Genomic DNA, 72,089 nt, shown 5'->3' on the forward strand with positions numbered 1-72,089 from the left:
ATGAGGGGAAAATTGTTAGTTTGTATTGGGATGTGTACCTTGTAGGTGTCGTCCCACGGGATCACCAATTTATTTTGCACCTTCGGAAGCATTAGACTGACATGTGTTTCTGCAGAACACTAGACTGATATGTACGTCCCTCGGGGCGTTAGAATGAGATGTGTATCCTACGGGATCACAAGACTGCGACTGTACAGGGTGTCCCAATAGAACGTTAACAATTTATTTTATCCTGACGGGACCAGTAGAGGTTACTGAGTATTTAAATACTCACCCTTCTTATGTTTAATTTTCAGGCAAAGGTAATAAAGGCGGCAAACCGACGAGGGGCAGGAAGGAAGCGTGATTGCCATAAGAAACGTGTATTTGCTTCCGCTTATGGGTTCTTGTGAGGTTTAAGATGAATTGAAATTTAGTTTACAAACGTTTATTGTAAATAGTATTATTTTTATGTTTTCTTGAATGTTTGAAAATCGGGTCTGACTTAAAAGTTGTTTTTAAATTAGCTTACGTTTTGTTTTATATTAATCAAAGTTTTTCTTATTTGTTAAAAATTAATGACATCGACTTACTTAGAAAAGTTGGGTCGTTACAATAATGCACCATGTTGATTTCATTGAGGAACGAATGAATAAATGCTTTAAAAAAACCACAAAAAAAACTATACCTTGAACCATAGTTATTAATAAATTTTATAAATTTTCTTTAAATTGGAAAATGCAAAAAGTTATTAATTGTCAAATAAGTCTAAAAAGATTGGAAGTAAGGATTGAATGCACGAGCACAAGAGAGTATATGGAAAATCTACTTTTTCTTTTTTTTAATGGAAGATTGATGTTTCTAAAAAATTGTTTTCATTCTAATTTGCATGCATATGCACATACAGACAACTTCATTTTGTCAAAAATCCCTCTCCTAATACCAACCGGTGTTGCAAACTTAGCTTGCCTCTGTCTGTTTGTTACTGCAAAAACTCTTACGGGATAAAATATTTGCAAACAATTGTGGTGCTTTGCCACACTAGTTATGATGCTCAAGCCAAAAAATAAATAAATGCAACAAGTTAAGAGTTCACGAGAGGAGAATGAACTCTCGTTTTATGAAGCTATAATAATATATTTATAGATATAATTGATTTAATTTATTCGTATAAGTTTTATATAAGTTTTCATAAGAAAATTCAAATTAGCAAAATAAATCCAATTAGTTATTTTGCTAGGCTCCACCTTTTAAATGATACATTGGTTTGGATTTTGACACTAACCCTCTTTCCTAAGAGGCTATTTTCTTGATCTAATTGTTTTTGCCCTATTTGATGTGGATGGTGTGTCATTTGTTTCAAAATCATTCCCTAAAGAAACAAAATGCTAACTAAATATTTTGAATAGATAGCAAAACTAGCCAACATAGTCGGATACCCCCAATCCGACACCAAGGAACTATTGGTAACTGCAAGGGCCTCTTGGAGTATGAAACTATATGAAAAAAACATAGTTGATTTTTGCCCCCAATTTGCAAGGTACAACCTTGAGGATAGGACAAGGTTAATGTGAACCCACGATATTGCACATGTAATAAGTTAGGAATGTTTCGAGGAGATTGTTAGTAAACATGGGAAAAAAATTATTACCTGCTTCTTCAATTGGGCTTTTCTCTTTTAGATATTTCTTCTTTGATATCACAGTATTTCATTGCATATATTTTCAAATTTGATACATCAACTACTAATAGATGATGCCGCTTGTAAATTAAAACGATGTCTGACTTCGGTGAACATTCTAGGAAGGAGGTTAGATTTATTCGACATCATATTAGTAAGTGTTTCAGCTATATATACATATATCTAAGTATAGATAGAATCGACAATTAGATATACTAATAAGATTTGCACCAACTATTCAAATTGGGAATTATTTTGAAGGGTGTGGAATTCATACTTCCACATCGCATTTAAACCTCCAATTGCTCTTCTATTTGTAGCAATTTGTCTTCAAGCATTTGGAATTTGCCGTTGTTTGGATGTACTGTCAAAGATCTTATCAGTATTTCCTACTTCAAACTCATCCCTTCTATGATAATCCTTCACCTGTACAAGTTTTGAAATATGATATTCGTTTTTTCATTTTTCTCAACTTTCAAAAGTTCAATGATCTCAATCTTTTATCTTGATTGCCTCTGTTTCTGGAACATGTTTATACTGAGGCAATAACGAACATTCGGCAAACTCGATTACAAATAGGGGACTGAAGCAGTAATGTCATCAGAAAATTCAAAAGAAATCGAATTTGCAAGGGTTGAACTTTGCAGGAGAAGACCATCTAGGCTTACTGAAAAAGAAAAAATCGAGTTTATTAGCACTAGTGCTCACATTTTAGCTATTGGTAACTGTCTATTAACAATTAGATCAATAGAGGATAAATATGAGGTAAAACAAAAGTAGTCGTGTCATGTACTTTTTAAAACACCACCTTCAGAATTTAGTTTATAACCATTCTCTTCAATGAACTAATTGAGGCTTTTGATATCTTTTAGATGAGATTTCAGGTGATGAGTCGAAATAGTCACATGACTAAGTGCATAACCATTGACAAGTTCCACGCAGCACATTCGCTCTCCCTATATATTCAAGTTGATAAAAATAAGTCATCAGAGCCTAAAAATCATGCGTTCAACAACTACTTTCAACCACAAAAGAACTAGCAACTCCATATTTGGCACAGTAGTAATGTGTATCGATTGAAATGCCTTTGACCCAGACCTTTAAAACAATAATACAATTACTTTTTCCTAGTGTTCCAAACCACTTGCCAACACTATTTCCAGAGGTGGCAAGCATGAAAGTAAAGGAGCATTCTTGTATACAATCAGTTAAACATAAGCGCGAGTGAGTAACAAGCAAAAGGGTATGCATTTTTGTTTTCAAATTCTTGGTCAAATCACCTTTCAGCAATGAGATTTGGTTCATTCTCTGTGATAATATGGTGAACTAAATAACATAAGTTTTAGAGTCATGAGAGATTGAAAACCTTGCTAATTGCTCATGTCAAGGAACCCACAAGAGTTCCACCTGAGTTGGTTTACTCATTTGTTATTTACTTACCTGAGTTTGTTTACTCATTTGTTATTTACTTACCTGAGTTTGTTTACTCATTTGATCCACAAGAAGTTGTGATATGAACACTCTTGACAGAGGTCCATTCACTTCATCACCATCATTAGCAGCATTAGAAATGGAGGGAGGTGAAAACCAAAATGCTTTCAACTTTTTGGCTAGGAATGATAATTCTTCTTTTTGAGTATATCCTAAATCCAGAAAAAAGCTTGCTAACGGGTCAATCCCATGACCATCCATCACATAATACAAACCCAACTTCAACATTAGTTACACTGAAGAATTGATGGTTGACTCAACCAACATCAAAGCAACTTTTTTTATTTAACAATGTTGACTCAACTCAATTAGTTTGCATTGTACAAATGAAGGTAGAGTACAATTACAACTTCAACCTCAACTATGTTCTACGGCCCAACTTTAAAAATTGAATAACTTTGGAATAACCTTTGTTCGTCTTTACTTAAAATATTAGCATTTGTGTCCTCTCCAATTGATTTAAACTTTGGAATGATATTACTGTTAAACCACTTAATCACTCAAAAGCTTAAGCTGATTGATTAAGATAAATTTAATATTGTATTATCTAATAATTGAAAGAAAAGGTCAAGATTAAGATAAAAGCGGTGAATATTGATGAGTTGAAATTAATGAAACAATGAATTGGTAAAGAGCATCAAATTAAAAGTTGAATTTGAAGGTGATAAATTAATACTATTAAATATAATCTAATCTAATTTTAGATTCTATTTAATGATTAATATTAATATGTATAGATAGACTTTCGTCGTTACCCATTAACATGTATATATATATATATATGAATAATATATTTAAAATTTTCTTTTGTTTTATTTCGTAAATATTTTGGTTTAATTTTATATTTTTGAAAAAGTATCAATTAAATAACATTTAATTTGGATTTATATATTAATAAAAAAGGTGAAAAGAAAATTGAATGCTTTTTCATCATGACTTTCTCTACCATCCATACCCCACTCCTCCCAATTTAAATTTCACAAATTTTCAAACCATTTGAACAAGCATTAATAAAATAATAAAATAGCTAAATAGTTTAATATCAACTTCACTAAAACAAATTTATGGATGGCATAGACTAATATCTAAACAAATGGTTCATAATAAATACTATTCACATATAATAATAAAAATAGTATATAGGGAATTTGCATACACAATGCTTTAAGAATCAAATGTTACAAAAATAGTAAAGAATGCTATTCTAAATATAGAGAGAGAGAAAACAATGAATCAATATAATTATTATAGAACCCTAATGTTGGTAGATCTTTATTTATTTCTTAGGTTGATTTAGTTTATCGGCAATCTTTTCTTTCTTCTTTTGGACAAAATATCAACCATTTTTGTTTCCAACGTCTCAAATTTGAAGTTTGTGTCAATTCCGTCGTTAATTTGTAAAAGTATCTATTAGATCTAAGAATTTTTAACCTTATTTTCAATAGATTCTTGATGTCAAGCTTTGCCTAATAAAAGTTTTTTAAAAAAAAATTAAGTTTTTTAAATAAATATTACTTCTATATTTATTGATTTCTTAGTTTGTTATCTACTATAAAGATCAAGCCTAATTTTGGACACAAAAAGAAGAAAAATATAAGTTTTTATTATTGAAATTTAGCTAAGATTTGGATTTAGTATTCTAAATACAAATGAACACACCGGTAAAAGTTGCCTATTAGTACAAAGTTTAGCATGAACTTTTAAATTCATACAACTGTTAGAACTCTCAAAAGTGATAGAACCCTAGAATAAAATATGATTTTATATCATTAAAGTAAAAAGTGTTTCAAGTGTTAAAAAATTTAGTCCATGTTTGGTATTGCTGTGAGAATATGTTATGCAATTGCATACCATCGGTAGTAAAATTGTGGGGGATATGGAACTTCTTTATCCTAATAAAAAAAAATTTGCAACAAACAGGTTTCGTTTCTGTGGAACAATTTGTATATTTAGCACTGCTTCTCTACATGAATAAATAAATATAGAATTTAACAGAACCGATTTCCTTTCGTCCAGCAAGTAGAAAGAAACACAAAAAAAAGGAAAAAACAAAAACAAAACAAGGATTATAAGATGAAGTAACGGCCAAAATCTGTGAAAACTTTAGAATCTGAAAAAAGATCCCAGAATGGAGGTAACATTCAGTAAGCTTTACCTAACCACTAGCCAAGAGGGGAGCATTTAACTAAAACGGAGGGATAAAACTGAACCAAAGTGTTCTCTTCCTCCCTCCCCAGCAAAAAATAAAAGAAAAGAAAAAGAGACCAAATCTGCTACTCGCATTTGATCGACCGATAGATGTGACGGACGAAGAACAGGGCTGCACGGAAGCCTACAGTTCCAAGCATCAGAAAGAAGCCATAGCAGATGCAAGCCATGTACCCAAAAAAGAAAGAAGTTTGCATGAAGCCCGTCATATCCGAGCGTGCGTAATAATAGTACAGGCAGTAACCATAGATGAAAAGACCAGTTGAGCCACCACATAGAAAAGATCTGAAATGATATTAGGCATTCGATTCAGGTAAGAGGTAAGTAGGGTGAATCATTATGATCTTCAAGTCTATGATAAGAGAATGGCAGAAAATGAAATAGATGAAAATGGCTTAAAAAGAAACAGATTGAATAATATTTTACAAAACTATGTGGCCAAATGATGTACTGTCTACTTAAGTGTATGTGTGAATGAGAAGAAAATGTGAACCAGTGAATGAGTGCAAGGAATAACATTAGGGAGATGAGAGGAGGTGTCCAAGTAAGAAAATTTGTGTACCTCCACCACCATTCATGATCTTCAGCAGTTAGCTGAAAGTAAGTCAAAGCCACGGTAATGAAAGCAGTAACTATCAAAAGGATGATGAAGACGATAAATAGAATACTGTAAATTGTGTATATTTTGTGACCCCAGACACTAGCAAATATGTAGTAAAGCTCAATGTATATAGCACTGAATGGGAGAAACCCTGCCATTGCCATCTGAGGAACAGTACTTCTGTACCAAGGTAACTGAGGAATCTCTCTAGGATACTTTGTGGTGCGACATGGAGCTTGAAATTCAATCCGACTATTTTTTCCTGCTATACCACCCAAAACAAGCAATGGTGACGTTACTAATGTCCATATGAGAACTATCACCACAATTGTGCCAAAGGGAAGTGCAGCAGTTGCGTTGTAAACTATAGCGACAGTGTTAAGGAAGCAGAATGTGGCAAAAAGAGGTCCACAGAAGAGGCAACCCGTCAGCAACAGATTCCTCACCTTCCAAATAGAAGGGAAAAGAAGTTACTAGATCATTCTATAGCAATTTAGTTTTATGCTCGTAAATTACACTTTTGTGAAAAACAGAATTATCTCCACATACCCAGTTTGATCCTTCAAGTTGGCAATAGAACGAGGATGCTGTATATCCTGCAATCCCAGACGTGAGTGCGTATATGACCACCAGGGCAGTAAACAAAGCTCCTCGGTTGTACGGATAAAACACACCAACTAGTGCCAACATAAATATGAAAACTGTACTGAAAAATGAAAATAATAGGAGAAGATATGAGTCTCACACTCGTAGGTGTAATGTAACATGAAGTTTAGACGAATGAGGATAAGCTTCTTACAGAGTAAACAACTGGGTGCCAGAACCAAGGGCCGCCGCAAACAATGACTTGTACTTGGGGAATCGAAAGACATCGCCATGGATGTATTTCCAGCCCGTCTCTTCTTGATCATCAGCTGCTTCCTCGTCTTGTGCATACCTGAAGTTACGGAATTTAAGCAACGGATTAGCAAATGTTGGAAGGTTGAAAATATTTACTTGGTAGACTAACTCATAAATCTTACTTCATAAAGTCATTCTTCAAGACACGCATCAGAATAGTGGCAAGAAAACCGGTCAAAAGAAGGACCGTTACACAAGAGTTAATAATTGAAAACCAATGAATTTCCAAGTGATGTGGTAATGAAGAAGACTGCGAGTACTTATCCATCCTCTTCTCAAAGGGAGTATCTGTTTCCCTCCACTTCACAGTATACATGAACTCAACATCAACATCCTTGTCCTCAGTCAGATCCACCACAGAATGAGGATCCATTCGAGCACTAATTTCAATCACACGATCTCTATTGTAGGAAATATCAAATTGGATGTGCTTGAACAGGAAATATTTATATTCACTTGGATCATCCCTGCCTTCCCTATCAACCTTTCCAATAAAACCCCAGATAGGCAAATCATCATAATACATCTGAAAGTAATAATCTTTCTTCACTGCAGCTCGAAACTGAGCAACTTCCTTCTTTGATAACTTGCTTTTACAAGCAACTTCGGTATCTTTCTCTCTTTTAAAGTCAAGCTTGTAGGGAGCACTAACAAGGCGGTCTCCATTCAACACCTCACCAAGAGCTTCCTTTTTCTCTTTTACATCACCTGACATTATCACATGATATTTATGAACTGAACCTAAACAAATATTAACAGGTGCAGCAATCATACACACGCCGTTTAAAATGAGACTGAGATAGAAGGAAGCTATTCATTAGTAATGACAAAGTTTTCTTCAATCAAATTATAACGATTTCTATGTCAAGAACAAAGAAGATGGGCAAACCAAATGCTTAAAAAGATATCTATGGAGTAAGTTTTCTTTGTCATTTTCCTGGAAAATGATGTGATAGAAAAGTCCAATAAAATAAACAGTAAGAGAAAGCAACTGGAACATTAGGCAGACGCAATGGATCAAGATTCGAGAATGTAATCACACAAGGAGAGGAGAAAACCTGGTGAGCAGAAAGGCAGATCAAAGTAGCGGTAGGTTTCACTGGAATGACACAGAAAAACCAAGATCAGCGAAATTAACACAAAAAACACAAACAACCAGACAAAAATTGGCTAAATAATTATAAATTCCAACGGGATAATAATAATAACAACGACAACAATAATTATAATAAACAACCAATCTAATCTAATCTAATCTAATCTAATGAAAACACTCCAAACCGAATCATCAACCGCCAATGGCCGCATTTCATTTTCCCAAATCCAAATAATTTCAGGTGCTACGTTAAAGACACCCATTTCAATTCAACAAAAACGAAAAAAAAGATTGAAATACAGGCCACGATGCAATCAAAAGAAAATGAAAGCACATGAACGAATGCGCAGCAAGAATAAAAAAGATGGGTTACAGAAAGAAGAAATGGTCAGATTGAATTATGGATCGAAATTAGAAGAAAATAAAAAAGAATTACCTGGGATTGTGAAATGGGCCGACCTTATTAGCGTAAAGAGGAACAGAGTCGCCTTCGCTGTAGCGGTGATTGGAGGCATCGGGTGCGACCTGAATGGCAGAGATTGCGATCCAGAAAAGGGTGAAGATCAGAGAGTTCTTCATGCTCCAATCAGGAAATCTCCGGGAAGATGAAGCTGGAGTGAACGAAGGAATTGGGATAAATAGAGAAAGAAAAGAAATGGGAAGGAAGAGAAGGAAGAGAAGGGTTCTTAATGTTTCTTATTTCCACCGTCTAGTTTGTGTTTCGGTTTGAGAGAGATTGTGTGTGTTGGGACCCACAGAAAATCGATAGAAAGCCAAGTCGGACGCCCACGTGGCACCTTTTAAAGGTATAATTGGAAAACTTTTGTCGGTCACGTTCCCTTCCAATTTGGATATATATATATATATTTTTCTATTTATTTCAAATTTGTCTCAATTGGAGTTCATGTTTTGGGAACTCTGGATTATACCTATGAAATTATTTGAACAAACGGGTGGGTACCAATTAATGTTATATCATTTCTCTTTTCTTTTATACTTTTGTTCCACTAACATGTCTTCTTGCCTATTTGCACATCATCTACAACCATGCTCTATCTCTTTTCCTTCACTCTATATAATTATCTTATATTGTTTCCTTCTAAACATAATTCATCATCATCCTTGCTTTAAAAAGTTATTCAATCTCATGTTGACTTCAGATATACTTCTTCTAAATATATGTTTCTTGGCTTTCTATTATTATGCTTCACATTCTATAATTTTTTTTTTCTTTTACTTCATATAATTACAGTATTTATATAAATTTAGAACTTTATCCCATATACATAGACATTAATAGATTCATAAATTTTCCTTTTTATTTTATAGTGCTATGTTTTTCTTAGAAGCTAGACTATAAATTGCATTTTGATTTGTTGTTTATTTTAAGTAAACTGTATTGTTTGCAAGTTTTGAGAAATGAGGTTTAGAGTTTACTTTTAAATCATGCAATGTAGATTTTGCACAAGCGACACTTTTGGTTAAGTTGGTCAAAATTATATTTAATTATAACCATCTTCTTCTTAAATTTAAATTTTATTTTAAATTTGCGTGTACTTACTTACAAAAAGTTTGAAAAGAGAAAAAATAAAATAAAAATAGATAAAAAAAAATAGTAAATTTGATTATAAACCTCTAAATCCATCGTCCTTAAAGTGGAAAAAAAAAAACCTACAAAAGCATTCAAACAATCAGTCTCTTCTCTGTGGTTTTGTTGGTATCTAAATTTCTTGAACCTCAAAAGCAAAGTGTTTCTCCACTCTCAGTGAATTTGTTGCATGTATAGAAAAAAAAACTATGTAAAGTATATATGAGAGGACATACGTTGTTCAAAAGATAGAGATAATTACTTGTTTGAGAAGGAAAATAAACATTGGGACTTGGGAACAGAGGTGTTGCTATTAACCCTCTTTTTTCTTAGAAAAATACCTACAACCAAATTTCTACCCCAACAGATATTAAGAAGAAGGCAAAAAAAAAAAAAAGTTTTAAAACATTAAAAATGAAAAAGAAAAATTGAAAAAGAAAAATTGAAAAAGAACAAAGAAAAGAAAAGAGTAGAGGAGATAGGTGATGGAAAATTGAAGGTTGCAGTTAGTTTTTTATAGAGAAATTTAGACAAATGGGAGACTCATGTATAATTTCAATATTTCTATTTATTAAAGAAAAACGTTTTTTATAGATTAATTTTCATAAATGTAATAAAAATACCAAAATATTTACGGTTAGGCTAAAAAAACGAAAAATCTGAAAAGGCAGTAAAATATTTTCATACATTCTATATTGGAGTACTTGCAAAAATGGCAAAAGATGTTATAATAATTAAGTCTAGCACACATATTTTATTATTTGCAAAAATGACAAAAAAAAGTCTAGTCCATGCATATAAAAACATAGTTTTGATTATTTTTGTTATATTTGCAAAATCACAACCCTTAAAAACATTTTTGCAAAATAACTAAACTAATTTGCCACCCAATACAAATTTCGTTCGATATTTGCTCCTATTTTTTCTTAACTAACATCTACTTGTTGTAAGGTAACCAGGACGTTGAATGAGAACTAAGAACACAAATTGAAAGATTGAGATTGAAAGTTATTGATGAGACAAAATACACCTAGCCCTTAGATTTAGTTTAGTTTACTTTAGACTAACAACTTACTCATTGATTCATCATCCATATCCATATTGCATCTCTTGCAAACAATGAACTATTTCTTAGCCGGCTACATCCAGAGAAACTAGAGTGTCGTCTTACAATTCAAAATTAATATAAATTTTATGTTTAGATGAAACATCTTAAACATGCAAATTAATAAGCATTAAAATTTAGGCTAAAAACTACGTCGATCAAACAAATTGGAATTGCTTAATTGAATAATCTTTAGGCCTAAGGTAGATAGACGAATGCCATTAGATTGAAATTGCCGAATCAATGAAAAATTCTAACTTAGCTTTCGTTATCATGCATTCTTTACCTAACAATTATGTGTTAGAATTAGACTTTTAACAATTGATTAAATTAGAAATGTTCATTAAACTCGTCACCCCGAACGAGATGGAGAATCTCTCAATAGACGGAGAATGAGGGAGGGAGTGGAGAAATTTTTTTCCCCCAGTTGGCCACACAAGGGCAAGGACTGAGAATACATTCTCCGATCCTGTCTCTGACCCTAGCCCCACTTCCAACAAAAATATAGTTAAATATAAATATATAATTATAATTATAATCAAATATTTATTAATTTATTTAGTAACATGTAAAAGAGTTAAAATATATATATATATATATTATATATATATATATATATTGATATTCTTCCTTTCTTTCTTTTCTCCATTCTATTCTGTTTCTTTATTTTTTTTCCTCATTCCATTTCTATGTTGTGAACCTTTCTTAAAAGATGTGTATATGTTGTGGGTTGACTTTCCATTTGTAAACTTTTCTTAAAAAAAGCATGTTATGTTTTAAAATGACGTAATTGGAGGCTTTGTTAAAATACTTATGGATTGATCTTTGATATTTTTGTACGAATTTTTGAATTTTATGGATGAATTTCTAAATGTATCTTTCAAATAATTGAATTTTTTATTTTTATAAACAATGAGAATTTGACATTTTAATTGTTTTAATTAAGAAAATTGATAATATTATATTGAAAATAAAACAACATTAGACATTTCAAGTAGATGAGAATTGAATAATGTGATTAAATTTAAGAAAAAACAGGGAATATTTTTCGCGGAGAACACGATCCCTGCAAAATCCCACAGAAAATACCTGCCACATTCCCTTGAGAAAATTGGTGGAGATGGGGATGGGATAGGGAGGCGGGGATGGGAAGGGGGAGTGACATCCCCGACCCTGCCCGCCCCATGGACATCTCTAGATTAAATATAATTAACTATAATTGTCAATATTTCTAAATACATTCAATCATAGGAATAACTTCAAGGAAAGAACTCAATTATTCAATAAGTTCACTAGAGATAAATATTCAAAACTTCGTAAGAGTTCAAATCAAAAGATGAATATAAAATTCCGAATACCTTGGCTACAATACAAGATGGAATGTGAGAAAATCTTTAATCCTAAGGTTTAAGAGTGTATCTTAAGAATGTCGAAAAGTGTGTGTAAAGTTGTATAACCCAAGGGCCGGTGGCTGAGGGTTTTTACAAAATATATATATATATATATATATATATATATATATATAACTACTCTATGCCACCTATTTTTATGTTACACATATATATTCGTTCTAAAATACTAATATTAGTAATAATGACTAACTTTTTATTTATTTATTTTAAAAAAATATCTCATTTTTATCGTTTTAAGAAATAAAAACAAATCAATTTATTTTAAATAAATTATTTAGTTTTAAATAAAATATTTATAAAAAAACTTATTTCTACCCATCTTAGGAAAAAAATAAATTAATAAAATATTTGATTTATTTATATTATTTTTTTAAAAAAATCAAATTTAAACAAAAAAACTTTTAATATCCATTTAATTTATTAATTAATTTTTCACACAATCTCAAAATATTTCATTTAATTTAATTAATTTATTTAAGAAAAATGAAATTTCCTTTATTAATATAATATCAAAATTTGATTTTATTCTTTTTATTTTTTCTAATTTATGGTAAACCTCGTATTTATAAATAGGACGTTTATCATTTGAAAAAGGGGAGAGTTTCTTAAATAAAGAATTCTTTGGGGAGAAAATTTTCTTACAACAATAATTTTTAGAAAAAATTTGTTAGAGAAAAGTTCTTTTAGGGAATCTCTACGAATTGGAAGAAAAGTTTTGGTAAAAGGTAAGTTTTTTTTTATTCATTTTATTATGTTACTATCTTTGACTTTTTTTTTTGTTTCTATTTAGTAAATCAATCTCGTGTTGAAATAGACTTTGTTGGAGATTGCATGTGGTAGAGATTTACGATCTGCACCTTATCGATGAGTAAATTTTCTTTGAGATTTGAACTTTTTTTTCTCTATTCTTTTTTCTTTAAAGATAGTGAGAAAGAAAAAGAATTATATAAGATTTTTTTGTTGACTTTTTTTTACTTCTACTTTTATTTAAAAAAACCTTAATCTTTTCTTCTCCCTAAAAAAAATATAAAGAGTGAAAAAGACATAAGATTTTAAGAAAAATCTTGATATTTATTTTCTTCTCTTTAAAAGTATAGAGAAGAATAATGAGCAATACAAAACTATGTCATTATTATTAAATATATATATAGGATTGTTATTGTATTTATATTTATATTTTTATTGTTTTCATTTTATTATTACTATACTTATTATTGTTATTGATAATATTTATATATTACTATTTATTCTTTTTTATTTATTTTAATTATTATTACTATTACTTAAATATATATAAAACTTATTATTATTAATTTTGTGTATCATTACTTTATTTATAATAATAATTATTAGTAGTATTAGCATGGGTCCTCTATTTTTTTCTTTAAAAAATTCATTTTCTTTTTTCTTTTCTTTTTTATTTCTTCCTTTATTTTATTTATTTTTGTTTACCGTTTCTATTATATATATATATATATAATTTTTCACTTATTTTCGTTGCATGCATAATAAATTATTATTATGTAATATTAAATTTATGAACATTTTTTTTACTTTGTAATATTACTATGATATTTTATATCAATTATTTAATTTTTCTTCTTCTTGCATCATATTTATCTTTACATTTATCATTCTAACAAAATTTTGACGATGGAATGAGAAATATCTTGGAGTCAGTTATTTCTAAATTCTTGAGGTGAGAGAATCGATTTTTTGGAGTCTAAGATCGATTCTCAATATTTTTTTCTAAAGAATAAAATTTTATTGTACTTGTGTAATATGTTTAATTTCATTGTGTAATATGTTTAATTTCATTGTGCATTATTTTCTATTGACCTAATTTTGAAGTTTTTCTTAAGTTTTCTTTTTTAGCCGTTTAGAAACTTTTACTTTAAAACAATTCTTTTTAAAAATTTTAAAAAAGTTTAAAATATAAATCTATATCTCATAAGTTTTCCTAATCAACTTTTTTAATAACACACTTCTGTTTTGCTAAAAAAAATCCTATGATGAAATCTAGAAAATTTGGAAGTTCAGTTTCCTAGAATTTTTAAGATGAGGGATCACATCTTGGACTTCCAAAGAAAAAAAATCACTGCTTGAGATTTTTATTCCAAGACTAGCCTATGAAAAAAAATCACTGCTAAATTGGAAGGGTCACGTTCCCTTCCAATTTAGTTGATCACAAGAAAAAACTAAATTTAATCGCTGCTTTAAAAAAAAATCTTTATTCCAAGACTAGCCTATGATAGATTTTGAGAAATTGTAACAATTTCTCATTTTCTTAAAGTGAGAAACTTTCCTTCAATATATAGTCTAATTAATGGAATATTATTCTACTTATTTTATGATATCACTGTTTCAAATATTAGAGCAAAGAGGGATAAAATAAGACATAAGTTTTAAAATAAATTAAAAAATATTTTCAATTCAAGATTTGAAATTTGGCCACCGTTTTTTCTAAATGGGTGTTGTGGGGTGCTAATACATTTCTCACACACAAATGACTCTCGAACTCAACTCTATTTTTTGCAGACCATTTTTTAAAAAAATTGTTTATTTTATTTCGCTGTCCAATCACACTGTAAAAAAGATTGGTGACGACTCCTATTTTCTTTTAAAACTAACTCTTTTGAAGACGTCGGCCGCTCCGCGTCGTCTCGGACACGTAGCGACAACGGCCAACTTCAATAGGGCAGGGCCACAGTGCCCAATGCTTGCGAGCACATATTCCTCGTTTCAAGTTCATAGTGCCACAACGCCATACGGCATCACCATGATGTTGTGCCATATGGTTGAAAATTAAGGGACCCTTTTCTAGTCTAACTGCAACTCGTCTAGGGCCACAACACCGTGACCTAAATGCTCCACACGGTGATTCGCTTCATTTACACTCTAAACCTCCAAATTGTGCTTGTTCATTATTGAAATGAATATTAAGACCAAGAATGACTTGAATTAAGTTCGATACCAACAAAATCATGGAATAGAGGCGTATTATAATAAAACGATCCTGATTTAAGCAAAATAAGACAACGTATTTTGAACATTATCAGTTTTTAGTGATCTTTTGAGGAGAGGGTAAATAATTTGATTTTTTTATTATTGTTTTTTTTTTCATTAAAAAACCACAAATTTTGAACCTGTTCTTTGGAATATTAGAAAGTAACAATATATAGAAAAGCTAAAACCCATAGGGATTTTTTCTCTCTCTCTTTATGAGGAATTTATCCACTCCAGTTGGCGTAGGATTTGTTCGACTACAGTTTGGGATTCTTTTTCTTTTCTTCCTTTCAAACACCTTTTATGAAAACTTTATCCCACTACTTGAATTAAAAATAAGCTTAAATAGTACAAATGATTTAGACAATTTTATTTTTTGGTTCGCTTGGATTAGAAATTTGTGGTTTTCATCCTTTCAAACATAAAACATGAATTAATATTCTCATCCTTGTCATGTAAGAAAAATGATAAAATCGACTAAAAGTAGAAAAGTTTTCGATTTTATTGAAACATTATTACGTTTCTATTAGTTTTTCTAGTGACATGGATGAAATCTAAACTTTTACTATATTTTGAAAATATTTTGATTCATTTTGCTACATTTGAAAACATTCGTAAAAATAAAAAATAATAAGCATCAATAGACTAATAATGTGAATGTGTTGATGTCATAAATGTGATACATATATATATGACGACCTAGACGTTTTGTTTACGTTTTGGTTGAGTCCGACAAAGGAATCAATTTAGACATGGAGAGAGTAAGCTAAGAATTTATACTTAGTACTGTATGAAACAATGTCACATAATTTCCACAACTTTAGTCACATCCACATCAAAAGAATTAAGCATAGAAGGCGAGAGTAGGGTATGTGTATAAAAGGGGATAGATATATTATATATGATAATTGGATTGAGCCAAAGTAATGGTGTCTCCACTAACATTAGTGTTGATTGGTCGTACAGGAAATGGAAAAAGTGCAACTGGAAACAGTATTCTTGGAACAAGAGCATTCAAATCAAGGACAAGTTCTTCTGGTGTTACTAAATCTTCTGAGTTGCAATCTTGTGTTAGAAAAAATGGTCAGGTCATAAATGTTATTGACACCCCCGGTAAGTAAGTATGTTAATTTAATACTTTAGGTTATGTCTTTGTAATTTGTATGCACCAAAAGTTCATTCAACCCATGTTCTATGAATCTTTCTTTGTATTTAAGTTTTCTTGTCTCTCGTTGGAGAACATTGTTGAGACGCTCCAATGGCAATTCTCCACTATTTTCCTTATCCCTGTCTAAAATATTAACTAATTTACACCTTGATTAATTGTTAACTAAAGAGATTTGTGTGTTTTTATTTTTAATGCTTTTATTTGAAAGGTCAGTGTTAATAACTATTTTATTCATTCAAGTAGTTTTAGTTGGAGAGAGAAATACAATTTGTATAACCACCCTCGGTTGACCTACTTGTAAAAAAGGAGACATGATCTCAATATTTATTTACGAGTTTCTTTGACACCCCAATTCAGACAAGTTGTCGTGTGAGATTAGTTAAGTTTAATTTTCATCTTATAAATGAAATAAAAAACATTTTTAAACATAACATAACAAAACTAAAATATCTACAAAATATAGCAAAATTTTAGAATGTCATTGATAATAGACATTGGTACAAGACTTCTATTAATATCTATGAGTTATATTTTAATAGAAGAAATCACAATAGGAAACCTGAAAGAAAGAGAAACAAATCAATTGTTCTAGTGTTGTGAGTTTGCAATCTCGAGCTTCAATCTAGCTCTTCCTAAATTCTCTTTAATCCAAGTTATTGCTGTTTACTTCTCTAATTTAGTTGGAAAAAGTATTTATATTTATATTAACAGACTAGTTATTGTCGAGAGAGAATGTTCATAATCGCACCAACGTTACAAAAACAAATGTAAGCATGTCTATTATTTATATTAGATTTATAATGTTATGAAATTTTTGTATTTATTTCTTTTGTATTAATTTAGTAATTTTTTTACCATATAATGAAAATATGGGAAATCTAAACATTGTGGATATTTTCATTGAACTTGGCTGTAAGTTTATGTACAGTATAAAGCGTTAAAACACTTTAATTTGGATGAAATAATTCCAAAATTTAATAACAATAATGAAAAAACTAAACAACAGCCAAGAGAATAATAACAGCCACATTAAATGTACGTTATCACATAAGCATAATATTCTATATATATTTAAATAGATGGTAATATGTTATGTTGTAATTGAATGGTGATTTGAATGATCTAAAGGGATATATGTATGCAGGATTGTTCGATTCAAGTGTTGGATCAGAATACATTGCAAGAGAAATAGTCAAATGTGTGGATTTAGTGAAAGAAGGTATTCATGCAATTATCTTAGTTTTCTCAGTGAGAACTCGATTTTCAGAAGAAGAAATAGCCACCGTTCGAACCCTTCAAACTTTGTTTGGAACAAAAATTGTAGACTTTGTCATTGTTCTTTTCACTGGAGGTGACGAACTCGAAGACAACGATGAAACATTGGAAGATTACTTAGGTAGAGAATGCCCTGTGGGGTTGAAAGATATCATAGCCGCTAGCAAGAACCGCTGCTTGGTTTTCAATAACAAAACCAAGAATGAAACAAAAAAGATTGAGCAAGTGGAGAAACTTATAGAGATGGTGCATGGAGTTGTACAACAAAATGGCGGAAAAGCCTACACTCATGGCTTGTTTTCTAACATCAAGTTTGAGACCAAGTTGCAAGATGTGAAAACCAAGCTTGAACAACAATTGGAGTTTGAAATACAAGCAAGACTTAAAGCAGAACAGAAAGCACAAGAAATTCAACAGCAATCTACTGATCAAATTCGAGTCCTCAACGATCGTCTACGCATCGCACTTGAAAGGCCACCTATGACACCACCACCACCACCGCCTCCACAAACTATACATCATGCCCACAGGAGAAAATCAAGAGGTTGTGTTATTGTCTGACTCTATTGCATGCATGCACTCTCAATAAATATGTACCTAAGTGATTAGTATATTAGATATATACTAAATAAAAATGTGAAAGACTGCAAAGAAAGAAACTTACTTGATACTATAAAATATATATTTGAAAATTGTCATGTGACAGTATAGTTTGATTAATTATATTGTTAATTAATTAAAAAATTATGTTAGAAGTTTTGGTTGAATATCTCAATTATCTTTCAAAAGTTCCTCGAATTTAGAATTATGTTGACTTTGTTAAGGATTAAAAACATGATCTGTTTGATGATTAGCAACTAAAAAAAGATCCGTAAAAGACAAATATGAAATCTAAATATAAAATTTAAAAGAATAAAAAATGCTCCAAATTTGTTTATGATTTTTTTTTTGTTGAATCCATAAAATGATGAAGTGTATAGGTTGTACGAAAAGTAATTAACTTGAGGTTAAGACTTGAAAACAATATCTTTTCATAGAAACATAATTGTTCCTAACCTCTTCAAACCAAGTTAAGAATTATGGTATTAAACAAATTCATAGTTTGGTTATTAGTTTCTCTTCAAAATTATTATTTTGAGAAAACAAATATAATTTCTCTTTTTAGCTAATCCAATATATTGGGTATATTTATATATATGAAAATATATTTTCATATTAGAAGAGATACTAAAATCACCAGAGTCGCATCCTTTTCTCTAAATATCTTTTTTGTGTTGAAAGGTTTTGGAGTCCCACGCCAATCATTTTGGAGTGGATAATTGATCACCCTACTTTTTAAAAAATAGGAAAGATAAAAATGATCTATTTTTCTAAAGATATGTTGAAACTGTTGAGTTTAGGGAATGTATTAATACCCATACAACCACTTGTTTGAAAACATTTGATTTTTGTTATCTAATTTTTTTTTTTATTAAAGATGATCTTTATTTTTTTGTTAATTTTCATAAATATAATGTAACAAAACATCAAAATATTTACGACGTGTGTAACAAAAACAAAAAGCCTATTAAGCCGGTAAAATATTTTCATAAATTTCACATTTGCACTTGATATTGCAGACGATTCGTCGGTCCTCTTTCTTCTTATTCTTTGTTATTTACTCATCTTCTCTTCCAGATTCCTTCCGCTCTTCTTCTAGATTTTCTTTCTTTCTTCATCTTCTATTTCTTTCTTCCAACTCCTTTTCTAGAATATCAAGATCGTTTAAATATCACTTTGATATGATCTAAAAGATCACTTACCAAGTCAACACAATCGTTTAGTATAGTCAACATGATCGTTTAGATTTGAAGCCCTTTTTTCATCATTTAAAAATAACTATACTATCATGTGGATATAATATAAACGATTGCTAACTATAGTCAACACGATCGTTTAACCTGATCAACATGATCGTTTAGATTTGACACATTTTTCTCATCCTTAAAATTACATGATCGTGTTGATACTACTTATACAACAGTGTATCATTTTCACGATCATGTATACACGATCGCGTATCATGATCGTTTAGAAGAAGAACTACACACGCGTGTGGTTGATTAAAAAAATTAAATTTAATGACACAAAATTTGCATCGTAAAGAGTTTCATAGAAACTTGTTCGATGAAACTTAGAACTGCAAATCTACTTTGATGCGCATTGTTCTAACCAACTTAGAATTAAACCTATTGAATGTTAGACGCATAGAAATTAAACATTCTACCTAAAGATCTCTTGAACTTGATGCAATTGAAAAATTCAATATTGCATGTTTAATTGTATTGGATTAGAACAATGAGAACCTTGGGGACATTTTAGTTATCTTAAGTAATTAAATTGGTTAGGTGAAAGTTGCATATAGATAAAGTAATGATAGTTTGATGAATGAATTCTTAGGATAAGAGATCATCACAACCCAACCTAGATTCTTTTGAGATAAATTTTTCTTAGTCAATCAACTTGGACTCAACCCCCATCCCCCACTTCATTTACTGTGGTTGGAAACTAGTTTATTTGAGAGTCAGTTGTGTGTCACTTCACTTGAGTTCCCTCTTAGACTTGTTACTAAGACTAGTACTTGGTGTGCGTGATTTGGTAAAATTAATTGGCATGGGTTTGGGTGACAAAATTCGTCTTGACCAGCACTACAAAAAAAAAAGTTTGTGTTCATTAATTAACCATTACAAGTAAGTTGATCATTCACAAGTGTTCATAATTTTAGCCTAGTCAAATTATCATTTTATCTTTGTAATTACCTCTTATTGATCCTTACATATCATTGATCTTCTAATAAACAATCTATTATTTATGGTCCAACCATAGCAAAATTCCCCTTAGTCTAGTGAGAGGGAGGGGTCCCATTGTTCAAAACTTAAGGAAACACTCGTCTACTTTTCCTAACAATGGAAATTATTGAATTTCATTTGGTGTAGTTATGTTTCCAACTCTCTATTCAATTTCGTCCCAAAGTGGTAGATTTATTGAGTTAGCAACTTAGGTCATATTCTCACCCAAAGGACGGTCGCCCATAGATAGGAGTCCACAACTCATGCACAACGAAAATCGAGTTACATATGGTTATTGTTTTGAAATATCAATCTTTTCAATCAACAGTGTTAAAAAAGGAGAGACTATATATTTCGTGGTTCGATCTTATACAAATTCTTTGGTATTGGATACCTTCACTTGCATGTATTTACATGAATGATTTGGAACAGATTGTTTACTAACATTTACAAAATAGGTTGTATCCATAATATTGTTAGAATAAGATACTCATACCTTATCCATATACTATAGATCTTTTGGAATATGACTTGATGATGATTACTTATATGTTTCTCTGTACTTTTCAAGTTACATATGATACTTTTGAAGCTTATAGTTTATTGGATTGAGTTACACACCCATCATAAAATAGAATAAATAATACTTTATTAATAGTTAAGCTTTGTTTATACAAACCACGAGTTTTATACAATTGTCACACTTAACAAACTATAAGAAACTAACTTATCAAAACAATGGTTTAAACACATGATCCTAAAAAATGAAGGTAAAGATGCGTGAGTGTGAAGGGTGGAACCTAGTCCTTTGGAACATTGGAAAGTTACAATATAGAAAGTTGAAATCCCCTTTTTGTTATAGTAATTGTTCGATTATGATGGGAATGTTGGATCGGTACGGCAACCCTAGAGGGGTGAATAGGGTTTAAATAAACTTTTTGACAAATAAAAGTAAAATCAACTAATTAGATATTTTTTTAATTTAAATAAAGAACTTTGTAAACTTTGTTAAATAACAAGATTGATAAAAAGATATGAATGGAAGTATGCAATCAAACTCAACCAATAAGAATATGTAGCTAAAATTAAATTAAAAAATAATTAGAAAAGAGTTAGAGAAGAAGACACCGTAATTTTATAGTGGTTCGGTTAAACTCAACCTACATCCACTTTTTCAAGCACCTCTTGGGATTTTCATTGAAAATCTTCTTTTGACTCTTTCCACAGATTTGAGCAGAACCAATTCTTGCTCCTTTTTCGGATTCAAGAGTAAACCCGATCCTTTCCACGGGTTAGGATCCAACTGTTACAATATCTCGAAGTTTTTAAATCACACAAAAGAAAACTCTCTAAAAGAGTGAGTATACAATTTGAAGCTCACAAATTTAATCCTCACAATACAATAGGAAGCTCTCAAGAATAAGATGAAAAGAATAAAAATTGGAAGCTTTAGAGAGAATAACAATGTTAGTTTTTGCTTTTTTTTAGGATTGTAAAGATTAATTTAATGATCTTGTGTTATTTAAAATTTGGGAAAAGTGAAGTATTTAAAAAGAGATGAAAGATAAATTCAAAATCATTTTTGGTCATTAGATATAAGTAAAAGAAAAATGAATGGTTGAGATTTAAACTTAATTAGCCGTTAAACACAATACAAATAATAATATAATAATATGTCTTTTCAAAATACTTTGTTTAAAAAGAAACCAATAAAGCAACTTCGCCATCTTTTAAAAAAACTAGCTGTCAGACACAAGAAAAAATAATAATATTAAATTCATTTTCTTTTTAAATTCATTTTCTTTGTAAAAGCCAGTAAAACATAACCAAAAGCCACATTTGTTACTCCTCCATTGCTCCAAGTGGCTTTCTCTAATTGGTTCAAATAGAATGCTTGGTCGCCACATCATCATCTCGGATATTTTTTCGTTAAGCTTCTTTTTGCAATATTTTCTTCATTTGAACTTTGATTTGGGTGATTCAAGAGGCGTTGGAATAACTTTTCCAAACTCTACTATATGGTCTATTCAAATTAATAAAATTGTCAATAAAAAAATCAGATTTGTTATCATCAAAACATAAATTAATTGAATAATTAAAATAAATTAATTTGAGATTAAGGGTCAAAAAGTCAACAGGAAATTTTCTCTCTATTCATATATATATCCACTCCACTTGGATAGAGGACTTGTTCGACTACAGTAGGATTCTTTATCTTTTCTTTAGTTTCTTTGGAAAGATTTTTGTTTGAAAAGTAAGTTTAGTGCGGTACTATTACAAAATCAACAATTAAATAATATAAAAGACGTAAAAATTGATAAATATGTTGATGTCACTCACGTGATATACATATATGACCTCAACATTTTGATTAATGTTGAAATGGTTGAGTCCAGCAAAGGAATCAATTTGGACAAGAATAAGCTATAAGAATTTATGCTGCTTGTGTAAGGATTTATGTTGCATAATTTTCCACAACTTTAATCACATCCACATCAAAAGCAAAGCATTTATATGGTTATAGAAGAGGATAGAAAAATTGTCTTATAATTATATGGTAATTGGATTGAGCCAAAAATCATATTCAAACAAAATGGTGTCTCCTCTTACATTCGTGTTGATTGGTCCTACAGGAAATGGAAAAAGTGCAACCGGAAATAGTATTCTCGGAAGAAAGGCATTCATATCTAGGACGAGTTCTTTCTGGCATTACTAAATCTTCTGAATTACAATCATATGTTAGAAAAAATGGCCGAACTATAAATGTTATTGACACTCCCGGTAAGTATTTAATTAATTAAACTTTTCAATTTTATGTTTCTTCATTTTAATTTTCAACATAAATTACAAAACTACACTGTTGAAATATAATGTTAGTTATGATTACATTCTCATGTTTTCGAATGTATAAATTGTCTCTTAATTAACTTGTGTAAGCATTAAATTTGGCCAAAAGTTATAATAGTGGTAGAAATTGAATGCACATGATCAAAGCATACTAGCCCTAATTTTATAGGATCGTTTAAGATTTAGTTCATTTTTGTTTGTGTACTCTCAAACTATTCACTTTTGATTATCATGTACTTCAAAAATTGACCCGATTTTGGTCAAAGTGATTTTGGTCAAATGTTCAATCTCACGTCTATTAAAAAAATGTATGTTTGAAAGTACAATAACCAGAATCTCACGTCTATTAAAAAAATGTATGTTTGAAAGTACAATAACCAGAATTAATGAAAGCATAAAATAGTCATGATCAGTCATTAAATGGGTGAGGATAAAATTAATGTAAGAAAAATGAAAAATAAAAATAATTGATATTTCAGATCAAATTTTAATCACATATGACTGATAAAATCTATTTTTATTATCGTTACTTATTTCGTCCTGTGAATGTTCTATAATTATTTTTATATTTTAATGAATTTTAAATACTTTTTATATTACATAATTAAATTATATTTAAACAATAAAAGTAAGAAAAAATAACACAAGAAATTAATAAAAATCAAGAAATGATCATAAAAACAAGTTTCAGTTTATTCTTTTTCAAAAAACAAAAAACGAGAATAACATCAAAACATAGTCTTATTTCTTGTTTTAAACGAAAAAAAAGGAAAAAATTATAAAATTGTAAACAATAACGTTACCAAACATATTCTAAAAAATTATTTTGAAACTAATTTATATATAGGTTATTTTAAAATTAATTTTTATATAAGTTTATATATAGGTTATTTTAAAATTAATTTTTATATAAGTTGGTAGAGTGGTGCATAGAATTTCTCATACAAATGCAAAGGAGAGATTAATCATTAATTAAACACACAAAATTAACTTTTCCAACAAGTTAGTATTTAATTTGCAATTTATCCTAAATCAACTTAATTATTCTACAAAACCCACTTTCTTTAAAAATCAACAAATGCATGATTTTTTTTCTTCAAAATATGATTTTTAATTTAATAACTTGAAAAGTATTCCCAAATACATCCCAACTTTTCTTTCAAAAATTCTAGGAAGGGAGGCAGAAGTATAGGACATGCATATATTTAGCCATAATTAAAAAAAAATTGTAACTGATGTTGCTAAAGTCGTTATATGTGGCAATGTGAATTAATGTGACGTGTAGGATTCTTCGACTCAAACATCCGATCAGAATATATTGCAAGAGAAATCACTAAATGTGTGGATTTGGTGAAAGAAGGTATTCATGCTGTTATCTTAGTTTTTTCAGTGAGAACTCGATTTTCAGAAGAGGAAACAGCTACCATTCGAACCTTTCAAACTTTGTTTGGAACAAAAATTGTGGACTTTGTTATTGTTCTCTTCACCGGAGGTGACGAACTCAAAGATAAAGATGAAACATTGGAAGATTACTTGGGTCGAGAATGCCCTGTTGGGTTGAAAGATATCATAGCCGCAAGCAAGAACCGCTACTTGGTTTTCAATAACAAAACCTAGAATGAAACAATAAAGATTGAACAAGTGAAGAAACTTATAGAGATGGTGAATGGAGTTAGACATCAAAATGGAGGTAAAGCCTACACTCATGGTCTATTTTCTAGTATCAAGTTTGAGACCAAGTTGCAAGATGTGAAAACCAAGCTTGAACAACTATTGGAGCCTGAGAGACAAGCTAGATTGAAAGCAGAAGAGAGAACACAAGAAATTCAAAAAAAATCCACAAAAGAAATCCGAGTCCTCAACGATCGTCTACGCGTTGCTCTTGAAAGGCCACCGCGGCCAGCACAACAACCACCACCTCCACCTCCCAGAGGCGGCAAAGGCGGAGGCGGAGGCTCTTGTTTTATTCTATAGCTTTATTGTACAAGTGATTAATATACACTAAATAAATTGTGAAAGACTTGTAGGAAGAAAAAACAGTTTATTCTGATCATCTCATGTATATGAAATAGTTTTAACTTTTGTCCTTATTGCATGTATTATGGTAAATTGCAACATGGAAAATTGGGGAATTATGTTAATAATTAACAATTGAAAATTTTGTCTCCCCTTTCCAAGAATATCTTAGTTATGACATAATAAGAATAAACTACGTTTCATACACAACCTTTAGATAAAGTTAACTAAACAAATACAATATCTAATAATGATGATCAAAGATCAAGAAGAAAAAACAACACAACTTTGTTCAATTTCTTTAGGATTTTAAAGTTGATCTAAACACTGCATTTTAAATATACAATAATAAAAATATAGCAAAAAGTTTGAGACAAAAAAAATTCATTCAAATTCAATTTGTGCTCAATTTGAACCATGTGAATTAAATAAAATGACACAACTTTTGATCATCTTTCGACTGCAACACATAAAATAAATAGGTACATGATACATTGAGGATGTGGTGAATCTGAATTTTAGATTTATTGTGCTTTTAGAATCAACATAAATATGGCTGGAAGCCTAGAAAATTTCAATAGTTATTCACTATAGATTGAAAACTTTGCTTGGATGAATATAATCAAACATTACATTCCATTCTTCTATATGTTCAAATGTTTGAACATATGATTGTCTTATGATTATCATTGGTACGAGAATACATATCTGCATGCAATATTTCAAAACTACATTTTATATATTTTAAAGGTTAAATCATATATATAAAAAATGTCTTTATGGACTTTGTAGTTTATATAAAAAATACCTCTAAACTTTAAAAAGTTTCAAATATTTCTTTAAACATCAAAAAATTATTCAAAAAATAATTTTATTCTTAGATTCTTTTTTAACAAATAAAACAATAATTAGTTTAAATAACAAAATTGTTGAAAATATTTACAAAACATACAAAAATTTCAAAATCTAGATAGACAATGTTAGATCATGGAATCTTCTATATTTTATAAATATTTTGATTCATTTTACTATATTTGAAAAGAATCCAAAATAAAATGATCACTCTTTAAAAATACAAGAATATATTTATGAAATTAATTAAGTATAAGGATCAAAATGAACCAGAACTAAAATGAACAAAAAAGAAGAGTACACGTATCAAAATAATATTTAAATCTATAATTTATAACCATGGTATAATACATATTTTTGTTTTTAAAAGAATCCAAAAATTTCAAAACAAATAGTTTAACTATAGTTAATTAACACTTATATATATGTTCTAAAAACTAAAAGATTTTAGATTCAAAACATGCCACTCCAATTTATACTAAAAAAAACGTTTAATTTTGGTTTCATATGCAGTAAATACTAATGATTTTTGCTTGCAACTTCAATTTTAAAAAATAAAAGAAGAAATATAAATTATACCTTTAAACAGATTTTGGATTTGTATCAATTTAAAGATTAAACTAATAATAGTATCAATTTAAATTTATCCTATTATTACTATTAATACTGGTTGTATTAGTTTTAGTTTTAATTTTATATAATTGTATAACTTATTGAGATACTTTAGTCTAAACCAAAATTTATGATTAAAATTGATAATTATTAGTTAGTTTGAAAAGGGGATGGGAAGAAAATAAATTGAAATTTACATTAACAAAAATCGAGCCCCAGCTGTCTCACTCACTCTCCAACCTAAAGAGTTCTTCTTTCTTCTCTGTTCAAAGAATTCTACTTTTGCTTCTCAGTTCTCTACACTTGTAAGTATTTTCGGCTTTCTTTTTGTTTTTTGTTCCTAATTTTTACTCCCTGATCCTTTCAATTCCGTATCCATAAATTCTAGTTTTACTCTGATTCTTGAGTTGTTTCCTCTCCACGTTTGCTTACTTGATTCCTCGATTTCATCTTCGTTTCGACGCGATTTTTTCTATTTGATTTTGGTACTGCTTCAAATTCAACTTTCTGCAGTTACTGTCTTCTAATCCATCATTGGATATGCCATTTCAGAATATTCAAAATGGCTACTTTCGCCTCTATAATTTCCTTAGTCGGACTCTGGGTCTCTTTCTCTTTTGTGTCTGGCGCCGATGGCTCAATTGTGGGTCAATATACTCATTTGCGTGCTCTCTGTAGCTATTCTATCTTAGTATGTGGCATCTGGTGGTGTCTCACCTCCCTAAGAGTATGGACACTTGAGTTTGGCTAGTGTAAATTTGTATCCGACACATGTAGGACATTTGTTAGCTGTTAGTTACTAGTTGTACAAAGTCAATATAAGTCCAACATTTGTTAAACATGTATCAGACACTAGAAATTGAACAAATTTTTAGAGCCGAATGCATCAAACTATTTTTTTTTTTTTTATCAATTATATAAATGTATTAGTTTATTAACTTTGAGTTTATTTTTTTTTATTAAAAATGACATATATTTTGACGAATGCGTCCTTGCCATTTTTTTTTTAACAAATGATGTGTTAGTGTGTTTGTGTTGTGCCGTGTCTTGTATCTTCATCCATGCTTCTTGTATCAATATTATTATCCCTTACAGTAAGAAGTCTACTAACTGCAATCTGACTTTCTACATTAAGACAAAAATGGGTGGGAGCGCTATAGAGGAAGATTGGGAGCTAGACCTTACTTCCCCAACTAATGGAAGAAGTGCTCGAACTGTGGTTTTAGTCGGTCGTACGGGTAACGGAAAAAGTGCTACTGGCAACAGTATTCTTGGAAGGAAGGCATTTAAGTCGAGGGCATGTTCTTCTGGTGTTACAGTCACTTCTGAGTTGCAGACAACTGTACTGAGTGACGGCCAAGAGATAGATGTTATTGACACGCCTGGTATGATTGAGCTAACTGATGGGCACACCACTTAGTTCCAAAGGAAAATGTATGACTATCTAAAACAACCTTCATTTTCAATGTTGCAGGGATGTTTGACTTTTCTGCTGGATCAGATTTTGTTGGCAAGGAAATTGTCAAATGTATTGATATGGCCAAGGATGGTATTCATGCTGTTCTTGTAGTTTTTTCAGTCAGGACTCGCTTTTCTCTGGAAGAAGAGGCTGCACTTCGCAGCTTGCAAACTTTGTTTGGTAGCAAAATTGTCAACTACATGATTGTAGTTTTTACTGGGGGTGATGAACTTGAAGAAAATGAGGAGACATTGGAAGATTACTTAGGTCGTTCATGCCCTGATCCGTTAAAGGTTGCTTTTTTGTAGCTCGCACTAAGTTATTCCTTTTCTAGGATGTATCTATTGTTTCTTTTAAATTTTAAAGGTCATAAAGTCTCAATCATTTACTCCATTTCATGTTTGTTGTAAAAATTTATTACTACCAACTACTGATTTATCTTATCGTTACAATGGTTGCAGGATATCCTTGCCTTGTGTCAAAACCGATGTGTGCTTTTTGACAACAAGACTAAGGACGAAGGGAGGAAGGTTGGACAAGTTCAACAACTTCTCTCCCTTGTTAATGGTATTGTAATGCAGAACGGTGGACAACCCTATTCAGATGAGTTATTTTCTGAACTGAAGGTACACTACTAAACCACATAGATTTCTTTTCAATTGTTTTCAGGACAAATACCCTGTTAACAAATTAATCTTCTAGGCAGGAGCTATGAAACTTCGTGATCAACAAAAAGAGGTTGATTCTCTTGAAGGCTACACCAGACAGGAGTTGAAGGAGTTGAAGGAGCAGATGCACCGTTCATATGATGAGCAGTTGAAAAGAATTACAGAGATGGTAATTTGAAGTCCTATTGTTTTTCAGTTAATTATGAATGTAATATTATTTTGCTGCCATGATTTTTGTTTTTCAAAGAATCGAACTTCTTTTGAAAAATTGAAAGAATATGTTACAAGGACTCAAAAAAGGAACTTTCATTGAAGGAACGAGAATTAACAAAAAGGAGACGTATAATTGCAAAAGGATTTTGTTACTGACACCTAGAATGAAACATAGAACCTAGCAAATGATCAAACATCACAAAGACCATTCTGCGTACCAAGGCTCTGTTGTTTCTTCCAAAAAATGACTCAAACTCCAGCTTGCCAATGTGTTGTTTTTTCTAGACTTTAACAATAGGAAAATGCAGATATTATTATTATTATTATTTTTAATCTGAGAGTGATAAGATTCATAAGAAAGATTTCCATCTTGTCATGATAAGACTATGATTGACATTGTTGGCCATTTAATGTTGACAGATTAAAATTGTTGCTTTGCACAGATTGAATTTTAGATTATTCAAAATAAAATAATTATTGCTATCATATTATTACAAGGAAAATATTCTCTTTGTTTTTTTTTCTTTTCCAAAGATATAAAACTGTCATTGAGAAAAGTGAACAAGTGCATAAGGGCGTCAAAAGACATGCCAAAAAAAGGAGTTCTAAAACTAACTACAAAAAGAAAATCCAATCCAACGAAATGAAACCAGATCATAACTACAAAAAGGCCTAGTGATTGATGCCCACGAGGAGGTATTGCGCTGGCCCCTCACCACATTCCAACCCTGTTCCACAGCTTCTCCACATCTCTACAAATTCTATGGTTTCTCTTGAGCCAAACTCCCCATAAAATAGCATTGAAATCAACATGCTAGTTGCTACAAAAGTTTGTCCTTCTCCCAAAAAGGGAAACGGAACAACACCTCCTCATTAATCGCATATACATATAATCAGATCTGTTGTAGTAGTGAAATTCATCCCTCTCATTTTACAAAATTCGTGGAGCAATTTACCTTTCACATGCTAATTTAGTTTGACGAGATGGAGTTTATGGTCATGACTGTGATAGACCCCCTATCATTCATCAGTATAGTAGGAAAAAAAAAGGAAGAATTAATTAAATAGCACCTGTGAGAAGTAGGGCTTTAAGTGAGTTAGTTATAAATTTTAGTATAAATAGTAGTCTCGGCTAGGGGGAGAGGTGGTGAGGATTTGGAGTGAGAAGAGTCATCTGTTCATCCTTGCAAGATAGGATACAGAGAGGAGGGTCTGTTAATGAATTGAAATCTTCTCAATTCAGTTCATATTCATTTAATTTGTAATCGTTTGTAGCAATTCCTATTAATAAAGATTTCCTACTTAACACAAGAACAGGTCCCATCATACTGACAATAATTTTTCCTTTTTCTTAGGCCACAAGTGGCATACAGATATCCTTCACATGTTTAGAGAGAGCAAGAGAAGCATACCAGTGTTTAATTTAAAAAGAGTGTGTCATTATTGTGTGTGAAGTTTGAGTGTCTTGGTATTTTGACCAAATTGACAAATAGTACCTATTTTTTTTGTAGGTTGAGTCGAAGCTCAGAGAAACAACTATGAGACTTGAACAACAACTGGCAGAAGAACAAGCAGCAAGACTGAAAGCAGAAGAGAATGCACAACATGCTCAGAGAAAATCTAATGATGAAATCCGTCAACTCAGGGAGCATCTACAGAGAGCACAGGAAGAGCTTCGCAAGCGTGGTGAGTCGTCTAATTGTGCCATCCTTTGATGAGAATTTGGTGTTAAGATTTACTGCAGTAAATATTATCTTCAAGAGTTCTTAAATAGTATATTTCCCTTCCTTCCCCCACTGTGGTGCCTCTTTCGGAGGTTTACGTTGACGGTGAAACTGATTAAATGATGCCTAATGTCTATAATTCTAGGGCCCTTTTATTACCATACATTTCTGATTGCATTTAACTTCTGTCTATATGAAAATTCCATTGCCTAATGAATGAGTGTTATGAGTATTTATTATTGGTCATGTAGCAACCCTTCAATGGACTGTTGAAGATTGATGCCGCAGTGTATCAATGTTCTGGAGAAGAGGATGATATGAGGTGTAGAACGGATGAAACGTGCTTATCAAGAGAGCCATTGAGCTCAAATGTCTTTGGCCAATATGGGTAGATTGGCTAAATACCGATAAACTTCCACCTGGTTCTCATAAAAAAACTCAATTTCCTGTCATTGCATATCCCTATCCCTTCGTCCAGCAAGAACGATACTCATATTTATATGAAACACGTGTGGATAAATTGGATATTTGTATTCTAATTCATGGTTCAAATTTATCTGGTCATTGAGTCCATGCTTGCTTCTACTATTCTCAGCCCAGTGGAACAAAACAAAACATAAGAGAAAGTCAGGAACTTGTATAATCCACTTCATCGCATAATACATCTGGAATGGAAATGTAATCACCAAATTACACAAAGACCAACTATTTATTTAAAGAAGCTAAATGGAAGTCACTCCAAATGAGAATTGCTATTCTTCCAGAAAGGGATAGTCTGTGTAACCAACAACTGGATCTGATAAGTAAAAAGTTTTCCTATTGTACTTGTTGAGTGGAGCATCTATCTCGAATCTCCTTGGCAAGTCTGGATTTGCCAAGAACCATCGTCCATATGCAATGAGATCGGCTTGATTTTCAGCAATGGCTCTGATTCCGTCTTCCCTATCGTACCCCCCAGCAGCTATGAATGTACCCTTGAATACCTTTCTCATTGGTAAGAGGCTACGAGGACACTCACTCTCCTCAGGAACACTTTCCATACGTGGCTCCACCATGTGGCAGTACAAAATTCCATATTTGTTCAAACTCTCCACCATGTAGAGTCCCAAAGCATTTGGATTCGAGTCTCCTGCCTCCATCAAATCTGCAAATGGTGATAGTCTTATCCCAACTCTGTCTCCACCTATCTCATTTACAACAGCTTCAACTACTTCTAGAGCAAATCTGCAACGGTTTTCTAGAGACCCTCCGTATTGGTCTGTTCGATCATTCACGTGATCTTTCATGAATTGTTCAATGAGATAACCGTGAGCTCCATGGATTTCAACTCCATCAAAACCTGTATATTCATTCAACTGCCACTATCAGTGTTGAGTAGAAGAAGTGTAGCCCCAGTTGGAGTTGTTCACCCAAAAATACATAAATTCAACAAGTGGAACATAAAATCAGGCTTAAAAGCATAAACAGTTTTGGTTAGCTAACTCATCACTTTTCCAAACTCATGCCTTGCGGACTTGTCTTATCGAGTAAAACAAATGTGTGGTTCTTGATGAATTCTTAGTCTTAATCATTAATCACGAAAGGAGCTTAATATTCACTCCTGGCAGGACTTCAGTTAGTTTTCTGAAAATAGGACTTACCAGCTTCAATGGCATTCCTGGCTGCAAGTCTAAAATCATTAACAATTTCAGGGATTTCATCTGTTCTTAGACGTCTTGGAGGACTAAAATATTCAATATCACCATTAGCCTCAACTTGCGGGGACAGTGGCTTGTCTGTTGATGAGATTGGGGCTTGTCCATTTGGTTTAGAACCTACAAAAGATATATATAGCCAAAATGAACGCTTATTGAGTTCACCACTTTGGAAAATCATAAAATCAACTGCTTGTTGTGGATAATAACCAAATCCATTCCTACGACCGTTGCATTTTCCAAGCAAAATACTCATTGATGTCACAAACGTCTGACTTTTTGGTCGATGATACAATAGGTTTTGGAGTTAAAAGTTGATATTTGACAAGTTCAAGTAAGAAAACTTGGTTCTAATATTGTATGGACTAGTCTTTAATGTTGAAAAAGAGAACACACCTGAATCTGAAACCCTCCCTACGTGCCATATCTGACAAAAGAATACACCACCTTTGCTATGAACAGCATCTACAATTGGTTTCCATCCTTCAACTTGCTCTTTTGTCCATATCCCAGGTGTATTTGGATATCTTAGATATTAGAAGACAAACAGATTAGTGAAAGTAAACTCAAGAAAATGCTGTTCTTAGAAAGTTTAGCTCAAGAGGCTCTTTGTGTTTGGGAAGAAAAGGAAGATGTTTACCCTTGGGCACTTTCAGAAACCCCAGTCGCCTCAGCTATTAAGAAACCCCCTTTACTGGTTCTCTGGGAGTAATACAAGATTGCATGTTCCTGAGGAACATTGTTGTAAGATCTGTGCCTTGTCAATGGAGCCAATACAATTCTGAAGAAATTTTTTTATCACCATCAGGAAAAATATAAGCAAGACCAGGGACTGAAGATGACATATGGTAAACTTATGAGCCACAATCTGACTTTGGATAATATATACTTGAAAGACAGGTAGATGGAAATGGTGAGAAATGGATAGATGGATAGAAGTACCTGTGAGAAAGATTAAACTTCCCCATCTTGTAAGGAGTGAGGAGAGGAATGGTGGGAGTTTGATCATTGTTGTTTTCACCCATTTCTATTGCTTTAACTTTAGTGTTTTCTTGGTGTGTTGATGTGTTCCTCTTCCTTTGCACAAAATTCAGATGGAAAGCGAGGATTAAGCTATTTATAGAACTGGTTAAATTACCAAAAGGTTGGAGTATATCTCCAAACCTTCACTTTTGGGTTTGATGGGTTTGTAAAGTTTCCATTTTGTGTGTAAAGTTTCTATTGCTTAAAATATTTTTAGAACTTTATCGATTTACTACATAAAATGTCATCTGTTATGATCCTCTGAACTTTTAATTTGTATATATACATATAAAATGATGATTATAAAACTAAATTTGAAACAAAAAGCCATGCACCCATGGATTTTTTTAAAAAATAATGCTGTTTAAATAATTAAAAAAGGATTGTTGTAAAAGTACTGTAAAAAATAAATAGGTGGTTAAGTTGTCGTATACCCGGTACACGATTAAATAAATTAAGTCGTGTACAAGTTAGCATCGAAGTTGTATACCCAGTAAACTACTTCATGACCTCGTCTGCAGTGGACTTACCACTAATGTTGTTTGACATGTAAAAAGTCATGGATCGGGTACACGAATTTCCTCCTCAACGTTTTCATTTAAATCCTTCTTTTTGTTTGTTTTTTTTTTTTTGTATGGTTATCTACTTTTGTTATTAGTTTGAAAAAAAAAACATTATTCTTGAAATTAGGCCCAGATGGTGAATGAAAAGTGAGTAAAGGAGAAAAGGCTAACGTTGAATTGTTATTGAGTGAATAAGATTCATAACTTTTGAAACAAAAATTTACTTTAATAAAGTTTTGCCTTTATAAAAGTTTAACCTTCTTCGCTTAACTTGTCATTGGATTTGTTTATTTATTGGTGTGACATTAATTTTATCTTACTTTTGGGGGAGAAAACTTTAGGAACGGTTTGATTCATGACTCAAAATTTGTTTTAGAACAATTTTTTTTTCATTGTACTTCAAAATTTTGAAATTTGAATCATTCAAAATTCAAAATTTGTATGTTTGAATGTGAATTTTGGAAATGTAACATTGTATAATAAATTCATAATTTAAAAAAAAAAAAATTCAAAAACAAAGAAAAATAATTTCATAAATCTACGTTTTGGGCATGCTCAACAAAACAACCGGTACATCTCAAAATTACTAGAATAATGTAACTTAAAATTCAACACATTTATAAAAAAAAAAATTGATGAGAACAAATATTTTAATTTCTGTCTACAAAATATGATATTCAAAGGTACTTGTACTTTTGCTTTTAACTCTACTTTAATTTTTCATTGATAACAGACCATGATTGCTTTGTTGATATCATGTATTTAAGTTCAATATACGAAACGAAGATATCTGTTAGTGAGTGATATGAGTTGTAAACTAATCTCACAATTTTTTTTATGTCCACCAATGTTGCTACATTTTTATGACCAAGTAAACAGATAATAAGTACACAACTTAAAATCAAACAATTTTATAAATAAAAAATGGGTGAAACAAATGTTTTTATTTATGATATTTAATAGACCACAATGAATTGAATCCAAGGCTAAAATTTCTACTGAACTTTTAGGCCAACTCATATTTGGTTTACTTTCAAAATATTACTTTTTTATCTAGTCTGATTTCAAGATACTACAATTTTATCCTCAAAATTTCACCAACCTAGTAGTTTTTAGTTTTTGTGTTGCTTTTTATTAGTTAATTAAAAAAAAAAAGTAATTAGCTAATCACCATTAATTTTCACACGTCACTGTTAAAATTAATTTTAAAAAATTTCCATCACCCAAAAACACAAACCTAAAAATGTAAACTTTGAAAACATAAAATATATACACACGCAAATAGAAACCAAAAAATTCATGATTAAAGTAAAATTAAATTTAAAAATTTTATAGACTAAACCAAAGTTTAGACTCAAATGATTTATATTTTCTCTCATATAAATTGCTTCAATGTAACAAAATAAGCTTGATATGAAACCCATTCACAAACTCCATTCATTCATTGTTCACAAGAGTGAAAAAAACTAACATAAACTAACTAATTTGTTGTAGTGACTGATATTTTTCTTTTGTTAAATTAAAACTTTGGTATTATGAATTAATTTTACTAAACATGGTATCATACTATTGATTATTATAGAGTGATTAGGGTGATCATGGGTCGATCAAAATCAGTTTTTCAACCAAATTGTTACTAAACCAACTGCATGAGTGTGGTAAATGTTCAAATCAACCTCAACCATGAATGCATCAAATATCTTTATAAAATTTCTCAATTTTGAACTTTCTCAAGCAGAAATGAAAGGGACGACCTCTCTCTATCTTCAATTAAGGGTAATTACCACATGTTCTCAAATAAATAGAAAAGGTCAACGCTGTATTGTCTACAAGTAAAGGTTTATCTCTATTGCTAATATAATGACATGCATGAGGTCACATGATCTAGTTGATTAAGTTGGTCCAATCAATTTAGTACGGTGTCCTCCAGTAGAGACAAAATTACTTTTAATATTAAGAAGAAAAATGTATTTTCATTTGAACAATTTTTTTATAAAATTACTTCAACTAAAATAAGTTATAAAAATTATTTTGAGTAGTTGACAAATATTTCAATTATATTAAAAAATAAAAATTCAATAAATAAAAACAAATGGTGGTGTCAAATTTTGAGAATTTTTAATGGGAATGGATGGTGAAATTATTCAGTCCCATATAATATGTATATAATATAAATTGTGCTTCAAAACTCAATATAATAATTAACTTATGAAATAGTAGGAGAATTTTGTGTTTTGGATGGTCCAATATGCTGTGTGTCCCTATAATTAAACAAATGCAAACAACCTTATTTAAAGTGCTAATACCGTACACTTATAATATACACAAACTTACTCCCTCACCACTTTTTCATAATTAATAGTGTTCTTATTTACATTACGTGTGTATCTTTCTTTCTTTTTTCTCACTAATTTTGTGCTAAGCTAAGATTTTAATATGGTTTGAGAATTTTGATATGAAGTAGGAGTAGATTGAGAAAAAAAAAAAAAAAAAAAAAAAAAAAAAACCTCTTGGAGTAGTCAAACCAACAATCTTCATACATATATGTATTATGTTGAAATATCAAATTAAATTGGTGTAACCACAAGTCACACATATGTACTAGTTGATGGGTTTAATAATGATAACTTATTTTAGAAAGTAAAGATTTCATATAAATGAAAGTAAAATACTTATTTAATATTGTCATTATCATACATTGTAATAATTTATTAAGAAGTCAATCCCAAGGGCGTGTAACGATGATAAACATTTTTAATTTTTTTTCTCTAGTTATAGCCTACAAGTTAGAAACAATAACAGTTTACATGTATATGTACTAAAAATATTGGATTTGAAGAAAAATTAGTGAAATAGGGTGGTTGTCAAAGTATTTATCAATTTGCGGTAGTTTTGAGGAGGATAATGTATTTTCAACACATGACCTCTATTCTTTTTAAAAAGCTATACATAGATTATGGTTTGAAAATGTTACCACCGAAGTAGAGTCAACCTGTGAATTGAAGTCTGCTGCACCTACCGTTGCCCGTGAAACACATGACTTGATAGTTGATAGGTCATGCACCAAGACCCATCCTCTTCCTCCATGGAAGACCCCTCCTTCTAGTTTTTAAATCCTTGCCCCCTTCTTCATTTCAGTCAAATTCTCATCTTCTTTCTCTCCCCAACTTCTTTATTTACCATTATTTTCACCCAAAACTTCTCCACAACTTCAACATAACATGTCAACCATCATCTACTATCTGAACCCGCATATGATTCATGGTATGTTATTTTATTTTCATTTAGACCAACCGACGAATATAGTTAATTCAAAATCTAAAATATTAGGCTATTAATACATATGAAGAGACTAATTTTGTGTAACTATATCAGCTACTCATGTAGTTAATTAGTACATGTACATGTTTGACGACCTTCTTAAGCATAATCAAATACTAAAACTTGGATTTCTTTATACTTATTATTTATTTATTTATTTATTTATAATGTAATATGTGATGTTTCAGATTTTTTAGGAGCTTACTTGCAAAAACGTAATGGACAATTTGTTCAATTTTGTAAGAACGGTCAAGACATATAGCGAATCATCAGTTTTCTCATATGTTTTCATATTAGGGAGTGACATTATACTGATACAGTGATCAAACACTTCAATTTTAAATAAGATATCCTATCAAAATGCAATACTAAGTCACTTCTACACAACATTGACTTGAGAAATACAGATTGACTAAACAAGGTCGCACATTTGATAATGCAATAGCAATAATCTCAATGAAGATTTATTGCAATGGGAGCTTTGATTCAGTAAATCGACTGAGACGTGACTCAAGAATACATCAATTGATATACTAATATTACAAAACCTCTACATCACTCGACCGAGTGCAATTGTGGGTCATCTGGTACATATTTAAATATCATATAATTATTTTAAATTATATACTTTTTTTTTTTTTTTTTGCAATTCAGAGAGATCGAAGAACGTTAGGCTTCGTGAGGTTGTAGATGATCAACAATAGGTTCTTAATATATCCAGTAATAGTGAGAGATACATGGAGGAGCTACATTATATGTATAACGTACCTATTGTACCTCCACCGGTTCATAGGGGATGTGCTCGAGTGGAAGAAGCTAAACTCGATTAGGTTTACTATAATGTGGAAGAAGTGTCTTCTATGACACATACCCAAAGTCAAACTAGTTATGGTAGTCCAATGACGATGATGTTAGTATTTGGCCCATGGTATTATGATTCAAGGGGTTTGTACATGATATTTTGATTGAGGAGTCAGTCCATCTTCTTCATACATGTGGTTGTCGGTCCATCAACTTCATACATACATGGACACAAACAGGGTCATGGAGAACATAATGAATATCTATACTATGAACCATTTATAGAAGTATATCAGATCCACAAGAGTACCAACAAGAACCCGAGAATCAAGATGATCAACAAGAGCCATATATAGTTCAAAGTTGACGATGATAATCAGCTTGAAATCGACGACATTCGGGTTGTGAGACACATTGATTTTTTTTTTCAAAATTGATGTAAAACATTGATACATACATTTTAATTTAGATTTAATTTTTTATTTATGAATCATTTAAAAAAAAATGGTTCAACAGCCGTGTTCTTTTTTAATTATTAAAAACTATAATTATAAATTTTCATAATTAAAAACAAATGGAAAATAATTGAAAATTTCGTAAAGATTTATTAGTTACAAATTAAAAAATAGGAAAATTGAAAAAACAGGTCAAGGTAAGAATAGAATGCATAAGTCAGGTTTTCAATCCATCTCTTATAGAGAGAGAGTATATCTCCTGGGTTTAAAGATAGGTCATGGATTGAACGTATGACATAGGGGAGAGTGTAACAATAACATAGAAGATGTACCACACTTCTCTCAATATTTTGCAAATTAAAGTACCATATTTCTCTAAGTTTTTTAATAAAGAACAATAGTAATCTAAATTTCTCCTTGAATTCATATCATTAATTTTTTTTATTCCAAATAGAAAGGATAAATGTGAAATTTGATAACAAACTATTCTTAAAAAAAACTTATTGAAAATGATAAATATGCTGAAAATATAGTAAAATATAAGATTCTATCAACGATAACATTGATTATTTGATATAATTCAATCAAGATCGGTTAAATACACTGATAAATTATAAAAATTTGTAAATTTTTTTTTTTTGTAAATAGTTGGGTTGATTAGGGTATTTTTGAAAATTTTGTGTTAGAAATTTTGTAAAACTATGGCTGGTGTGGAAAATGGGTTTTAAATTTTATTGAAATGCGGATATTTTTGTTTTCTATTATTTTGTAAAAGGAATTTATAATACATAATAAACTAAACATCGTACTGTTGACAAAATTTAAAAATAATTCGTTCTTTTGAACCCAAATAAATTTATTTGTGTCAGCAAAAATGAGGATATGCACATGCATGCTAATGCCTCAGCAGAAATTTGTTAAAACTTATTAAATAAATATTTATACAATAAATAAATATTTATTCACGTAAACCTTTTATTATAGTTTTATAAAATTGATAAATTTGAGACACGGTACTTCTACCAACATCAACGTTTTAAAGGTTTGAGCTATGATGGTAGTCCAAATGAGAAAGTATTTGGTTAGTTAGATTTTCATTTGAAGATAGTAATAATGAATAATTTATATTGTTTATACACTAAAAATGAACCGACCTTTTGGTATTTGTATATAAAAATCCATAATAAGACATCGTCGCAATATATTATTGTTTTCAAGATCCATATTTGATGAGGTAGAGACAAACATTGGTTGGATTATAGTCCAAATTAATTTTATAATATATAATGAAATTTAGGCCCTGTCTCCAATGAGATGTGTCACCATGTTACTTTTTAAAATAAAGCCCTCCAAATATTATTTTACAACAAATATTAAAATATTTGTAGAAAATAAATTGTTTTTATTTTATAGAGGCACCCTTGTTTCAATGGGGAAGGAAATAGACGAATGGAGATTTGATGATATATCTCCCACAAGTGTCGTCGTCCATCTGATCAAGTGGGGGCCTGAGGTTTGGAATTAAATGTTTTTGCCTTGTTTATATTATCTACAGTTTTATTTTCAATTAAAACAAATACGGTTTTCCTTATTTAATTTTTTTTTTATTATGTTGAAATTCTTGTGAGCATTGACGCATTACACACTCAAACCACTATTTAGGACATACAAATCTCACTCCCATATAACACCTTCCCCACACCTTACACGTCCCAACTCATAAGACGAGATCCATATCTAGCATTCATCACAAACACGTTAATCTGAACACTTTCTCTTTTCAAAAGTTGAAGTTCACGACGTCAAATTTACATCAAACAATCAAATTTTAACCGCTCAATTTATGTCGAGACGTTTTATCCTAAGCTTTCAAAATAACAAAACAGACCAATTCCAACCAAACAGAATATGAAAGAGATGTATAAATTAAAAAGGAAGAAAAAGCTTGGTATGAATGCATGTTAGAATTGTGATATAAAGAATCAAAGCAACTTGCCTGGAAAGGCAATAAGAAAACAAAGCAAGAACTTCTATTTGCAGAGCATGACAATTCAGACACACGAAGGTGTGACAATTGACAAGGACATCGACGACCATATATAATTGTTAATTACATATTACACATCTATTAAATCTAGTGGCTGAGATAAGATTAAACCCTAACAATAATAGGTTTGATACGTTGTTTTGTCAAACCTTATCTTTTCATTTAAACTCAATCTAGTGTGTATTATAATTCAAATAAAAAATTTGACCATATTGAGTCTCGTTAATAGATTTTATTGTATTTACAATTTTTAAAAAATGTATCGTCGTACTTTTAATTTTTTATTCTAAAAGTGTTAGTTATTGGAATAAATCCTGAACAAAATCTAATTGGGCATGAATTTCAAAATTTTGTAATGGAAAGAAAATGGAGGAAGGAAGATACAATTTTTGTGGATAAATATGCTGACTTCAAAATATAAACAAAAGAAGGGATGGGTTAGTTTAGTTACAAAATTTACCCAATTCAAGTTGGTGGACCAACAAACTACACACTACTGATAATTTCTGTATTAGATTATTTGGTGCAAAATAACAAGGAAAGTTGAAAAAGATTGGAGGAGAATGTGAGTTTACTAGAGAAAAAGGTCATCAAAAGGATGGGCCAACAACTAAGGCAAATGAAAAGGAGAGAATGTATAATACTATTCAAACTTACTCCACCCAAATCAATCTGACTTTTGTTTTCGCTATTCTCATTTCCTATCATTTTTTTCAATACAAGTTGAGTTCAGGATTCAAATCGTAAATTTCTCAACTCTCGATTATATTGATATTATTTGAGTTAAATTGAGAATTGAGAAGATAATTAATGATATGTTTGGGAGATTATAGTTGGAGTATTAATTTAAAAAGAAAAAAAATTAGGTAAATTAAACCTATAAAATTAATTTTTAAAATGTTTGTTGTTAAGAGTGATTTTCATTTTCATTTGTTTAGAATTGATTTTCAATTTTTATTTTTTTAGTTTTATTGTATTTTCTAGTTGAGAAATAATAATTGTATTTTCTAGTTGAGAAATAATTATTTAACATAATTAAAGATTCATTTCTATTTAGTTTATTGATAAATTATTAAACGCACATGGTTCATATATGTTTATATATATTTATTGAAAGAAAATCCATCAAAATATGTATAATGGTTTGTTTTATTAACATTTACATTTTTTGGACCGAATATTTAAAATAAAAAAGTTAACCATTCCTAACCAATAATATTATATCAAAACTTAATTAGATAACTATTTTGAGAGTGATGGATAGAAAATCACATGTCTCCTCGTTTTCTAAAATCAATTTAAAATGATTTAAACTTAGAAAAATCAACTTTAGTTCGTATAAAACATCATTTTTTAGAAGAAAAGTGATAATAACAAAAGAAAAAAATTCTATCAACGAGGTCCTATTCAATTAGTATTACGCTCAAGAAATCAATTTATTATGAATAACTATTTGAGAATTATTTAGAATCATATTGTTTTTTCTTTATTTAAATTAAACCTATATATATCGTATCCTTCGTTATATCTATTGATTTATATGTTTTATTATTTATATATTTTGTAATGTTTTTAAATTTGAAGCCAAATTTTTAAGAACAGTTTTTTGGAAGGTTGTTTTGTTTTTCCAATTTAGCTGGTTAGGTAACTCTTATGTGTTCCCATAACAAAATATAAAACTATGATCTAAAATTCGTGGAAACAAGCACAAAAAAATTATAAAAAATCCAAGAACTAAAAAATGAAGGCTGCTTAATTTTGTAACTTCTTTTTGTTTTTGTTTTTTTTTTTTTATATAAAAATAATTAAACTTCGAAACCCTATTTTCGCCTCAATTTGCTTATGATGTAACAATATGATATTGTTACTTTTTATTTATAGCTTGGAACAAAGGTAATTTTGACCAAAGACTTCAAATTGTTCTTAAAAAAAAACTAATACCAACAGGAAAGAATGGGTAAAAGACAAACATAAATTTAAATCTTCTTTGGTAACCCTTTCCTTTAGATAGTTTTTAGCTTTAAAAAATTAAACTTATTTTATCTCATTTTATATCAACCTGCATCTTTCTTAATTACATAAGTTGATTTTTTAGGAAAATTTTTAAAACTACAAAAACAAGCTTTTAAGAATTACATTTTTTTTAGTACATAAAATTTTACTTGGCTTTTAAATCATTTGTAAAATGTAGATACCAAAACAAAACAAAAATAGATATAAAAGTGGGGACATAAGCTTAGTTTTCAAAAATAAAAACAAAATAATTAAAAAAAATTAAAATTATTACAAAAAAGTGTCACATTCATTAGTTTATTGAGAACGATTGTATGACACATTTTTTTTAATCTTATATGGTCGTTTAATAATCATAATTCATCAACAATAATGTCAATGAGCGAAAGTATGAACTAATTTTAGTTCTTCAGAACATGTGCTTGAGTATGATATAGACTTAATTAGGTTAGGGACGGATTTTATCAAAGGAATTAATGAGTAATTATTACCAAAAACAACTATTTTTATAAATTCAAACTAATTGTCTTTTTGGTCATTATTTATTTTTGACCATTTTCCTTATTATTATTTTAGGGGTAAGTACTTTAAAATATTGGGATAAAAAAAGAGAATATTTTCACACATTTTCAATATTGACAAATGTGTATTGGATAAAACTATATTATTTTCAAAGGTTTGTCGGGACGTGATCGCTACGCAGAGCAGCTAATGTCTATCGTTTATTTAATTTCAATAAATAAATCTTTTTGAAATCGTCACCAACCATATTAAGGTGAGACGTCACCAAATATATTAAGTTGTGATTGGTCACCAAAAAAAAAAAAAAATGGTCTACATAAATTCATGACATTTAGGTTCGAGAGTCAGTTTGGTAGGATAGGTGTTAGCACCCTACAACACCCATAAAATGATTATCCAATTTTATCTTTTAAACAAAATTACAGTGGTTCACAAAACAAAGTTTTTATTTAGGTATTTTTTAAATGTCTGATCGTTTTCAATTCACATCGAAAAAAAATAAAACCTAAGCATGAATTGATAATTATGGGTAACATAGAAGCCATTAGAAAAATGAAATTTATTTTTGTTTTAAAATATTTTTATTCACCTTAAGAATATTAAGATACCAAAATTTGATATTTTAATCTCTATCATAGGTGTTTAATGAGAAATTTCATGTATCTAAGAATTAATAAATTCATAAAAAACACTACTCGGTCTCATTTAAAATATGATATGTGTTTATTTTAAAACAATCTATTAATTAAATTTCAAACGGAGAAATTGAATGTAAAATCCATAAAAAACAATATTTTTTCTTCAATTTACATTTTTATATTTAAATTGAAAAATTAATAATAACAATGATAAAACATTGTAAAATTTGAGAAATACTTTAAAGGTAATATGTTGAGATAAAATAAATACATAAAATAAATATAGGAATAATATAAGCCATATGCAAAATGTACATATTATTAATTAACGCAGTAGGATGCAATATAATTAATTAATATAGCACATGCAAGATAATTAATTAATTAATGTAGATGCAAAATAATTAATTAATGCAGAATGATGCAAAATAACTAATTAATGCAATATAAAATAATTAATCAGGCTAGACGAGAGTAATGAATAATTAAACGGGATGTCAAATGGGGTCCGAATAATAATAAATGCATAATGCCAAATGGGGTACCCACTAATTAAAGTACGTTTAATGCAAGATGTAAATAAATATCACAGTACTCAAATGAATGTCAAATAATTATAGCAAGATGCATGCTGATTAATGAATGCAAATAATTCGAATGAGTAATTGACTCAAGCCAAACGAGTGTTAAAATAATTAACTCAAGAGGCCAAAAATTAAAAACGTCAAATACGGGTGCTAATTAATTAATAGACCAAATAAAAAATGAGTATTGCCAAATACATGAGGCTAATTAATTAATCATGGATAATTATTAACGAACTATGTGATATGAATACAAGTAATTAACACATAATGTAAATACATGGTACTAATTAATTAATAGGATGCAAATAATTAAATTGTCAAATTGGTGTAAGTAATTTACACATAATGAATGTGAGATGGGTGTCATAATTAAACGATGTCAAATGAGTGCCAAATGATTAACACAACAACTGATTAACGAGTTATTTAAATGAATAATCAAGACAGCACCCAAATGGGTGCCAAATAATTAATTCACTATCATCAAATATGAATAAAAAAAGAATTTACCGGTCTGCCTTAAATGCAAAAGGTTCTTTCTTAATCCTCTTCACATCTCTCCAAATCACACATAAAAAAATTTGTTTTACGTGTCTCCCTTCTCTATCAAATCCCCACTAATGAATCTTCTCATTCTCTTTTTATAGGCCAATGTCTAACTTTTTTAGATAGTGAAGTAGATGAGTTTTAGGTAGTGAAGTGGACGGCAACGCGTGGAAAAACAGTGGTGACATAACGAAAATGAAAATAAGGGATGATTGAGGAAAAAAAATAAGGGAAGGTTGAGGAAAAATAGGGGGAGAAAAACTTTTATTTTTAATTATAATTTTAAATATATTTTTGTTTTAAAACATAAATCTAAAATTTAAGAATTAAAAAGTAAGATTTAAAATCTAAATTTAAATCTAAATCAAAATTTAAATTCCTTTTTAAAAAAATAAAAAAGACAATATAAAATACGGTATGTACCAACCACGTTTATAAAAATAATGTAATTTTAAAATGCCTTTAAAATTATACAATAAATAATGCATATCTTATTTAAATGTGTATTAAAACCCTCTATAATTAAAGTATATATTTTTCAAAGCTCTCCTAAAAAAGCCTTCAATACTTACTACATCATAATCTTTTTTGTCTGATTTATTTATTGATTTTAATGTCAAAGCTTTTTTACCTAAAAAGTGTCTACCGAATAATGATATTAATGATATATATATAACCAGTAGCAACCTTCATTTGTCATTTGGAAATATATATCATATAAATAAATATTACTTGTAAATATGATGATTTGTTGAAGGAGTACCCGTAAAAGTAAAAGTGGTAAAATAAATTACAATAATTAAGTTCATTGTACACCTATTTTATTATTTGTAAAAATGACAAAAACGAAACACAACTCACACATTAAGAGGTAAAATGTCACAAATACTTTCGTTACTAATATACGTTTGATGCACCTAATACACCCCTTGATACACTTGATACATCTTAATACATTTGATTGATACACGTGATGCTCGGATACTTTTTTATACACTTGATACATTTTGATACACACGTGAAACATTACTAATATATGTTTGATACACTGCAGATACATTTAGTATTCCTCACTTATACAATTTATTGATTAAAATGCACTTGATATGCTTGAAGTCCTACTTATACATTGATATACACTTGTAAACTTGATTCATATACTTGATAATGATTTACTTTACTGATATGCTTTAACAATATATTGTTGATATACTTGATAATGATACACTCGGTAAAATCATTCATATACTTAATAATACTCTAATGAACTGCATAAAATTTAAAAAAACAAAAATCACATAGTATGTATATTAACCAACTAATACATATAATATAAGTATATTATAACAATTATATACGAAGCTGAGATAAAGTAAAACCAAAAAGTTAATGTAAAAAAATAAAGCAAAATCATTTGAAATCATATTCAACTCAAAATACACATTGAAGAAAGTAAAAAAAAAATATCACAAATGAAGTTAATTACTCTGATCAACAACCATTATATTATATTTCATATTGCAAATATTGTACTATTGATATTTTAAAATTAAGATTCAGACAGAAAAAATAAATAATTTTTCTAGTATAAGAATAAACAAATAATTAAGGTCTTAAAAAGTGAAAAAAAAATAAAATAATGAGTAGGACATTAAAAAGAGGAAGAAAAACAAGTTATTGAAGAATAATTTAAAAATAATAACAAATTTAAGATGAAGAAATGAAAATTTTGTCATATTTGCAAAATTCTAAAATAATGTGCTATACATGCTATTTCATATCCTCAAAATGTTATCCTATGCAATTTTTCTTTTTTGAATGTTCCAATTATATACCATTTTAATATTTATCGCTTATAAGATATTTCTAGTTAGATTAGAAGTTTATCAATTATTAGTGATTTTTGGTCTATGATTGAACAATTTATATATATATCATTGATACATAGACTATTCATGATATAGTTGTTTGACTATCTTTAATATAATGTTTATATGAAACGGTAGATATATCATTTCTACATCTATCAATCAATACTAACTAAACCACTAAACTCCTATTTTAAATATTTTTGATATTATTGATAACAAATAAGTAGGTTAATTATCTTCACACATCGTCTAACATATCATTTTTCTCGATTGATAAGGTATATAAGCAAACAACAATTCATTTTGTAGAAAATTTAAGGGAAATTTTACTCATTCAACTTATCATCATCGACGATATATCAAATACTAAAAGATCATCTAAATTATTGTTGATAAGTAATAAATTTAATATTATTAAAAGAAAAAAAGTTATATACGATATATCAATGACAAACTTAATTAATTAACAAACGAGTATATGATATATTATGTAGTTCTTACATAGGATATCATATATTTCATAATATATGATATACAAGTAAACAAGCCTAACAACAAACATCAATCAATCATAATAGAAAGATATTATTGATATACCTTATTCAACCATAAATTTCATCATAAATAAATTTTAATGGATGACCGACTAATTCAAACTAAAAATAATATTACAATACAAATCAACAAAAATACAAAATATAGTAAACCAAAGTAATCTATATGTAAGATTTCTTTATATGAAAAGGAAATATCATCTTTTCGTTTGTTAGTTTTTCTTGAAAAATTTAATGATCAGATAATTAAACCTTTTATTTTGAATATTAACCCCACATGATTCTTAAATAGAATAATGTCATTCAATTGTGTGAATGTAAATATTTAAAATTGTTTTTGGCTCGGTTTTTATAGATTATTGTTACCATTGTTGTCAATTAATTTTCGTAATTATTATCGACCGTTTTTTATGATCATTGTCAATCAACTTTTGTCAATTGTTTTGGATGACCATTTCAACTAACTTTTATCAATTATTTTTCGATCACAATTGTTGGCCAATTACTAATCACCCATTGTTTTCTATGACTGTTAGAGATTTATTAACTTACAAAAAGAAAACCAAAAATGTATTATTAATTTTGAAGTCCGAGATTTTATTCGATTGTAATCGAGTTTTAATATTGTAGAAAATAAATAATAATAGTGAAAAAGTATAAAAATCTAGTTGGCAGGGGCCATGGAAAGGAAAAACACGTCAAAAGGTCATAAAGAGTCTGTCCTTTTCTTTTTTTGTCTTATTATGGATTTATTCTCATTTTATTTACAAATTATACCTTCAACCATATTATTAACCACATACTTTAAATTAGCATGTTTTCCTTCTCTTTTTATCAAAGAAAAATTCACTTTGCTTTACAATTATTCATTTTTTATTTATTATTATTATTTGAAAAAAAAACACGTTAATATTGATTATCTAGAAAATAATTGACTATGCAACCACCCTTTTGGGTATTTTTAATATTGTAAAATTATACTTTTAGATGTAGAATAACAAACTTAATTAAGCTTAAAAGGACTTTGGCTACAAACGTTTTTAATTATTATTTTTATATATAAAAAGATTTGAAAAAAAATGTTTAAATGATAGGCACCTAAACGTCTTTATTTATATGTTTATAGAAAACAATAGAAACAAAGAGCAAGAAAACTAAGAACTTGATGTGAACTTAGAAATTTGTGCGATTAGATGAAGTATGAGATGTTTGTTTCATGAATTTAATTTATTATTGATCTATTTAAGATGCTTTTTCTACTTGTTTGTTCACTTTGCCTACAATAATACATGAGAAAGAATGCACATGTTTCTTTTATTAAACTTAAATGTAAAACTTCTTAACTAACTCAAACTTCTATCTTTCTTGCTTTGAATGAAGACCACTTCACTTGAAAAAACTTAGGTTCAGTCAAAATCGACAATAAAAGAAGCTGCACATCACCCAATATATATTCTTTAAAATGGACAACCCTAATATGATAATTATATACTCTTAAATATGCATAGCGGAAAGGAGGAAACAACCCTAAAACAAAATATGCACAACCAATAAAATGAAATAAAATTGTGAGAAAAAACACACTAAAAAAAATTAAAAGACAATTTTATTATTGGACTAACTTTAAGAATAAAAATTATATATATATTAATAATATTAAATATATATGCTAAATTTGGGGGTGTTGTGAAACATGGTCAAAACAACCCATAGAGCAAACTCAAGTTCCCTTAAACAACAATCTATGAGACATGTTTCTAACATGACTAATATTCTTTTTCCTTAAAAGTACCTCAAAATTAAGTATAGGATAATTATTGAATCTACAATTAGTTCCACAGTGTCCCTTATAGATTTTTACCATTAAAATTCACTGATATAAAGTTTGTATTTACTTAATGTAAACAAATATAAATACACATATAGACAAAAAAAAAAAGTAAAAAAATTACAAACAACGTAGCTATAACCCATATGTCTTATTAATTATATGCCAACCTGATGTCCCCAAATCTTCTCTTTCGTCTTTAGCCTTTTCAAAAATTCTAACTCTAACTTGGGATATGTTTAAATTTGTCCACTTAAACAACACATAACCAAATACATAAAACTTCGGGTGTGTAGTTCTTTTAAAAAAGAAGAAAAAAAAAAAAATCAAACTCTAAACGTTAAAAATATATTATTCTCAAAACTGTAGATGGATAATTGAAATAACTTAACAAATAAAAATTCATGAATAGGGTCAACTTGGGAGGCAGCAATCGTAAATTTAATTAACTTAAAGTTAATATCATAATTATGAGAAGTTATATATAAAAATTAAAAATGGATGAGATCGCTGTCCAAAAAGAGAGAAAAAAGAAATGTTGATATCACTGTGATTTTCCGTGTTTCCATCAACGATATTATAAATGTCGGGTGTTCAGCTATGTTTCAGCTACCGCGATTGGGAAGGGAGAGTAGAAAAAAAAAATAAAAAAAATAAAAAAGAAGGAAGAAGGAGCTCTGAATATCAAACTACGTACATAATCTCTAACCAGAATCCGTTCGTCAAATTTGATGAACAAGACAGAAACACAGTGATTGCTCAATCTATCAATGGCGGGAGTAGAATTGCTGGATATGTTTCCTCATCGGGACCTTGAAGAGGGAGCCACTGCCTCTTCTGATTGGAATCCAACTGATGCTGTGCTGTTTTTTGGACTGAGTTTGGTACTTGGAATTGCTTGCAGACACCTATTGCGAGGCACTAGAGTTCCTTATACAGTTGCCTTGCTTGTTCTTGGCATAGTTCTTGGATCTATTGGTTCGTGACTCTTCTATTCCCACATTTTTTATCTTCTTCCTCATTTTCTGTTGACGAGTTCGTTTATTGTTGCTATTCTTGTAATCTCATCATTTTCAGTTTCCGTTATTTCTGGTATCTTAATCGTTTCACTATTTTATAGTCGGTTTTGATCATGACCTTTTTACATGTTCTACAGTTCTCCTTTAATCCTTTGATTTAAGCTCTTATGTTTTCTAATTCGTACTTGAGCTCCGAACTCAACTTCTTTGAAGATGAAACAGTGAGGTATATTGCCGGGAAAGAAATGGAATACGTTTGACCCGTTGGAAAGAGAGTAGATCCTAGGAAAATTGACTCATCGGATTGAATTAGCTGGGAATGTGTAAATTCAAGTATGTAGGCTCAACATCATTTATGTATTGGGAGTCGAGGACTGAAATTGATTTTAATGACTAAAATCTGAGATAGATTTAAATATTGCTGGGAAGGTAACGTTATCACTTGTTTGCTCATTACTGAATTTCTGGACGATATTATTGTGTGGCTGCGAGCTATATATGTGTATAAGTCTTTCAATTAATGATCTTTCAAACACCTTCTACCACTACCACTCACATGATGCTTTTCTTTTCTCAAAATGTCATAATCGGCAGAATATGGCACACATCATCAATTGGGAAAGATAGGGGATGGCATACGTCTCTGTAAGTTTGTCTCTTTGTTCTTCATCCTTGTCACTGCACCATGAGTTTTGAAGTGGTTTCTGCAACAATGTCAGTGATAGCTCTTAAAACAGATTTGATGCATCTATATTGCAGGGGCAAAAATTGATCCTGATTTATTACTGGCTGTTTTCCTCCCTGCTTTGCTGTTCGAGAGTTCCTTTTCAATGGAAGTGCACCAAATAAAGGTGCCAATTCATGCTTTTTAAAAACACTATTCTGTTTTTAACTTTGTTTGGTGACAATAGACGTATTCTTATTTTGACAGATAATTTTGTATAATGACCATTTTCTTTAACTAACTTTGTACTTTTCCCATTTGTTCTGGATGGACTTCTTGTCTTCTTAGAACTTCTGACTCTCTCGACTGGTTCTACTAGCACTTCTATTAGTCTGCCTTGATGTATTTGTATACAAATTGCAAAATGGGCTTGACATTTTTTAAACCACCAGTCAATTTGACAGCAACCATCATGGGTTGATAGATAAAAAAGGAGACATAGTCTCAATAACTAACTAAGAGGTCATGTGTTCTTGTGGTGGTCATCTACTTAGGAATTAATTTCTTACGAGTTTTCTCAACACCCAAATGTTGTAGGATAAGGTAGGTTATCCCGTGAGATTAATCGAGTTGCGCTTAAATTGGTCCGACACTCACTGATATAAAAAAATGGCAATTTGACAGCTACATTAGTCCGGTTGTTGCCATCTCGTCTAACTTTACAACTAGTGGCTTCTATTAACTGATATAACAGCTTACATAATTACAAGGACATCCTTACATCAGTTCTACCACATATGCACACACTCATAAACAAAAAAGAGGAAGAGAAAAAAAAGAACTCGCCCTTAAGTTATATTTTAGGAACAATTTGCTAAATATATTTTTTGGTTGCAGAGGTGTCTGGCCCAAATGATCTTATTGGCTGGTCCAGGTGTTTTAATTTCAACCTTCTTGCTAGGATCTGCTTTCAAGGTATCACAGACTTGAGTTCAAATGGCTTCGATTAAGTTGTGTCATTAATTGTTTATGCCTTACGACAGCTCACTTTCCCGTATAATTGGAGTTGGAAAACATCATTGTTGCTCGGGGGACTTCTGAGTGCCACAGATCCTGTGGCTGTTGTGGCTCTATTGAAAGAGCTAGGAGCAAGTAAAAAACTGAATACAATAATAGAAGGAGAATCCTTGATGAATGATGGGTATATTTTTTAATTATTTTTCAGTTTTTATCAGTTGATTTTCCAAATAAGTTGTTATATTTATAGGTTATGAGCAGGCTAAACATTTCATATCATCTATTCATTAATCTGTTCTTCTTTTAAAATATTTATTTTCGCCATCCAGGACAGCAATTGTGGTTTATCAACTTTTTTATCAAATGGTCCTTGGAAAGAGCTTTAACTGGGGTGCTATAATCAAATATCTCACACAAGTCTCGCTGGGAGCGTATGTACCATTTTCTCCTTATTCAATTTGTGTACTAGGCCAGCTAATTTTTAGAAACGATCTGCTAATTCAAATTTTGGTACAGGGGCGTGTGGCCTGGATCTTTTAGTTGGTCTCTATGTTTTGATTTCAAGCTTCTTGTTATCATTTTCCTTCTTATTCTATTTGATCATTTGAGCAAGCAATTGTAGTTTATGAACTTTATTATCAGAAGGTTCTTGTAATGATGCTGGCCTGGTGTTTTAATATTCAGTTTGGGAATTGGTCTTGCTTTTGGGATTGCATCTGTTTTATGGCTCGGGTTCATTTTCAACGACACAGTGATAGAGATTGCATTAACACTAGCTGTGAGCTATATTGCTTACTTCACTGTATGTTACTCTCTCACTTTTTCTTGTGTTCATACTATTGTCAAGTCCGAATGATGTATCTGTTAATTTATCTAGTAATGATACTAATGCATACTGTTATCTGAAATGAATTGCATATTACTTCAGAAGTATTTTCAATTAATTCTTAATGTTTTATGTTTAAAAAACCTAGAATGTAGCGCCGAATTGTTTTGCCATTTTCTAATAGAGGAAAACTCCGTATGGTGCTAGATAACTGATAAGAAGAATGGAAACGTTCTATCTGTCTGGTTTACTCTAAGACAAAATAGTAGTTGCATGTGAATGTTTATTTCAAGCATATGGAATCAATTTAATTAGTGTTTGCTCTGATTTTGCTAAAGGACAGCGTTTGAAATTTTAGACTGACTTATGAGTTGTCTACTAACTGCTTAGTGCTTAGCACTAATTTCCTTACCCTCTTTGGTTAGGCATTCTAACTGTTGTAGGAAGAGATCGAAGATGAGTATTGGGTATGGAACTTGCTCTTGACAAAAACCACTTTCAAAACTTGAAACTGGGAATGAGCCAACTTTTTGGCTTTAGTGAAAAATTATTTAACCTTTGTCTAAAGGGAAAACAGATAATTGACTGTGGGTAGAGTAAAGTGCATTAGTGTGTTCTCCTCACTTGCTGAACACTTTACACAAAAGCTAATTGTGTTCTGAATACTAAATGTCCTAAAAACAAAGTAAAAGTTTCTTCTGGTCCCTGCCACTAGGGGATTTTAATGTTGTGGAAGTCAAAAAGAAATTATGTACCCAACTGTTCCATTCAGTTGAACCTGATATGTGTATGTACACATTGTCTGAAAAAGGGAAACTAAGGATCAAAATCACCTGTTTTAGAGTTATAGACGGCATGTGAATTCTGGACAAGGCTGCTAAAGGTGTTTGGTTTCAAGTTGTGGTTTTCTCAGAGCTCTAAGGACAACATTGCTCAGTTTTATTTGAAGGGATAAGAATATTTGAGTCAAAATGATAGTCGTAACAAGTTTTTAAAGAAACTGGAATCTCCTTGTATTTTTCCTAGTTCAGTTTTACTTTTATTTGAACAAGATACAGTTTTTGATAAGTGAAAATTAAAATGTTCAATGATATGATCTCCTGTGAAGACTGAAAAAAGATTTATAAACAGCATAAGAAACATTCTAAGCATGCCTCTAAAGGCACCTCAATTAATTTTAATGTTAAAAATCCTTGTACATGACTAAGTTGAACCACTTTTCCCAACTTCTTAGCTACACCAAAATGTTTTAGTCCATTTATCTCATAACTCTGAAATGATTTTCTTGACTTCAAAAACCCAAACCAAGAGCACCCTCGGGAACAAAACAAGCTTCTATAGCTGGAAGTATCTTCCACAGCACCAATGAGAGCACCATTGAGCATAACCCAAATAAGAAAATCGATCTTATTAGCTCTTTATTTTCATATATCTTCAAAATCCTTATTGGTTTCTTGATTGTTCTTTTGTTTGGTTCGATAGTACCGCTTATTTGAGTGAGTTTTACAGTCTACTCTTAGAGATTCTCCAAAGATTTAACAATAAATTCCCTGAAACATCAACCATTCATTCCTAAGGAACTTTTAAAGTGCTCGACCTCGTTGCTTCCAAGATTATCCAATAATGATGTAGACACAACAATTTCAGCATCCAACAAAAGTCCTCAAGTACCAACCTACCAACGAAGGAAACATCCCAATGATTAAGAAAATGATGAGAGAAAAGAGAGATAAAGAAAGAAGAATGAGACCAAATATTCATCTTGAACAGTTTTGGAGAGCATATTTTCGAAAAGCTTGCCAAAATAATATGTTTCCCACAACAAGGTTAAAAAGAGTAATCTCTTCCAACCTCCATTGTTTTAATATATTCATATGATAACGTCAAAAATAAAGATTCTTCTTTCTTTTTGCATGGCAATCATATGGCAAGCAAATTTGTGAGGCCATAAATACTCTCCCCCTTTGTATACCACGAAATTATCTCTGTGACTAAATTTTTAGCATACAAGGAAATAGGAACAAACTTTATCAGATCATAACATATTGACTTCAATGAACCATTGGATCCCACTTAATTTCAAATAAAGAAATCCCAGGACCCTACTTCCTCAAAGTATTTCAAGAAATCAATACTGTTAAGTCATTGACAGGTGCATTGAACTATTCAATATTCGGATTAACTTCATTGTGAGGAGCCTCTAAAGTAGTTGATGTCGTTACTGCATATATTAGTTCATACACCCCCTTCTTTATATGCCTCTTCAATTCAATAGCTTAGCGCTTCAGTTGCCAAGTAATTTCTCTCTGATTCAATGCTACTCCTGAAATCAGAAACCTCGTTGAATTGAATGAAGTCTTCCTCCAGAGAAAGCTGGAGCTAATTGGAATAGCTTTCTCTGAGCTCCTTTTGTTTGGGTTGGTGACTCTTTTCCCTTCCCTGTTGTTTGTTTTTCTTTTTTGGTTTCTTGAATGCCACAATGTGCCGAGATTGATGAATTGATTATATGTTTCTTAAGACAATCAAAGCACCATTCTATTGAAGGAGTCTTTGTGCTATGTGTTTCTGTTGATATATCTCTCTTCTTTCTTTATTTTTCAAGAATTTAACATCTTTAACCAAACTGTTATCAAGAATATTTATGGAAGCAAGATTTCAAATTGGTTCTCTTCTATCATTTATTTTGTTTAATTCTTCTGGGCTCTTCCTCTTCTCTTTCATGGGATTATTGTTCTGTTCATAATAGGCTCAAGAGGGAGCTGATGTTTCGGGTGTTCTGACAGTGATGAGTTTAGGAATGTAAGTTTATTTGCTTGATTATACACATTCTGTACTTCGAGGCTATATTTCCTGATTACAATCTACTACTAGGTTTTATGCTGCAGTTGCAAGAACAGCTTTTAAGGGTGACGGTCAACAAAGCTTGCATCATTTTTGGTATATTATGTCTTTGTGATTATTATCTCCTCTTTATCGTATCAATAAAATGCTTATCTTTCACTGTTCCAGTGATTCATGCAACATGAACAGATTCTTCTTATGTTCTTTAATGAATTTAGTATGCTGGCATGTCCATTTTGTGATATTTGAGAGTGATAAATACTAATAAATAAATATGGATTAAATTCTTTTATTTCTAATAGTCATTATAAATAACCTTGGTTATGACTTTATATTTGTGATGGAAAAAACATTTTGCATTAGTTGTATATTAATAGTAGAAAATTTCCTCATTTCACACACATATACATGTTTGTGTATATTGACAAGGTAACATCCTATTCATTTTACTTGCAAAAAAGGATTGATATTTTATTTGAATGATCTTTTCCAGGGAAATGGTTGCTTACATAGCGAATACATTAATTTTCATATTGAGGTGAGAACTTTACTTGAGCATGCTCATTCCGCTTTTCTTTGGTGGTAACAGTAAGGTTGGCGTGAGTATATGCATCATTTTTATTGCTTGGTTGGTTTGTGAATTCACCACCTCTTTTCTGTGTTGACATGCCAATGGTGAACACGCTAGTTGTTGATTGCATTGAAATTATCCTTGACTCAATTAGTTGATAACCTTGTGAATGTGATATGATCTAATAATTGTGAATGTTTAGGCATTGGAGCTGTAAGTGAGTGATTTAGCATATGGATTGTTATATGTGATGCTTAGAATTTGTGTATGTAAAGAAGAAGCAGATAACTGAGGGTAAAAGAGTGTAACCGTGTTCTCTCAAAATGTCCATATTTGTATTTTCATGTTTTTTCTTCTTCCTTTCTCCTCTGCTCTCCTCTTCTCTCCTGTGTGCTAAATGTCTTCCACATGATCCCATGATTTCTTCAGCGGTTATGTGGGAAGTTTTTTGGGGGTTAACAGTGAAAACCATCTTAATGATGATGGTCCTTCATGGATGCTTATCGGATCAAGTAGCTTCATATTTTTCAAAACGAAAATTTTATTTTCAAAGTACTTGTATGAAGGCCAACATGAGCATAACTCAACCGTAATTGGCATGTCCTCTTTCCTTTGAAGTCAAAGGTTCAAATTTCTATACCTCACATTTGTTGTACTGAATAAAAGAGAAACCACCAGTATGAACACTTCAAGAAAAGGCATTCTTTTATACCCTCACCTTCACTCACTTGCATAAGATGTCTTATTCTGACTTATTTGCCATTGCACAAGATACGAGTACAAGCTTCTTATTTATAATCAGAATTTCCTTAGGGGCTTAGTAAAGAAAAACTAAATAAATTCTAGTCCTTTCCGAGCTCAAAACTTTAGATATCTTTTTGGAAGTACCAAATCCGAAGATTCCTTTTTGTTTAGAGGTTTAAAAATATGTCCTTTTGTAGGACCTGTCCTACTTTTCTACATCATTTTAGTACTTTATAGCTCATGACCTAGTCCCTTTTCATTTTATTTTCAACGCTGAGTCGTAAATCTTCCTACTCTTCCCAGTTCTCAGTCTAGTACATAAGCTAGTTGGTTCTGATGGAATAAAATCAATGAGTTTGTCCATGTCCCAGTTCTCAGTCTAATACTCTTGTATTCTACAAAACAGTTGTAGAATGCAAGAGTTCCCATAATATGTCCTTTAATTCCAGTCTCTTATTTAAATTTTCTTCACTGAGTTCAACAAATAGTTACTTCCTGCTAAGGGTTTCCACAGTTCCAAATAAAATAATAATAAGTTTCTTTTGCAGTGGAGTTGTTATCGCTGAAGGTGTTCTTGGAAGCGAAGGAATTCTTGATAATGGTAAAAATATCACTTCAAAAATGTTTTCTTTTTCCTTTTCTGCCTAGTAGAGATATAATAGAGGATGGTTATGATATAGCTCACTCTTCTCAAGCCCAGTCATTACCTGACCTAAAAAGCCATCTTGTGCTCAAGGGTAAACTCTGTAAACTAAACAGCAAAACCATCGTACACTTCCATGTTGCATGTCTTCCATCCCAATGCATCAGAACTTCCAAAATAGCGGCTCCTGTCTTCTGCAAACCCAAAACCTTGATTGAAACGGCATGCATCTGCACCTGCACCTGCACCTGCACCAGCATATCTGCTGTCAGGAATTGTTTATTAACAACTAAAAACTAACAACAAAAGAAAACTAAAAAAGAACTACAAATATTACTCCTAAATAAACTCTATCAATTAGAAATGCTTAAAAAATGAAGGATGCTTGTTAAATTGGATGCATGCATACCCCCGGCTATGCTTCTTTCTGTTTTTAATCATCTTTTCACTCCTCTGTTCGAAAATGTATTATTCCCTTCTTTTTGGAATTTGTGTCCTTTAAACGTTTTTGTTCCTTTTCATTTATCTACGGAAATTTCATGTCTGGTCAAAAAAAGAAATAAGAAATAAAAAGTACAAGAAAAAGGGGAAGAAAAGGAAATTGAGGAAGAGAGTTAGGGTAAGACTCAGTTGAGAATGTATAATGAAGGCATAGTGTATAACAGCATCTGCTTGTGTCTGGGCGTTGGTCACTAGACTGTTTTGTATTTATGACATTGGTCCTTTTGGAGTGGAATCCTTTTTATAGTTAGTGTTGGACTCTATTTCTTGGGTTTTTTTTTTTTTTTTGTACTCCATTATATTCTTTAATTTTTCTAATGAAAGTTCAGTTTCTTATAAAAAAAATATTATGTGGCTTTGATGTACGAATACTTATATTAAACTGATATAGAAGAGGAGGTGGTTCTTCAGTATTTATGCTTACATTTTCTATTTTAATTATATTTATTGTTTGAATTTTAATTGTTTTTCGAGCCTCATACTTCTATTTTTATGTTACAGGAGCTTCATGGGGCTACCTCATTATACTTTATGTGTACGTGCAAGCTTCTCGATTTATGGTTGTTGGAGTATTATATCCATTTCTGCGGTATTTTGGGTATGGCTTGGATTGGAAAGAAGCTACAATACTAATATGGTCAGGTCTGCGTGGAGCTGTTGCTCTGTCACTTTCACTGTCAGTTAAGGCAAGCTTTTCAAATCAATGCTAATACTCATCTTCTATATATGTTTATAAACTGATCATCTTTTCATATGAGTAGGCTCATCGATATGTTTTCCCAACTGCTAGCATTTTGATTTTCATGGTGACAATTAAACTATTTCACAAATCTAGGATTGAAGAACTAAAAAAGCAAATGCGTTATTATTGATCTTGAGTTTTTTAACTTCATAGGAAATAAAAGGAAAGATGTGAAAGTAACGGATGGACAAATGAATCTCTTCACGTATTCTTTCCATCTATGTAAATTGTTGGAGCATGAGTAAAATTTGAATGTCAATTCATATGATTCAAGACAAGAAGTATAAAGGACGTGACATGAAGCTACATTTCAACCTTGCATGTAAACATTTGGATATTATCTAGTTGATATCTTGCTGACTTAATATGACCAAACCCAGTCAAATCTAATAGTTTTAGCTTTTGAACTAGTAGCAACTAATAGGGGTTTTCATTTTAGTGGTTGCTTTTTTGGCTTATTTTTCTCTCCCTCATATCTTTTTCATTAAATTCTTTATGGTTAAGAAAAGGAAAAAAAAAATCACTAAGTATTAGGCGTCCAATTCCATTTGGACTCGGTAAAACCCAACAAGTATGGAGAGTTGAAAAAATTGCACAAAAAAGGAGAGACAATCACTTGGAAGATAGAAACTTTTATTAAGAATGTGCAAAGACGAACATTTTAAGAGAATGCTTTTTCGCTCTCTCAAAACTCGTCAACTCACCTTTCACTCTTAGTTTGTCTAAGTCTCTTTCCTTTCTTTGCTTTTTTGCTTCAAATGAGGATACAACTTCTATTTATAGGTGTGAAGTTCATGGAGCTCAGATTTTCTAGGATTTCTAGGATCTAAACTATTCTAGATATTCCTATGAGATTATCCTTATTTGATGTAGAACATCCTCCTTTCTTGATGCTTCTTTAAGTTTTTAGTATTTCTTTAGCTAATTCTTGAGTATCTTGAATTACCATTCTTGTATTTTAAGATTAGTTATTTGTTAGTTAAAATTTGTGTATCTTGAGTTACTAATCTTGTATCTCGAGTTAGTCATAAATAAACTAACTCAACTCCAAGTTAGTTCTAAAGCAACTAACTTTTAACTACTCTTGTAAACTTCCGATCTATAAAAAAGTTTCCCCTCTCATTAATAAAAGAGATAACAGAAGTATTACTCATAAAATTCCTAAGCATTGCTTTACTGCATCATTATCTAAAGAAATTCTCTAGAATTTGAGAATTTCTTGAAGCCTAAAGAAATGCTAGGATGTTTCTAGACCATTTCTTTTGAGGTACTTATTTACAATCTTCTAGATAAACCTAGAGATGTCTGATACTTACACTTAAGCTATTTATGTAAATACTTCAAGAAACGAATGGTTAGTTTTGTTTCTACTTCAATAGAGAAACAGGGAAATCCCTGTTCGGAGACATGCATTCAATACTAAAGATTGCCAAGTTTTTACAAGTGTCCAAGATAACCAAGTGACGTAAAAAAGGAAAACAATTAATTAGTAAATAAGTAATTCCTCGACTCGGCTAATTGGAGAGGTTTTGCCTCTGCAGAGAGTGCTTCCAGCTCCTTCAAAAAATTATTCACACTGCCCTCTCTCACCAAAACCCTACATAACTCCTTAACAGAATCCACAATCCGTACCAGCAACCTTTTTATTGTTTTATAACCAGCTGTCAAGTGTAAGTTCCTCTTTTTGCCCTTCCTTACGCAAGTATGCATAATAGGAGGTCTCACATAAGTTTATTTATTTTACTCGGTCTTCATTAATTATCCTTAGATTTCAACTTACCCTCATCTGTTGAGGATGAAATAAGGATCAAGTTCACAAGATCTTGGCCTTTGAGAATTGCTGGTAAATAAACATTCATCTAATAACCCTTGGTGGCTTAGCCAACGGATCTTCTGCATGCTGATGTTTGATCGTGTACTTCTCTGACAACTTAAAATCCTGGGATGTAAATGGAAGACCTTTCGTTTATGACTTAGATGTCTAGTCCATAGTCCCATGTTCAAAGAAATTACTAGCAATATTTGTGATTATCTCATCGATCTTAAGTAAATTGCTCTTTTTTTCAATGCTTTTACGATATTATTCAGTTTCAGTGCTCAATGTTTTAGCTTGTGTAATTTCATTTTCTTCTTATTTGTAAACTCGTTATTTCAGCGATCAAGTGACCAATCATTGTACATCAGTTCAGAAACTGGAACACTGGTTAGTTCTTGGACTATTTAATGTTTAACACCGTCTTCCTTTATATTAATCTTTGAAGAAGACTTGAGGATCACATATTGACCAGCAAATTTGAACAGTTTGTTTTTTTCACGGGTGGAATTGTATTCTTGACGCTGATTGTAAATGGTTCGACCACACAATTCATTTTACATCTTCTCAACATGGACAAGCTCTCAGTGGCTAAGGTAAAACTCTGATATTCTAATTGCAGCTTTTGCATTCCCCCCCCCCCCCCCCTCGTTTATGGAGTCCTTTGGTTTTATCTTCTATCTCACAATCAACTAGCTGTAAAGTTTTCTTAATAATCTTTTTACATTTTTCAGTTCTTTATTAGTAAACGTTTAGATTATTCAATTTTATACAAAGGAATACATTATCTAAGTTTTTCATTTGAAGTTCACTACAAGATAGATAGATACCTTTCGGGGTTGATTTGACCACTTGATAGCCATAGATCGCCCATCTAATTCTTCAACCATCCATTTCATTCTCTTATTTTTCTTTTAGTACAACAATTCTGGAAATGAGAGATTGAACCTTCCATCTCTAGGATGACAAGTCATGTCAATTACTATTGAGTTAAGCTAACTTTGGCCTATTGAATGCTTGTTGTGAATCCCCCATTGAAAAAACCAAGGGATTCAAACTCTTTATAAGATAGGTGAGCTACTTTTCTCATTGTCAATTAATTTTGAGATGAAATCTCATACTATCAAATATAGTATTAGAGTCAAAAAGCCCAAACTGGCATTTGGTCCTATAAAAAGAAATTGTGATTCGATCAAGATTGGTGAAGTTAAAAGAGGCACCATCTTAAGGAGGCATGTTGAGAATCCCACATTGGAAAAACTAAGGGGGACCCAAACTCTTTATAAGTAGATGGACTACTTCTCTCATTGCCAATTGGTTTTGAGATGGATTCCCCTACTATCAAATAACTCTCTTATTCCTACTTTACTGTTCCCTTTTGCATTTACATTTTCACACTCTTCCTCACTTGGGGATGACCAAATGACATTGAAAAACCAACTTGATCAATCAAAACTGACCAACTTTATTATTGAATTCTTTTCACAAATGCAGTAGAATTTGGATACTTGTCTGCCGAAGGCACTTGAGTTGTGTGGTAGTCACCTCCCCTTCACCCTTTCTCTCTTCCATTCTCCTTTTTCACAGTTTTCTTTCGTTCTCAGTAGTTCACCGAAGTTTTCATTCAGGTCAATTTTGACCACAACCGTGGTTGGTCGATTGTTGACTTGGCATCAAAAAACTTTCCAACGTTTACCTGTCAACAGTTTTCCAGCATATCAGTTTTTGAAGTTAGGTTGAGACCAAAAATTGAGTAACTGGCCAATGAACACCCCTACCCTCACTTTTAGAATTAAATATTAGCACAAGGTTCAACAAGTGATTATCAAAAGTAATTGGAGATGAAATATTATTAAAGTTGTTTGAAGATAAAATCTCCTACTCAGATACCGATACCATGTTAAACTACCACTGGACCCAAAAGTCTGAGATAATGTTTACAGTAAATTTGATTTTTTATTCATACTTTCACACCCTCATTTTAATTCCCATCAAACGCTGTCAACATTTCTTGATGAACTTTTCGGAACAAAATGATGAAGACAGCTAGTCTTTTCCACTTGATCTTTATTTTTGTCTAATCATTCTAGAAACGCATATTGGATTATACAAAATACGAGATGATGAACAAAGCATTGGGCGCCTTTGGAGATCTTGGAGATGATGAGGAATTGGGACCTGCTGACTGGGCTACAGTTAAAAGACATATTACAAGTCTCAGTCATGTGGAGGGGGAGCCACTGCACCCGCACAATGCATTTGAAAGTGATCAAAATGTTCGATCTATGAATTTGAGAGACATTCGTCTGCGACTTTTGAATGGTAAAGTTAGCTTATGTTGCTACAGCTAGCACTGCTTGTTTATTTCATTGTCTGTTTTACTATTTGCAAATTTAAATATTATGTCATTTTCTTGATTTAAATTTTAACCTATTCAAGCCAGAACAAAATCTCATAACCTTCAATTTAGTGATATCAATACAGTTTAAAAGGTTCATTTGCTGAAAACTTTGGAGTAAAAGCATCTGACGGAAGCAATGGATAGTATATTTGGAAGTTTTGTTGGTGAAAATCTATAAGGTTTTATTGAACAGACATTTTTTCATAATTAGTCTAGTAGTTACAAGGTTCATTCATAGTAATACATTCGGACTTTTCTTTTGGTATAAGTATAACGTTCTTGGATCAAACTTATAACTTCAAAGGATCCGGATTGAGGAGTTTATTAAATAGAGAAGTGGCAGAGGAGGAAGAAGAAAAAGATATTTACCCTAAGTATGGAGTTCAACATAAGTTTAGGTTTACAAAAGCAAAAAAAAAAAAGGAAAGTACTAGATAATTACTACAGTAAATGAAAGAAAAATAAACCTATCTTTCATATTCTCAAGATTCTTATATTATATGAAGAATTAAAAAGGTGAATATATCAAAATAAAATAAGAATGAATACATGAAAAAACTCTCAAGTTCAACATAAGGCAGGTTTGATTCTCAGCCTTATGTGTGAAGTCTAAGGTTGGTGCTGAATGGGCTAAATTCTAACAGCTACAGAAGTATTAGAAGTTTAGCCTGTATAATCCAAGATGGGGCCAAATGACTGAGCCTTGACTGTTGAAAGTACATTCACATCTCTTTCTTTGATTTCTTTTATCTGAGTTGTTGCACTCTCTTTCTAGTGAAAATTTACTCCTTGATCTCCGTTCTATGTATAGTAACATCCTTGTGGCGTCTTTTATTGTGATTGTGCTTGATGGGATATAAATGAAAAAAATTACTTTTTGCAAATTGTCAAGGCTAAAAGCTGAAAAGATCACAAGTTGACATACTTTACTCGGGATTTAAATATCAATTGATGGGCTTTTGATTTTCTTAAAATCAATGGATTAATTTTGATGAGTCATTTTCTCTTTGTTTATTGAATATTGATCTGCTTATTTCCTTCAAACATATTCTGATTTTTTTTTTTACTTTCTGTTGATAAATTATTGTACACCTATATCTAATAGAAGTTTAGTTATCTATTATATGCCATACTTTCTTTAACATTCTGTGATCTTTTTTATAACAAGGAAACATGAAAGCTTTACTTCTCCATCTGCATCTACCTTTTCTGGAGAAAGGGAAATTTTTGTGGCATGTAGAAGTTCATGCAATGTTGTGGGGTTTGTGGGGATGAGGAATAATAGGACTTTTAGAGGGATAGAGCATGACCTAGTAATGTTTGATCCTTGATAGGTTCTACGTTTCTCTTTGGATGCCAGTGATGAAGACTTTTTGTAATTATTCTTTAGGTCTTATTTACTTGGTTGGAGTTATTCGGAGGTTCCCTCTAATGGGCATGTTTTTTTTCTTATGTCCTTGTTTTCCATTTTACTCTCACTGAAAGTTCGGGTTATTATAGCAAAATGAAATTGATGAATGAATATATATATAAAGTAAGATAAAAAATTTGGTGGATTACAAAAAGAATTTTCACCTAGTGACTAGTGCAGACTCTAGAGACACTAGAATTCTTAAAGAGTACACAAATGAAAAGCATTAAAAAGTTAAATCCATAAAACTTAATTCACTCATGGTTAATCTTCTGTGTTGTTGGACTTGTTTCCATGTGAGTATAACGTTATGTCTTAAATAACTAAAAATCATTTATCATCAGGTGTTCAAGCTGCTTACTGGGGTATGCTTGATGAGGGAAGGATAACACAAAGTACTGCCAATATCTTGATGCAATCTGTGGATGAAGCCCTTGATCAGATTGCATATGAGCCCCTTTGTGATTGGAAGGGTTTAAAGTCTAATGTCCATTTTCCAAACTATTACAAGTTCCTTCAGACAAGCGTTTTCCCTCAGAAGTTGGTTACATATTTCACTGTGGAAAGATTAGAGTCCGGGTGTTACATTTGTGCTGCATTTCTCCGTGCACATCGAATTGCAAGACAGCAGCTTCATGAGTTTATAGGTAACTAAATGGCTTCCATTGCAATAGCTAGGACCGTTTATTCAGGTTTTTCCTTCCCTGCTTTCCTATGGCTTTTAAGTATTCTAAACTAAAGGATATTTCCTGTGAGCTGCCTTTAAGAATGATATATCTCTTTGTTGATTTTATGGAATTAATCTATATTTCATTAATTACTTAATAGAGATACAAGCCTATATATAACCATAGAGAAATACACTTAAGGAAATAATATCAAATAATATCTCCAGAATAATATCTCCTAAGAATAATATCTCCTAAGAATAATATCTCCTAAGAATAATATCTCCTAAGAATAATCTAATTATATTAATATCTCTTCTCAAGTAGTTGCTAAAGAATTCAATTTAGGCCCTTCTATTTGGTTTGTGACAATAATTATGAAAATCCTGGATGAGCATGCATATAGTAGCATTATAGGGATTACTTGTGTCTCATATAGTAGCATCATAGCTATTAAACCACCAATTCACCCAAAAGCTTAAGCTAGTGGTTGAAGACAAATTTAATTATATATCACTAACAATAGCAATCCCTTTGTTATATCAATATGGGGTAATTGTTTAACGTGTAGTTACTAATATAGCAATCAAGCTCAAAGTATTAGCAGATATGATACAATGGAAAAGAATGTGTAGATTGTTGGTGATGTATAATTAAATTTTCCTTCAACCACCCGCTTAAGCTTTTGGGTGAATTGGTGGTTTAATATGGTATTAGAGCAAGTGGTCCATGGAGGTCTTGTATTCAAGCCCCTGCATTCATTTCCTCCTTAATTAAAATCGATTACCACTTGTTGGGCCTTTTAAATATTCCAAGCCCACAAGTGAGGTAAAATTTGTCAAATTCTATCAATTTTTTTAAAATGTTGTTATATCCTTAATTATATCCCTAAAATGGACATCAATTGCAATTTCCCAAAATTGATTCCACTTGTTGGACCTTTCAAATATTTCAAGTTCACAAGTGAGGAGGGGAGTGTTGGTGATATATAATTAAATTTGCTTTCAACCACCAGTTTCAGCTTTTGGGTGAATTGGTGGTTTAATATAGATCAAACTTTCAAAGTCTATCAATGGTAAACTCTATCGTTGAGACTATATCACTTATAGGCTAAGATACACAAACACGGATACGAGACACCAATACGACACCACACGGACATGGCGATACACCATATTTTAAAAATCTAGGACACGACACGGCAAGGACACGTTTATTAAAATATTCATTTTTAAAATATATATATCATTTTTATAGTAAAAGAAAATTCATAGTAAATGAACTGATGCATTTATATACTTAGAAAACTTAGCTTGATGTATTTCATGCTCAAAAGTTATTATTATTGTCATATATGTGTCTTTTTAGTCTGCTCAATAAGTGTTCTATGCATGTCTAATACATTTGTTGGACTAGCAAGCGTCCAATAGGTGTCCACCAAGTGTCGGAGTGTCCAAGTGTCCGACTCGGACTTGTTATCCAAACTGAACTGTCTATACTTCCTAGCTTATAGGAGTCTACCAGCGGTAGATGCTATCATTGATAGATTTTTCTATATTTGGATTTCTCTAAAAATTGCTATAGACTTAATAATTATTAGTCTAAAAAATTCTACCCATTGCAATTACCCATTATTTAATTTGTTTTGTACCTTATCATGAGAATCCTGTTTATTAATTACTTACATTGGTTTCTTACTGTGAGCCACTTGATGTGTTCTGAATCTAGATCTTCATTCAAATTTTCTCGACCTTTGGAATGCTATACTTTAACAATTGTACTGTTAATTTACATTCAGCATGATGTAAAACGTATATGTTTGTGATATTCAGGTGATAGTGATATTGCTTCTACTGTAATTAATGAAAGTGAAGCTGAGGGTGAAGAAGCACGAAAGTTTCTAGAAGATGTTCGTGAGACATTTCCTCAGGTTTGTAAGAAGTGTGTATATTTCATGAGCAATTTTGTGGTCAGTTCTAATAGGGTCCTTTCTCTTTATTTTTTGTTAGCCAACTATGATTGATATTGTGCTTATTATTTGTGATTATGTGGAATTAGATCAATTATAAAACACGTTCCATCCGTCAAATTTGTTATTCGCTTTTGATTTATATTATCAACTCATATCCTTAGCCAACATTCCTTTGTTCTATAAAAGACTTAAAGAGAAATCAATTACCGAGAGAGGTAAAGGATCAACATTTTATTAGATTGCCCATTTTATGGGTACACTCCTAGGGCTTTTTTGTTGAGTTCAAGGCAGTGCTGTTTTGTTGGATGAGGCACGGATGTACTACTACTTTGAGCACTTAGTATTGGACATTGGAAAACTACTTGAACATGCTTTGCATATGTGATTTTGGATGGCCCATGGCCCACTGTGATGTAAATATCGAGCCACCTTTCATACTCCTGCTGATCCTGAATATCATGAGTGAATTAATTGAAGTTGATTAACATTCTCTGCATGAGAAAGTAACAAGGCATAGTCTCTATAAGATGAATGAAAACTAAAGTCATATATTTTACACACGTGTGCTTTCTTTGTTCCATTTTAGAGGTTCATCGTGCCAAAAATGAAAAAATAAAAAATAAAAAATGCTTCTGTGGTTTTATAAATGTAGAGCTTCTTGTTTGCTTTTATGGTTAGAAGGGATTAAGGAGTAACTGCTTCTTCACTAGTGGAGCTCAGTTCTTACCATTGCATTTAACTTGGTGTAAGTGATTCTTGCCCTCTAACAACAGATGTGTTATGATATATATATATATACATATGTCCTTTATTGTAATTTTACTTAGTCTCTAGGGTTTAGTTTATTCTCTATATAAATATGTAACATTGCTTTGACTCAATCAGAATAAGACATATACGTTTCTGAATTCTAAATTACATGGTATCAGAGCCCTCCATTAGGTTTGGAGTTTGGGTTACCTTCCGGTGACCATTTGTCAACCTCCATTAGGTTTGGAGTTTGGGTTACCTTCCGGTGACCATTTGTCGACACTGCCCATACCATAAGAAGCACCACCTCCGTCCGCCCAAGTCTGTCTTCGCCGATCGCCGGAAAACACCGCGCGTGACCTTCACGCGCCGCCGGAATCATCGTCACCTTCACCCACGCGCCGGCGCGTGAGAGCGCGTGAGAAGTCCGATTTGTCTTCTGTCTTCTGGGCTTGTCTCGAACCATTGTTTCCTGCCAGTCTGTACCATTGGGTCTATCAAATAACATTCGGGTTTGACGAAAACCGAAGGTTACACGATTGGTTTTGTGTCTTTTTCCAATTTTGCAGCTGTTTGGATTGATTTTCTCTTTGTTCGAGTGGACTACAATCAACGTGTGACTTCAATATGGCCGACATAAAAAATTTGGTAGTCTCCAACGTTATTCCCTTGGCCTCTAAGATCACAGAACATAAGTTAAATGGATCCAATTATTACGATTGGCGTCGGACAATTTTATTTTATTTGAGAAGTACTGATATGGATGATCATATGACTGAAGATCCCCCAAAAGATGCAAAGCAGAAGAAGGATTGGCTTCGTGATGATGCCCGTTTATATCTTCAGATCAAGAATTCAATTGAGAGTGACTCGACCAGACATTGCATATTCTGTAAGTGTTGTAAGTCAATTCATGTCTTCCCCTACAGTGGATCATTGGGCTGCAGTAGAGCAGATTTTGTGTTATCTAAAAGCTGCTCCTGGACGTGGGATCCTATACAAAGATCATGGACATACGAGAGTTGAATGTTTTTCTGATGCTGATTGGGCGGGGTCTCGTGAGGATAGGAGATCGACTTCTGGATATTGTGTCTTTGTAGGTGGAAACTTAGTTTCATGGAAGAGTAAGAAACAAAATGTTGTTTCTCGTTCGAGTGCTGAGTCAGAATATAGAGCTATGGCACAATCTGTGTGTGAAATAGTATGGATTCACCAACTATTATCTGAGATAGGCTTCAGTATTACCGTGCCGGCTAAATTATGGTGTGATAATCAAGCTGCACTTCATATCGCATCTAATCCAGTATTTCATGAAAGAACTAAACATATTGAGGTGGATTGTCACTTCATTCGTGAGAAAATCCAAGATGGGTTGGTGTCCACAGGATATGTGAAGACCGGAGAACAATTGGGAGATATTCTAACTAAAGCTTTAAATGGAACAAGGATAAGCTATCTGTGCAACAAGCTGGGCATGATCGACATATTTGCTCCAGCTTGAGGGGGAGTGTTATGATATATATATATATACATATGTCCTTTATTGTAATTTTACTTAGTCTCTAGGGTTTAGTTTATTCTCTATATAAATATGTAACATTGCTTTGACTCAATCAGAATAAGACATATACGTTTCTGAATTCTAAATTACAAGATGGAACGATATCTTAGCTTCGGAAATATTTTTTTGTATTCAGTTAGCTATGGCAGGAATAATTGCATTTGCTTGCTATGGCCTGCATCTTCAACCACCAGAAATATGAAAACCATAGCAAGAAAATTTCAGTGAAACTAGTATAAGCTTCAAAACAGAAAATTAATAATGAAATATATCAAATGGATCCTTAAGCTATTGCTTTTTTTATTGTAATGTTACCATATGTTACTTTAGGGCTCTCATATATGTGCATAATTTATTCAGCTATTTGCTTGTCGTGTCTGTTATCTCCTCTTATGCAAAGTCCATTCGTTTTATGCTCTACAAATTCTTCCTACTTACTTTGACTTTGAATTCGTGCAATGAACTGATGGGCGATGGTCATTAAATTTTTTGTCTACCTAGGTATTACTTTTCCGTTATTATCTTTCTTTCTCCACAACATCCCAGCCTTTTCTTTTAAGTTTCAAGGGTCGGATTGTCTATAAAGTGAAGTAATAATGTGTTTTCTTTGTTTTGCTCCTTTTGTTTTTTGCTCGTTTCTTCATGATTATAAGCTTTATTAAGTTGCTATAACATACGTAGTTGGCAACTTCTTTTCAGGTTTTGCGTGTTGTCAAAACCAGACAAGTAACATATTCAGTGCTCAACCATTTAATTGAATATGTCCAAAATCTGGAGAAGGTTGGCCTGTTAGAAGAGAAAGAGATGTTGCATCTTCATGATGCTGTTCAGGTTCTTCTGATGTTTCTCTCACTCGTTTACTGTTGCAGATACTGATCCTTGTTTATAAAGTGCTGCTTCATTTATTGCAGACCGACTTGAAAAGGCTTCTACGAAATCCTCCTTTGTTAAAGATTCCAAAAATGCGGAACTTAATCAGTGCCCATCCATTTCTTGGGGCACTTCCTCCTTTAGTGCGTGAACCACTTGAAGTTTCAACAAAAGAAGTGATGAAACTACGTGGTGTAACACTTTACAAGGAAGGTTCAAAGCCTAGTGGTGTTTGGCTTATATCCAACGGAGTGGTAAAGGTAAGACCATTTCTTTATCCCATCTTGTTTATCACATTTCTGAATTTAACCACATAAATTTTACTTGCTCTTCCTTTGTTTCATTTTGATTATTTTTTCCTTACAGTGGATAAGTAAGAGCATGAGAAACAAGTTCTCCTTGCACCCCACATTTACTCATGGAAGCACTTTGGGCCTATATGAATTGCTTACTGGGAAGCCATGCTTCTGTGACATGATTACAGATTCCGTTGTTCTCTCTTTTTTTATTGAACATGACAAGTTTCTTTCAATACTTAGATCAGATCCTTCGGTTGAAGACTTCTTGTGGCAGGTATTACCATTGACCTCAGAACTTTGTTTTTGTATTCTGTTGTTCTGGATCCTGACTCCCTATCAAATTTTAAACGGTTAATATTGGACTTTCATCCAATCGAATATCCTGTTATTTAGATCTCACAGAGCACTTGAAGCCATTGTGTGCAAGGAGCATTTTTCTCTTATTTATGATGTATCAGTAGAATTGGCAATGCTTATCTTGGTCGGTTTTCTTGCAGGAAAGTTCCATTGTTCTTGCCAAACTTTTGCTTCCACAAGTATTTGAGAAAATGGAAATGAGAGATCTGAGAGTTCTTGTTGTTGAAAGGTCAGTAATGACTACGCATATAGCAGGAGAAACAATAGAAATTCCACCCCATTCTATTGGCCTTTTGTTGGAAGGATTTATCAAAAGTCATGGCATCCAAGAGGAACTTATAGCATCACCTGCTGTATTGTTCTCCTCGCACAGGAATCCGAGCTTCCAAAATATGGAAAACTCAGGTAACCAAACTATATAGTTGTATGCTGTTTGAATGACGCAAACTATAAATAGAGCTGGTAGAAAAAGTCAAATTACAAGGATCAATTTCTTTTTCCGTTTCTTATAAATTTATAAAATAGAGCTTTCTACCAAGTTTGTGCAATGCCTTTTCTTATGTGTGCTTGTGCAACTATTGTATTTGTACTTGTAATTGATGGTTTTTTAAAACTAGTTCTTCGTGAATCGCTTGATTTGGTTATGATAAATACCGAACCACTTGATACAGATTATTTGACACGATTTTATTCCTGGGATATAACTCTTTATGTTTCTTACCGTGGATGTGTATTCTGATTTATTGTTATTATTTTGAAAAGAAAGAAATAATGGTCAATAGTTGCCATTGATTGATTCTTACAGGGATGAGTGGTTCTAGTTTTTCTCATCAAGGCTCCCATTATGAAGTTGAAACAAGATCAAGAGTGATCGTTTTTGACATGGGTGCCCTTCAATCAGAAGAAAATCTAAATCGGTCGTCGTCTTTTATTCATTCTGTTGATCACCCTCAAAGATCTCTAAGCAGAGATCACTCAGGTCTTATGAGTTGGCCTGAAATGCTTTCTAAGCCTAGACCACCACAGAAGCAGAAATCTGAAAGAATTGAGCGTCCAGCTGATAGCTTGTCTGCAAAGGCCATGCAACTAAGCATATACGGTAGCATGGTATGTTCAGTTATATTACATCAAATTTCACTCTAAATAAACCCTCTAACATTTCCAATTGGGTATTCGATAAAATAAAGATTATTTTCTATTGAGATATTAGTTAATTCTTGATTCTAC

General features: G+C 31.2%; 5 protein-coding genes, 1 long non-coding RNA gene and 2 pseudogenes across 8 annotated transcripts in view; 5 read left to right on the forward strand and 3 right to left on the reverse strand.

The window, feature by feature from the left end:
- The window catches only part of LOC101210956, a 4,268-nt pseudogene extending 916 nt beyond the window's left edge, over positions 1–3,352 (reverse strand).
- A 1,729-nt stretch (positions 3,353–5,081) lies between these two features.
- On the reverse strand, positions 5,082–8,657 carry LOC101211204 (transmembrane 9 superfamily member 2). Its single transcript, XM_011656225.2, has 7 exons — positions 8,393–8,657; positions 7,919–7,959; positions 6,983–7,568; positions 6,760–6,897; positions 6,510–6,666; positions 5,922–6,406; positions 5,082–5,644 (listed from the first exon to the last, which is right to left on the reverse strand). Exons 1-7 carry the CDS (start codon positions 8,533–8,535, stop codon positions 5,425–5,427), a joined length of 1,770 nt encoding a protein of 589 aa, XP_011654527.1. The 5' UTR covers positions 8,536–8,657; the 3' UTR covers positions 5,082–5,424.
- A 7,301-nt stretch (positions 8,658–15,958) lies between these two features.
- Positions 15,959–18,208, forward strand: LOC101209233 (immune-associated nucleotide-binding protein 9). The gene is made up of 2 exons (XM_011656226.2): positions 15,959–16,180; positions 17,380–18,208. Exons 1-2 carry the CDS (start codon positions 15,994–15,996, stop codon positions 18,069–18,071), a joined length of 879 nt encoding a protein of 292 aa, XP_011654528.1. The 5' UTR covers positions 15,959–15,993; the 3' UTR covers positions 18,072–18,208.
- A 4,630-nt stretch (positions 18,209–22,838) lies between these two features.
- On the forward strand, positions 22,839–25,275 carry LOC101211456 (annotated as a pseudogene).
- A 1,554-nt stretch (positions 25,276–26,829) lies between these two features.
- Positions 26,830–30,942, forward strand: LOC101209477 (immune-associated nucleotide-binding protein 9). Of its 2 annotated transcripts, none has more exons than XM_004150105.3 (6): positions 26,830–26,970; positions 27,801–28,050; positions 28,140–28,417; positions 28,586–28,750; positions 28,827–28,961; positions 30,517–30,942. In XM_004150105.3, exons 2-6 carry the CDS (start codon positions 27,807–27,809, stop codon positions 30,718–30,720), a joined length of 1,026 nt encoding a protein of 341 aa, XP_004150153.1. In that variant the 5' UTR covers positions 26,830–26,970; positions 27,801–27,806; the 3' UTR covers positions 30,721–30,942. The 2 variants fall into 2 exon arrangements, with proteins under 2 accessions (XP_004150153.1, XP_031742101.1); XM_031886241.1 differs by lacking the exon at positions 26,830–26,970 and adding an exon at positions 27,135–27,150.
- A 303-nt stretch (positions 30,943–31,245) lies between these two features.
- On the reverse strand, positions 31,246–33,666 carry LOC101209722 (12-oxophytodienoate reductase 2). Its single transcript, XM_004150106.3, has 5 exons — positions 33,366–33,666; positions 33,064–33,204; positions 32,820–32,950; positions 32,370–32,543; positions 31,246–32,068 (listed from the first exon to the last, which is right to left on the reverse strand). Exons 1-5 carry the CDS (start codon positions 33,446–33,448, stop codon positions 31,482–31,484), a joined length of 1,116 nt encoding a protein of 371 aa, XP_004150154.1. The 5' UTR covers positions 33,449–33,666; the 3' UTR covers positions 31,246–31,481.
- A 3,454-nt stretch (positions 33,667–37,120) lies between these two features.
- LOC116404056 lies at positions 37,121–38,617 on the forward strand. The gene is made up of 2 exons (XR_004216983.1): positions 37,121–37,273; positions 37,985–38,617. It is a non-coding gene; the product is annotated as an uncharacterized LOC116404056 (long non-coding RNA).
- Positions 38,618–49,897: 11,280 nt separating this feature from the next.
- The window catches only part of SOS1 (son of sevenless homolog 1 (Drosophila)), a 22,816-nt gene continuing 624 nt past the window's right edge, over positions 49,898–72,089 (forward strand). The window contains 22 exon segments of one of the 2 annotated variants that reach the window (NM_001305732.1): positions 49,898–50,170; positions 50,806–50,856; positions 50,971–51,062; positions 51,773–51,850; positions 51,919–52,076; positions 52,222–52,323; positions 52,577–52,694; positions 55,465–55,517; positions 55,590–55,655; positions 56,053–56,097; positions 57,423–57,475; positions 58,520–58,704; positions 60,916–60,963; positions 61,062–61,169; positions 62,664–62,895; positions 64,730–65,032; positions 66,886–66,983; positions 70,036–70,167; positions 70,248–70,466; positions 70,573–70,779; positions 71,003–71,267; positions 71,668–71,969. In NM_001305732.1, the coding sequence (NP_001292661.1) occupies positions 49,963–50,170; positions 50,806–50,856; positions 50,971–51,062; positions 51,773–51,850; positions 51,919–52,076; positions 52,222–52,323; positions 52,577–52,694; positions 55,465–55,517; positions 55,590–55,655; positions 56,053–56,097; positions 57,423–57,475; positions 58,520–58,704; positions 60,916–60,963; positions 61,062–61,169; positions 62,664–62,895; positions 64,730–65,032; positions 66,886–66,983; positions 70,036–70,167; positions 70,248–70,466; positions 70,573–70,779; positions 71,003–71,267; positions 71,668–71,969 (3,123 nt within the window). In that variant the 5' untranslated portion in view covers positions 49,898–49,962. 2 annotated transcript variants of the gene reach the window in all.

Source organism: Cucumis sativus, chromosome 5 (genome assembly GCF_000004075.3).
Source record: "Cucumis sativus cultivar 9930 chromosome 5, Cucumber_9930_V3, whole genome shotgun sequence".
In the NCBI taxonomy this organism is placed as follows: Eukaryota; Viridiplantae; Streptophyta; class Magnoliopsida; order Cucurbitales; family Cucurbitaceae; genus Cucumis; species Cucumis sativus.

Excerpts from the sequence above, each read along its gene's own strand:
- LOC101211204 (XM_011656225.2), bottom strand. The coding sequence starts at position 8,535 with ATGAAGAACTCTCTGATCTTCACCCTTTTCTGGATCGCAATCTCTGCC. Across the intron at positions 7,960-8,392 it reads GGCCCATTTCACAATCCCAG|TGAAACCTACCGCTACTTTG; the intron begins GTAATTCTTTTT and ends GTGTCATTCCAG. Across the intron at positions 5,645-5,921 it reads GATCATGAATGGTGGTGGAG|ATCTTTTCTATGTGGTGGCT; the intron begins GTACACAAATTT and ends ATATCATTTCAG.
- LOC101209233 (XM_011656226.2), top strand. The coding sequence starts at position 15,994 with ATGGTGTCTCCACTAACATTAGTGTTGATTGGTCGTACAGGAAATGGA. Across the intron at positions 16,181-17,379 it reads AAATGTTATTGACACCCCCG|GATTGTTCGATTCAAGTGTT; the intron begins GTAAGTAAGTAT and ends ATATGTATGCAG.
- LOC101209477 (XM_004150105.3), top strand. The coding sequence starts at position 27,807 with ATGGGTGGGAGCGCTATAGAGGAAGATTGGGAGCTAGACCTTACTTCC. Across the intron at positions 28,051-28,139 it reads AGATGTTATTGACACGCCTG|GGATGTTTGACTTTTCTGCT; the intron begins GTATGATTGAGC and ends TCAATGTTGCAG. Across the intron at positions 28,962-30,516 it reads TGAAAAGAATTACAGAGATG|GTTGAGTCGAAGCTCAGAGA; the intron begins GTAATTTGAAGT and ends TTTTTTTTGTAG.
- LOC101209722 (XM_004150106.3), bottom strand. The coding sequence starts at position 33,448 with ATGGGTGAAAACAACAATGATCAAACTCCCACCATTCCTCTCCTCACT. Across the intron at positions 32,544-32,819 it reads AGGGAGGGTTTCAGATTCAG|GTTCTAAACCAAATGGACAA; the intron begins GTGTGTTCTCTT and ends TATCTTTTGTAG. Across the intron at positions 32,069-32,369 it reads CAGGAATGCCATTGAAGCTG|GTTTTGATGGAGTTGAAATC; the intron begins GTAAGTCCTATT and ends ATGAATATACAG.